Below are 72,089 nucleotides of genomic sequence, written 5' to 3' on the forward strand. Positions count from 1 at the left end.
CTCTTTCTCTTTCCTAATTTTTGAAACTACAATTTCAAATTCTTTATGGTTTTTGGGGGATTATTGATTTTGAATGAAAGTGTGAAACTGATATATTTTTGTTGTTGCTATTTTTGGGGTAGAGAGAATATATCTTGTAAAAATTGTCAAATAAATTTGGGCAAAGGAGATTTATTTATTTATTTATTATATTTTTTTTTTTTACAATTGTTAGGTGGGGTCATTAAGAGTAGGTGATTGGATTAGGCCTTATCATAATTGCTTTAGGGCTTTATAAAAGCTTTAGTTAAGATTAAAAGTTGGGCCATTGGTTGCTCATTGCAATGTACAGCTACAAATTTTTGCGTAGACCCAAGTGTAGGCAAAAATGCATGCACCCCCTTCCAAACGACCATATGATTTGCATTTCAACTCCGCATCGCTGCACTTCACACACACCCATACTCTAATACTCTACCCGACATGCTGTCTGGGTAGGTACACCCCCTGCTTCTACAAAAATCACAACGGCAGCAATTTAGAGAAGATGTCGAGTATATACGCATCTCAATCGAGTTCGCCCATATTGATGATCCTAACTTATATTCAATCAATTCAACAAGCAAACTACAAGCCTAATCGAAGCAAAAACAAGCAAATAACACATGAATAGTATAGAGATTTAAGCCATAACTCCCTAATTTTGGTTGTGATGAAGATTTACACAAAGGTTGTAACGATGATGATGATTTTTAATTGGTATTGATGTACTGTGGTGGTGGCGACAACGACAACGATGACGACAATTACAATTATTGAGACCAAAGTTGAAGTTATGTTAGACAAAATAGCTACTTGTATATATCAGAGGATTGAAGAGGAGGAGCTGAGTAAATTTATTTCCAACACCATATATTTATATTCATCTTGTGGAATTGATAATGAACATATTATTTAATTGTTTCTTATCCCAATTTGTGCGTCTTATATGAACATCTATAACTGTTATTTTGCTAATCAATTATTTTTACCAATTTCGTGTGTCGTATAAAAATAATCTTAGATTAACAAATGCTCACTTTTATAATAGTAAATGTTCGTTTATGTTTAACTTATGTTTTCAGAAGTAAACTATATGTTTATCATTGTATTTGAATATATATGTCGTACATGTTGTTTGGGGTGTTTTTGTCCCTTGGGAGAGTACAACTCGAAGACTGGTCCTGCTGACTCTGTACCTGCAAAAACAACGGAGACACCGGTTGGGTGGTGCTCCGCCTCCAACGCTCAAGTTAGTAACTTGAAGGAGAATAAAAAGTGTGGAAATTTAGGTGGGGATCTGCTTGGATTTCAAGCTCAGCTGTTCTCTGATGAGAGAGAGTAGGATGTAATAAATGATAGTAAATTTCTGAAATGTCCCCCATTTTGGGGGAATATCTCCCTATTTATAGGGTCCTTGGGAAAAGTGCCCCTTCCTAGGTTATTTTACCCTAGGACTGATGGGCTGCGCCGCCAAATAGCGGATTTTTGGGGAATTGGGCCCTTGAAAGCCGCAACTCTAAGGGAGTATCTGGAGAGGCCACGTGTCAGCTGGTGATTGGTCAAGGGTGACCTGCCAGCCTCTGACACGTGACACCTCCTCATTGGTCCACTTGTCAAGGGTAAAAATACCCCAAACATTTGCCCCTCACAGGTGGCACGTGGCAGGCCACGTGGCACCTGTGACACGTGTCAGCCCATAAGGGTGAACAGTGAAAACGGCTATTTTTTGACAGTGGTGACGGGGATTCGTGCCGTTTCACCCCCTATAAATAGGGATTTACCCTCCCCTCCTTCTCCTCTTCACTTTTCACAATCTTGACTTTCTAGAGAGAGAAAAAGAGTTTTCTAGAGAGAGGTGCTCTGATTCCGGTTGCGTTTAAGCAAGTTCAAGATTTCCGTGTGCTCTTTCGAAGTCACCTGGTCACCGGTTGCTTTGCCGTTTTCAGATTTTTTCAGAACTCAAAGTAAGGTAACCATCCGTTTCCTTCTTTAAGTTTTCTTCTTTTTCCTTTTTCTTTAGCCTGTATACACTCATTTCCGGCTGTATACATTAACTTTTCAAAAAATAAAATGAACTCTCCATTTGCACACACGGCACTGCCTAGGACGCTCAGCCGGTCACCAGGGACGGCTGAGTCTAGAACCGGGGGTGCCTTGTCTGGAGTTTCTGGAGTGCTTTGCTCATCTCCAGCTTCTTCCCTCTCTGTGTCTGTGCAGGACATAATGGCTAGAACTAAGCAGACGGCTACAAAGCCCAGCAGGCGGCGCACTAGGGAAGTGCCCGCAAGTGAAGTTGTGAGGGAGGAAGACTACGAGGCGGCTGAGTAAAGTAACTCAGCTAAGGACACCCCATCTACCTCCAGCAACAACGACTCAAGGGGAGACGGTGAGGAAACCGCCTCCTCTTCAGACCAAAGTAACTCAGCTGAAGAAGCGGCTGAAGAGCAGGAAGGATCCGGGGCGGAGGGAAAGAACCTTGCTGAGGCTTATCGCCAAACAGCAAAGAAAGAAGCAAACCCGGATCCTACTAAAACCCGGATGAAGCCTGGGAACAGGGCCCTTCTTGAAAGTAGCTTTGAGGCTTTCAAACAACTACACCCCTTTGGGGAAGACTGGGACATCATTGTCCCTCCGGCTGATGCTGTTTTAGCCTGGGGGGATGACATTGACAATGCAGACAATTACTTTGTCTGCTATGAGGCGGTAATAGAAGCCGGCCTCCGCTTTCCCCTTCATAGAGGCATCCGGAAGATCCTGAAGGGATATGACTTGGGAGTGTGGCAATTAACGCCTAACTCTTGGGTCAATATCCTTAGCTATATCGCCGCCTGCGAGCTCCAGAACATTGAGCCCAGCTTCACCGCCTTCGCCCATATGCACTACCTCAAGAGTGCCCCAGGCGGATATGGAGCGTGGTACACTATTTCCACGCTCCCGGAATATTTGATGACCTTGGACAAAGTGTCCAAGTGGGGAGGTTGGAAAGATAAATGGTACTTGGTCTCCTCCCCTCAAGTGAGGATAAACAAGATTCTCCGGCGCTATAACAAAGAGCTGGCTTTGGTGGGCCAGAAGTGTGTACGCCCAGCTCTTACTACCAAAGCCCGGGAGCAAATAATAGAGCCGGAGCTCTTCAAGACAACAACTGAGCCCTTGGGGGATGGGACTCACATAGTTGTTCCAAGAAACTGGATCCCCCACCCGGATTTCTTTGCGGATGAGAGATTCTTGTCTGCCTGCGGGTTGAGCCCTATGTTTCCAAAGGGTAGATACACTCACCCACCCGGCGGTCTTCCGTCTGCAATTTAAATTTCATTGCTTTGAACTTTCTCTTGCTCTAACTCTTTTATGTTTTTCTGCAGAGGAAGCAAGGAAAATGGTCGATCCGGCTAAGACCCCTCAAAAATCTGCGGCTCTGCTCCGCAAAGAGAATATTTTGGCCAAGAAGGCCAACATTGAGGCCAAGGAGGCCAAAAAAGGAGGGGTAAGATAATTCCAACTTCCCTTGAAATTTTCCAAGTTCTTTTGATTTCGGATGACTTATGGTTTCCTTGTGTTTTTGCAGGCTTCAACAGGCATCCTCCCCCGTTCCATGACAAAGGTCTTAAAAAGACCTGGGGATGAAAACCTTCAAAAACCGGCTGCTAAAACCGGGAGGAAGGCAACCCCGACGGCCTCTGGCGTTAACGCCAAAGGTTTCCCTACAACCGGGGGAAAGGGCCCCGAAGCCATGGCAACTTTGAGTGAAAACTCAGAGAAATCAAAGAAAAAGTCGGATGCTCATGAAGCATCGAAGGATGGCGAGCCATCCAGGACTGCAGGTGGTGCTGCAGCCGCAGAGGAGGAGCCGGCGAGGGTCGACTCCAAAGGTAAGATTGAAATTCCTTGGCCGCTTGACTTTATGCGCGTCAAGACTATGACTGACCCTTCCGGGGGGTCTGTAAGTAGCCGGCAAAGAATGCATGCCAATTACGCTGCTAGCCTCTCACCAAGTCCTTCTTATGCTGCAGATGCTACTTCTGCCCCGGACCTGGCGGGGTTTGGCAAACGAATGGTGAGAACTCTCACCCAGTCGGTGAAGAACTCCATACCCAACCGCTACGAGGTCGACTTCGACCAGATTCTGGGGCAGCTGGCGGAGGTAAGTGAAACTTGCCCCTTATCTTTTTCATTTCTTTTCATTTCATTTTGTCTTTCAATTTTGCTAAGTGTTTAGATTCCCGGATGACCTTGCTCAGGTTATGGTCCGGGTGGATGGGCTCCGGTTGCCTTTCCGGAAGAAGCAAGAAGAGGTAACTTATGCCAAGAGAAGGGCTCAAGCCAATCTCAACTCTGCTGAATATGCCTATATAAATTTTGATGTTGAGATTAAAGCCCTCGAGTTGAAACAGGAGGAGCTGGTCAGGACTTTGACGGCTGCTAATGATGAAGCCAACAACAAGATCAGCGACTTGGAGCTAAAGCTGAAAACTGCCGGCTCCAACCTCAAGGCCTTGGAGGGGGCTGATCAGGAGAACACTGCCCTAAGGGCAGAAAAATCCCGGCTGACTGCTGAGCTTGCCACTCTGAAGGGCAAGCATGCTGAGGAGCTCGAAGCTGAGCAGGCCCGGCTCATCAAAGAGAATGAGCGGGACAACGAGATCCGCCTCCGATACGCTTGGGGGCTTCTCTATCCTCAAGTAGACTTTGAAGTCTACAAGCTGAGGTACAACTACGCCACTGAGGTGTACGATGCTAAGGTTCTCCAGGATCCTGCTCCGGCTCGCTTCAAGGAATGGGCCCTGGAAAACGGTGCTGAGGTTTCGGACACAGAGGAGCCGGAACTGGACGAGATTATAAAGGAAGTGAACAAGGACAACCAGCCTGAAGAGGCTGTGGTTCCGGATGATGTTCCTTCAACGACTCCAGCCCAGCCGGAACAGCCAGCAGCATAGCTCCCCTACTTCTCTGCGGCAGTATGCCAACCTTTTGCTTTTCCGGCCTGCGTGCCGAGTAATTATGTAGCCTTTCCCCATATTCTTTGTACACCAGATGTTGATCCGGCTAACAATGATTCCTGGCCTTGGGCCAAATTATTTGATGAAGTATACCGACTCAGTCGGTTTTTCTTATACTTGCACAATTTTTCAATTTTTCAATTTTCTCACTTTTGCATATATACCCAATATATATACTTGTGAATTTGCCTATCTTATGAAAAGCATGCGGCAGGTAAAAATCCGGCTGTCCTTGCCCCTGGGCGGCTGTGCGGTTGGTATAATCTGAAAAAGGATTGATTGCCTTGGAAACTTCTCATACTTCAAAGAGTATGGGATGTTTGTAAGGCAATCAATCACAATAGTGATTGCCCGAAACCAAGTACACAGCCGGACAAATGACAGACATACAACCTCTGCCCCAGTCGGTATCAAACCGCCTGGGTATTCTTTATAGCCATTACGCAAAAAAGGGTTTGCCCTAAAAGTGCGCAACTTGGAGAAAATTTAACTAAGTAAAAACTTATGATGGTACTCCAGCTGATACTGGTAGGCAGCCGGAGCATGTACAACCAAATATTCCTTAGTAGAAATAACACAGTCAGACAGCTATGAGTTGGTTGTTTTGACCACTCAATCTTTGCCGCCTGCATGGGTATGTAGAACAAGCAAGGTGGCTGTTCTCCGCGACGATTGCACCCGGAGGGGTGTCGCCGGACGCCTATATCCATATTGGGATAGACGAATTTGTGAAAATGGACAACCATCTGGCCCTTGGCCTCAGGTCTTGTTGTAGACCGACTGATAGCCACTAAACGGTTTTGTGCTTAGCTTAAGAATCCGGCTGTTAGCCTCTTGTCTTTATGGACTTTTGATTTCATATACTAAGTATCAAACTTAGTTATCTGGCCATTGGCCTCAGGTTATTCATTTGTTACTGAACCTTTCATCATTAGTATGGGTAAACCCAGACGGATAAAAAGACAATAAATGAAACAAAAAGCATCTCTCATTAATACTTGTTACAAAAAACTTTACATTACTCAGAAGTAGTACTTTTTTAAGTTGTCTACATTCCAAGTTCTAGGCAGGCGTCTACCGTCTGGGGTTTCCAGGCGGTATGTGCCGTCCCTAACTTCTTCATAGATCCGGTAGGGGCCTTCCCAATTAGGAGTTAGCTTTCCAAGCTCATTGGCCCTACCGGTTGCCTCCATTTTCCGTAACACAAAATCGTCCACTTTCAAAGGACGTTTGTGCACTCTTTTGTTGTAGGCTCGCGTCATTCTCAGACGGTATATCTCATGTCGTAGGGCAGCATTGCCCCTGCGTTCCGGGAGGGAGTCCAATGCCAACCGCATGGCCTCCCAATTTGCCTCTTCATCATAGAGCATCACTCTGAGCGTAGGCTCATAGTGTTCAATGGGTAAAACGGCTTCAGCCCCGTATACCATGAGAAACGGGGTTTCTCCGGTTGATCCCTTGGCAGTTGTCCGGATGGCCCAAAGAACATGAATTAACTCTTCATCCCAAAGACCACCGGCTTTTTCAATTTTCTTTTTTATGCCGTCTGAGATGAGTTTGTTGAATGCCTCAACCTGACCATTTGCTTGAGGACGGCCGACTGAGGCAAAGTAACTTGAGATACCCTGATCTCCTAACTAAATCTTGAGCTGAGGCGTCTCAAACTGAGGGCCATTGTCAAATACCATAGACATAGGTACCCCAAACCGGGTGATAATATTCTTCCATATGAAAGAGATGACATCCTTTGTCTTGATATTCTTGACTGCCTCTGCCTCCACCCATTTGGTGAAGTAATCCACAGCCACCAAGATATAGCGCTTCCCGCCTGGAGCAGGCGCATAAGGACCCAATATGCCCATGCCCCACTTAGCAAACGGGACTGGGCTGTGGATTGCCGTCAGAGCAATAGCCGGGCGATGTATTAGCTTGCCAAACCTCTGACATTTATCACATTTCTTCACAAATTCCTTGGCGTCTGCCTCAAGAGTAGGCCAAAAATAATGCCGCCTGGCTCTAACGGCTAGGGACTTGCCGCCTATGTGGGAGGCGCAAAATCCCGCATGCAGCTCTTCGAGTACCTCCTTCCCCTTTTCTGGGGTAATACATTTCAACAAGGGCTTGAGAAATCCAGCCTTGAAGAGTTCTCCGTTCCTCAACTCGAAGTTTGCTGCTCTCTTTTTCATGACGGCTGCTTCCAAAAGTGAATCAGGGAGCGTGCCGTCTGCAAGATACGCCCGGATGCCATCCATCCAAGTAGAACTTCGATCCAAAATTCCAATGGGCTCTTCATAAATACTTCTTTTTTCAAGAACTTCCCAAAAGACTGACCGAGGCGTATCATGGCAGGCGGATGATGCCAGTTTTGACAGTGCATCCGCCGGGTGGTTATCTGACCGGGGCACTTGATTCAATCTGAATTCCTCAAGGGTCCCGGCCTCATCTTTAACAGCCTGAAGATATTTGATCATTGTCGGATGGGTCGCTTCATAAGTGCCCTCATACTGGCTAACAACCAACTGAGAATCAGAATGGGCGTCAATCTTTGTTGCCCCTGCTGCCTTACACATGCGGATTCCGGCTAGCAGGGCTTCATACTCCGCCTCGTTATTCGAGGCCTGAAACTTGAACCGTAGTGCATACTCATATCTATCTCCTTCCGGAGATTCACAAACAATGCCTGCACCACAGCCGTTCTTTGTAGAGCTCCCATCTACATACACCTTCCAAACCTGATCAACATTATCCGGGAGGACCGTACGGGTCATTTCAACAATGAAGTCGGCAAACGCCTGACCTTTCACTGCTTTCCTTGGTTCGTCAGAGATTTCAAGACTTTGCATTTCAATAGCCCATTTCAACATTCTTCCGGATGACTCCAGAGTGGACATTGGCCGCTTGAGGGGCTGACCGGTGTAGATTACCACCGGATGTGCCAGAAAGTATGGCTTCAATTTTTTGAAGGCCATATATAGAGCAAGACCAAATTTCTCCACCATGGGGTACCGGAGTTCAGCATTTTTTAACACATGGCTTATGAAATATACCGGGAGCTGTGTACCGTCTCGTTCAGCAAGGAGAACGGCACTGAGATCATGGTCTGAGACGGCTAGGTACATGTACAACTTCTCTCTTGGCAAAGGACTAACAAGCCTTGGCAAAGAGTGCAAGTGCTCTTTCAATTTTTAGAATGCCGCCTCAGCATCATCCCCCCATTCAAATCTAGTCTTCTTCCTGATTGCTTGGAAGAAATAAAGGCATTTGTCACATGACCGGCTGAGGAACCTCCCCAAGGCGGCCAGGCAACCTGTGAGTCTCTGAACTTCCTTGACAGTGCGGGGTGACTTCATGTCAATTACCGCCTGTATCTTCTCAAGGTTAGCCTCTATCCCCCTTTGATCAATCAGGAATCCGAGAAACTTCCCAGACTCAACACCAAAGACGCATTTCTTAGGATTTAACATAACCTTATGCCGCCTGAGTGTGGTGAAGGTTTCTCGGAGATCAGCAAGTTGATCCGCCTGCTGCTTGGATTTGACTATCATGTCATCAATATACGCCTCTACATTCCTCCCAATTTGATTAATGAAGACTGTATTAATCATCCGTTGGAACGTAGCCGGGGCATTCTTCAAGCCAAACGACATCACAGTATAACAGAATAACCCCTGATTAGTGACGAAGGCCGTCTTTTCTTGATCTTTTTTCCACAGAGGTATCTGATAGAAGCCGGAATAGGCATCCATAAAACTCATCAAGGCATGGCCGGCTGTTGAATCAACCAAGCTGTCGATTTTAGGAAGTGGATAACTATCCTTTGGGCATGCCTTGTTGAGATCTGTGTAATCTACACACATCCGCCAAGTACCATTCGGCTTCTTTACAAGTACAACGTTTGCCACCCAGTCAGGGAAATTACAAGGCCGAATGAACTGGGCATCTAGCAGCTTTTTTACTTCGGCAGCTGCCGCCTGACTTCTTTCCTCACCGTGGTTTCTCTTCTTTTGCCGGATGGGCTTCATTTTTGGATCCACGGCGAGCTTGTGGACAGCGAGATCCGGGCTGATGCCTGACATCTCTTCCACTTCAAAGGCAAACACATCTTTGAATTCTTTCAGCAGAAGGTGCAAGTCTGCACCCAGAACAGCATTAGCAACCGTCCCAACCTTAACAGTTCGCTCTGGACGGCTGTCGTCCAGAACAAGATCAATACTTTCACCAGCCGGTTGGGGACGGAGCTCCTCTGACCGTTCACCGGTCAGTGATTGCTATTTCTTTTCTTTCTTCACCACCACCAGCTCTGCAGCTTTTCTCTTTTTTCCGGCTGCTGGTGGAGGTGAGGGAGCATCCTTGACGTTGTCAAGGTCTATTGGTTCCTTCCCTTGGCCGTCTGCGGCCACAGTATCTTTGACGGCTGAGAGGTAACACTCCCTGGCCGTCTTCTGATCCCCGTTCAGGGAACCAACAGAACCATCATCCCTCTCATACTTGATAAGCATGAGAGCAGGGATGATTACAGCCTTGGCTTCGTTGAGGGTTGGCCTCCCAAGAATAATGTTGTAGGCAGTCAACTCCTCAACGACCAAGAATCTGACGACAATATGTCTTCCCTGGCCCTTCTCACCCAACCGGATGGGTAGGTCAATTCTTCCGGCTAGATAGACCATCCCACCCCCAAAACCAACTAAAGGGTGGGTGACCGGATGCATGCTGCTGGAGTTGTATTTCAGCTTCTGCAAGCACCGGAGGCTGATGATGTCTGACGAGCTGCCGGTGTCAATAAGGATGCGCCCAACTAGCTGGTTGGCGACCTTGCATTCAATAACAACCGGGTCGTCATGCGGGCGGCGGACGCTGCCCCTGTCCTTCTCAGTAATGAGGACATCCGGAAAAGTGGAGCTGGCAGACGCCTGCTCCTCATCATCCTTATCCATCTTTCGAGGATGGCTTTTGGTGCCTCGGATGGTAGGGCCACCACAAGAAAATCCGCCTGCTATGGTGAAGACCGGATCCCTGTCGGTTTCCGAACTACTAGCAGGCTGGGGGGTAGCCTTAGAGGACTGACCCTTGTTCTTCTTCTTTGTCCCGGCTGGGGACTTAGAAATATAGGACTTCAGATGCCCTTTGTCAGCCAGACGGTCCAACGTCCGCTGTAAACTGAAGCAATCGTTGGTGTCATGGCCAACCTCCTCATGGAATTGGCAATATTTATTTTTGTTCCGTGACTGGACGGAACTCTTCAGTGGATTGGACAGCCGGTCCTTCACCTCCATGAGGATGGAGTTACAATCTTTGTTAAACTCGTACCGGGGAACGTACGGTTTAAACTCTTTCTTCTTCTTCTGGGACGGCTGCTCAGAATCACTGACCGCCCAGACTTCTTTTCTTTTCTTGCTCTCTTCTTTTTTCTTCGCCGGCTGAGCAGACCGGCTCTCTTTTTGCTTGTCAGACTTCTTGGAGTCTGACAGGCTACCAGGCGTACAGAGGTCGGTTGCTTGTATATAGCTTTCCGCCTCCCTTAGGGCCGCCTGTAGCGTAAATGCCCCTTTTCTGACAAGGTCGAACTTAAAAGTCGACCCGTCTCTCAGACCCTTGAAAAAGTCTGTGAATGCTACCTCGTCAGACAGCCCCTGGATCTGAATTCTGACCAGGTTAAACCGTCTGACATATGAGCGTAGCCCTTCTCTCTCTCCCTGCTTAATGGTGCTCAAGTCTAAACTTGTTTTCTTAGCAGGGATGTTCATTGAGAAGTTGGTGGCAAACAAGAAGGCTAGCTTCTTGAAGCAGTCAACAGATCCGGCTGGCAAGTTGCCAAACCATTGCTGGGCAATGCCCTTCAATGTAGCCGGAAAACAACGGCACCAGGTGGCATCGTCCCAACCTTGTAAACACATTAGGTTGGTGTATGCCATCAGGTGATCTTCAGGGTTGGTGGTGCCGTCATAAGCACCAACCAAAATGTTTTTAACCTTGGCCGGCTGAGCCGCCTCGGTTATATTGGCTGCGAAGGCAGACGGCTGTTCGCCTAGCCTCATCAGCCGGAGCTGCCAGTCCAGTGGCTGGGCATTAGTATATGTCGCCTGACCTCCGAATAGAGGTGGCTGCATGAATTGGAGGCCATATTGCCCATACTGTGCCTGGGGTGCGTATGGCATAGACCCTATCATCAGCTGAGGTTCGGTGTTGACGGATTTACCGCTTGTCCGACTCTTATGCAAGGACTCAGAGTTCCTTGTAGAAGCTTCCTTGAAGCTGTCTGGAAAGCTTGAGGTAGAAGCTGACTCAGACTGCTGCTGCCTCCTTTGATTGATGACTTCTCTAGCATCGAAGGTGGACGTTTTTCTAGCCTCCGGCTGGGGTCGCCGGGGCATCAGAATCTTAGACCAGTCAAGTGTTGCGGCTGCCTTCTCCTTTGGATGGGGAGTTGGCTGCCTGCCCTTGACCGACTTCTTCTTCTTCCCATCATTGGGAGTCTTTTTAGCCGGCTGACTCTTGGAAGAGCCTGCCTTGTTGTTGATCATCTTCTTGATTTCACCCTTGAAGGAGTTCATGAATTGCATGAGCTCGTTCCAGGTGACTGGAGCTTCTCCTCTGATCTTCCGAGTTTCCCCGTCTGACCTCCCAGTGGGCCGGCTGCTTGGGCCCGCCTGATCCAGATTTCGTTCCAGCTGGTCTCTGGAACGGATGGATTTAGAGATGAGAGAACCATCTTTAGTCATATAGGTCCCCACATCATTGTCTTCTTCTTCTTCCTCCTCCTCTGTGAATACCTCTGGCTGAGGCTGAGGTGGAGGCTGAGGGATTTCAAACCCTACCGGCTGAATAACCGGTTGCAGGTCGTCCGGGTTACCCGTCTGAGTACCCGGACGTAGAGAGGTAGAATAGAGAATTGGTACAGAATTTTGAACCATCTTGAGGTACTCTCCCCACAGACGGCGCAAAATGTTTTGGGTGTTTTTGTCCCTTGGGAGAGTTACAACTCGAAGACTGGTCCTGGTGACTCTGTACCTACAAAAACAACAGAGACACCGGTTGGGTGGTGCTCCGCCTCCAACGCTCAAGTTAGTAACTTGAAGGAGAATAAAAAGTGCGGAAATTTAGGTGGGGATCTGCTTGGATTCCAAGCTCAGGTGTTCTCTGATGAGAGAGAGTAGGATGTAATAAATGATAGTAAATTTCTGAAATGTCCCCCATTTTGGGGGAATATCTCCCTATTTATAGGGTCCTTGGGAAAAGTGCCCCTTCCTAGGTTATTTTACCCTAGGACTGATGGGCTGCGCCGCCAAATAGCGGATTTTTGGGGAATTGGGCCCTTGAAGGCCGCAACTCTAAGGGAGTATCTGGAGAGGCCACGTGTCAGCTGGGGATTGGTCAAGGGTGACCTGCCAGCCTCTGACACGTGACACCTCCTCATTGGTCCACTTGTCAAGGGTAAAAATACCCCAAACACATGTGAATTTCAATGATTTTCATTTTTATATATATATATATATATATATATATATATATATATATATATATACTAACTAGTGAACATATTTTAATATTTGTGCACGTGACTTTTAATGATTATCATTGTTTTGTAGTTTTATATATAATGTTCAGTTATGTAACTGCAGATGATCATTTATATTTTTACATATGGTAATTTAACTGTAATTGATCAAATGCATTATTATAATTGAACATTATTGCTACTGTATGTGTTCATTTGTTACATGTTTGATTATTGCAGTGGGAAAAGAGGATGCTCTTATTTTTGAAAAAGCAAGTCAGTCTGAGTATTGGGGAAACAATTTCTTTCTAAATATGATGCTTATAAAATGTATAATGAATATGCTTCTATGAAAGGTTTTGGAATTAGAGTTGAGAGGAGTACGTAGGAAGCGAAGGGGATACTCATTTTCTATGAAAAGATTTGTTTGTTTTAATGAGGTTTATAAAAATGATAAGTGTAAAAATATTAGGTCCTATGAGGGACTTGATACAAGAATGAATTGAATGTTTAGCTTTTGTACAGTTTAATTTTCTACTGATCGTTCAGGTGTGTTTATGAACATGTAGTGTCAAATATTCTAATATAGTTATTGAATTAAGGGTCAAAGTTGACAATTGTAAATGCTCAACCACAAATTCAAGTTGTTGAATATTTAGTTTTTTTATTTATGAACATGTTGTTTTCCTAATATGAACATTATATAAGTCTTCAAAAAATATGTACATTATATATATACTATCTAATAAATATTTGCTTTTGAAAGATTTGATTTATATAATATTACTTAGGGATCGGAAAAAAAAAGTATATTTTATTCTTTTTAAAATCAAACAGAAATCGTATATCACCAAAAATTGAAATATTGGAAATTAAAACATACAACACAATTCACACATATTATTATACACAATAAACTTCTCGATCCAAAATCGAAATTCAATCTCGTGTTATTAGTTCATGTTGCGCAAATCCATGCCTTTTTGATCTCCTCAATTGTTTTCGTCTTTTTTTTTCCTTGCTATTGTGTGGTCTAACTCACTATATCCACGATTCTTTGTTTAATTAATAGAAAAAAAAACAAATGAATTATTAGTTAGATTTGAGCAACAATAAGTGTTGAAATGAACCAAGTTTCATATGAATATATGAAAAGTATAACAATTAAAATGATTGAAATGAAAATGAACATTTATCAGTATATATATAAATGAACATATATTAGTGTGGAAATGACCATCCATTAATATGGAAATGAACAACTATCAATACATTAATGAACATATTTTCGTAATTGAATATGGAAATGAACATCTGTTAATATATAAATGAACATGCATTAGTTTAAAAATGCCTATGAAAGATATCAATCAATGAATATGAAATATATACGTGAATAATTTTTAAAGCTATCAATATGTGATTTACCATATATCCATATGAGAAAAGACATACTACTGAGCATAAAATATATTGAAACTCAAAATTGAATTGAGCATGAAATATTTAGATGAAAGCAAATATCAATATTTTTCAAAATTCTGATAATCGTATATTAATATGTGAAAACCATATAAATTTATGTAATTGAACATCCACCAAAATAAATATGAACATTCATCAAAATAATTTTCCACTCCAAACTTTGAAAAAGAATGACCCATTGTTACAATGACTATGTGTAGTAATATATAAATGAACATTTTTGGAGTATTAATCATCCATTAACATGTGAATGGAATTATACTAATATATACTCCATAAATGAACATTTATGGAAATATAAATGAACATTTATAAAAAATTAAAAAAAGCCCCACTACGAACTAATTTAATTAATGCTTATTTTTCTCCATATTCTTTGATGTTCTTCTTTGAAACTATTTCCTTCGTACTGCAAAAAAATAAAATAAAATAATAATAATAATAATATAAAAAATATACTCATACTCAAAAATCAAAATGTACTTGTTTAGATTATTAAGTTTTAAACGAAAATTAGTAAAAATTACTAAAATGCGATAATTCATACTCTGTTTCCATGTTTCAAGCTTCGATGATGTTGTTGTAACACAATTGCAACAAAAAAATATTAAAGGGTTTATACTTTTTTTTCGAACAAAATCTGAACAAAATCACTTACTCCTTTGAATTTTGACCTTGATTTGCTGAATTTTGTAGTAATTGAACAATTTTTTTTGATAATTTGTGACAAATACGTAGAAATTTTCTGATTTGAAAATGCAAAAATGTCGTAGAGAGAGAAAATGTAGAAAATGGGTGAGGAGAGAGAGTGAAATGAGAATAGTGGTTTTTTTTTTTTTTTTTTTTTTTTTTTTTTTGTATAGTACGATTACTATATGAGCAGATTCTAGGAAAGTGGGTATTTGGGGGAAGGGGTGCTATATGATGCATTTAGGGAGGGGTGTAGGGGAAGATGCCTACACTAGAGTCTAGCCATAAATAATTAATGTACAACTAGCTACTTCGTATATCACTAAAATTGATACCAGAATCTAAACACATGCATAATATTATTTTATTGATTTTAATTTGTTTTTATTTTTTATTGATTGTAAATGATATCGATGATAATTGAAGATATATTCCTTTTTTGGTTTATTTAGTTGGAAGATATTTGGTAATATAAATTTTTTTAAGGAAAATTTGTTAATTACTACCTCAGAAAAGGGGTCTTTGTGAATTACTACCCCTAAAAAAAAGTTGTTAATTACTACCCCTAAAACTGATTAATTCTAGCAATTACTACCTTTTTTACTAATCAGCCTACTTAAGCTCTTAATGATATCATTATTCATCTAAATTCTAATTAGTAGCTCTTAAACCTTAATTAATTAAATAAACCCTAGCACCACCTTCCCACCACCTTTGCACCACCTCTGGCGGCCCCCCTTTGGCCCCTTAACACCTCCGACAGCTCCTCCACCATGAAACCCACTCCTTCGCTCAATCCCCCACCACGAAACCCACCCTCCCGTTACCCCACCACAAGATCCACCCTCTTCTTGTTCCCCCACCGCGATTTCCACCTCTATTTCGCTTCCTCGACACACAATTCCCACCCCCTTACTTTCCATCACCACAAAACCTATCCTCCTCCCATTCCCCACAACGAAACAAAGCCCTATCACATGGCTGGGCTGTTTTCGGGGGCTAGAAGAAGGGAAGGGGCGATAATCGGGGTTGAGGAGAGGTAAGGGGATGGGTTTTAAAGGTTGGGGCAAAGGGAGGGGCGGTAATTACGGTGGGTTTTGCGGTGGGAGTGAGTTTCGTGGTGGATGACCAAGAGGGGGTGAATTTCGTGGTGGAGGAGCTACCGGAGGTGGTAAAGGAGGGCTGCTGGAGGTGGTGGGTAGGTGGTGCAAGGGTTTATTTAATTAATAGGTTTAAGAGCTACTAATTAGAATTTTGATGAATAATGATATCATTAAGAGCTTAAGTAGACTGATTAGTAAAAAAGGTAGTAGTTGCTAAAATTAATCAGTTTTAGGGGTAGTAATTAACTACTTTTTTTAGAGTTAGTAATTCACAAAGACCTCCTTTTTGAGGTAGTAATTAACAAATTTTCCTTATTTTAATGGAATTTAATGTAGGTTGAGATATGGTTTTGAAGTCATCTCAATATTCCTACTTTACATTAATGATAAAGGTTTGTCTTTAAGTAAACATCTTTTGCTTATTGTTAGCTGAAAAACTAAATGTTGGGTAGTTTTTGACAAAATTTTGTAATTAACATAAACACTATTATATTAATTGTACCTATGGAAAATTATTATTAATTTTGTACTAAAATCTATATTAAAATTTATCCTTTCATATTTTTGTTACCAAAACACTTTCATATGCACAAAAAAAGTGACATATAATATATCTATATTGTTTTCATTGTTGTACAAGCAAATTTTGACTGAGAGTTTGTATGTATCGATTCATTTGCACCCTTAGCTATATGTTGTGTGTGCCAATTTTTTTTATTTTTTATTTTATTTTATTTATTTATTTTTATTGGGCGAACTAGACATGGTCCATTCTAGCCCATGTGTCATTGCAACTTTTTGTTTTGTGCTTATGTGCATAGGCCAAATTTTATTATATTAAGCATGCATTGTTTCCCCAAGTCGTATTGTGTCGTGTCTTGTCATGCTTGCCCACAATCTTATGTATAATAACATGCATTAGTTGTGCAATACACATGCCTGTGTGCCCAGTGACCTTGTTGTGTAGTGCTTTTTTCTCACTTGTCTTTCTTATTGCCATTGTTAGCTCTCGTGCTTGTAAATTATCATGATTTAAGTATATTATATTGGATTTAATATGGGAAAATTGATTATAATAATCCCACCTTTGGTCGATTCGCTGTTAATAATCGCTCCTTTAGATTATTATTTAATAATCCCACCTTTATAGGGGATCTTCTTTTATTGGTCCCTTATAATCGGTAACCTGTACATTGGGTAAACTCTTTCTTTTTTTTTATTTGAGTGACACATGTCACTAAATAATTGATCAAAAAATTAAAAAAAAAAATAATAAGAAAAACCCAGCCAGCCCCTACTTCAACAATCTACTGGCAACACTCCCCAACTCCAACTCCACCACCCCCCACCCCCCCCCCCCCAAAACCACCAATAACCCCAACAAAATTACCCAAATTAATCCGATTTGAACCCAAATCAAACATGGGCAACGGGAATAGGGTGGTTTGAAGAGGTTTTCGGCGGTTTTTAGAGGGTTTTCGGCGGTTTCAAGGTGATGGCTGTGGTGGTTTAGGGAGTGAGTCTTGGTCCAGGTGGTGATTTCAGGGGTGAGTTTAGGTCGACGGGGTGGTTTTTGGTATTAGGGGGTTTCGTGGCTGGCCGTTTTCGAGAGTATAGGGTGGCTGCCGGCAAGTTTTGGTGGGGCTAGGGTAGGGAAGACGGTTTCACGGTGGGTAGGAGAAGGCTGGTAGGTGGTGGGTTTTTTTTTTTTTTTTTTTTAAAACCAATTACAAAATGACACGTGGTCATCTTAACCTATCAAAATCGGTTACCAACAAGTTAGGGACCAATAAAAGAAGATCCCCCTATAAAGGTGAGATTATTAAATAATAATCTAAAAGTTGGATTATTATCAGCGAATCAGTCAAAGGTGGAATTATTAGAATCAATTTTTCCTTTAATATAAATAGTTTGCTATAATATATATATATACTAACATTAATGAAATGGTACAAAGTATATTTTTTCCTATTTTAAGAATTTAAATAATTAACCGTATTGTATTAGTGGTTCTCATTAGTGTACTGTAAGTGATGATTTATTGATGTAAACTACTAAATACCATTAACAATTTTCATTTAAATGTTTTTATACTTATATGTCATATACTTCTATGATACTCTGCCTAACATGGCAGACGATTTACACCAAGGAGTAATAAGCTGCTAATGGAGTCAACCACTAATACCATCGACAATTTTATCCTTGTCAAAGATAAAAGAAAACCGAAACTCCCTGATTAGACTATTCGTGGAGAAATAGTTCCCAAATCAACACAGGTAATTAAAAAAAGTTTTTGTTTTTCAGTTAAGGGAAAAAAAGTTTTTGTTTTAGCAAGAAAACTAATCAATTATTTATTTGTAATGATTAGATATTTTTCTCTACTTTATATCAAATCGTTGTAAATAATATGAAACGGAGATAATAGACTTCATCCGTTCTTTTTTTATTGCACCATAGGAGTTTAGCATAAGATTTTTGGTGGTGGAAAAAAAGATGAGAGCGAAAGGTAAAAATACAACATTACCCATGTGATGGTATAAATAAACTAAAAAAAATAAGTGTGAAAAAGTAAGGGTACATTTAGTATTTGTAGTGTGAATACAAATATTTCCTTTTTTAAGATAGAAATGGTGCAATATTTGTGATATTTCCCTAAAAAGTAAGTGGTGCAATATTTGTGATATTTCCCTAAAAAGTAAGTGGTGCAATATTTAAAAAACAGAGGAAGAATAACATTTGTTTACTAAGAAATGAACTAAGGTATGCCGTCATCAAAATTTCACTCCCCCTAATATAAATTTGATTTCTTTCTTTACATACACAAAGAGAAGGGGGAGGAAAGAGGGAGAAGAATCGCAACTTCTATTCAATCTTTACTCTTTTCAACCAAATTTCCAAAATCTTTGATTTTTTCCGACAATAATTCAACAATCAAACTCACAAAATTAATCCCAAACTTGTTTTTTAGGGCAAATTCAAAGGTATCAAGAATCAATCGAAATCCCTCTCTACATTTACTGAATTTTATTTGTTCCAACACCAAATTTTTCTTTTCATTTTTTCAATTTAATGTAATTCTTACATTTATTTCATATAATTAATCGTGGGTTTTTGTTTTTTTGGTGTAGAATTTTTGCAAGAAACAATGTTCTTCTCAGGCGATCCATCTGCTCGAAAACGGGTTGATTTAGGTGGTCGGAGCTCCAAGGAGAGAGACAGGCAAAAGCTTTTGGAGCAAACTAGGTTGGAGCGGAATCGTCGAATGTCTCAACGCCAGCAGAATTCTGCTGCTGTTAAAATTCAGGTAGGTTTGTTTTAATTCAATGTTGATTTATTTTTTATTAAATTGCTATCATTTAAATTAAATTTCATTTTTAGAGCATTATATGGGTAATTTTGTGCTGTTTATGTGAGACTTATAGTGTTATTTTCTAGTTTATTGTTGCAATTTTTGCATTTTTGCTTGGTGGGTAAGTGGTAAATTCTTGTTTGAATTAAGATAGAAGAATGTTATGCTATGATAATTTATGGGTGGTTAACATTTTAGTTTATTGTTGCAATTTTTGCGTTTTTGTATTTGAATTGATAAATTTCGATGCGGAAGTAGCTATTAAGCCTTTAAGGTATGTCTCTAATTTCAATAATGGTGTGATACCATCCGTGTTAGTTGAAGGTTCGGTACTGTGCAAAATACTGTGCTCCTTCCTATACCCATGTCAGTAAGCTTACTTTGTGCGAAAGTAATTTTTTGCCCTCGCTGTATGGTTGCACGGAATCTACTGATTGGTCTGTCTGGGCTAAAAATAATGTGTAAAATTGTTGAAGAGTACAGTGGAGAGCTCAATCCATGTTTGGAATTTTTGGGCTTTCACTTGGTTTGTGATCTTAAGGAACTCTTAAATGTTTCTCTGAATTGATAATGATGGTGAAAAGGTTTTAGGAGAAACTTTAGACATTCAAATGGTTGTGGCTGAAAGCTCCATACTATTTGGCTCTTTAAGCAAGTTGCATTAGCTCCTGATAGAAAAACTTAAGAACACCTTGAACTAAAATGAAAATATGGTATGATTATCTTGCTGAACGTAAAATGCTTATCCATGGACTCATCGTTAAACTTGACTAGCAGCTTCATTTATCTATAGATATGCTTACAACATACCTTTCCGTGTCCTATGCTGATGCTGTTTCTTCAAGAAAGGACTTTTAATTCAGTGGGTTGGTAGTCAAGTGAGCTACAAAAGCCTTTTGTACCTATATTTGATCACCACATGCTCACTAATTGCAGAAATGCTACAGAGCCTGGAAGGTTGTTGAAGTTGAACATAATAAGGTGCGAGAGAAGTTTTTTGCTACATACGGGAAGCGCTGCCAGAATGTTGGCAGGTAAATATGATATTTGTTTACTTTGACCCCTTAATTTATCTCTTCTTTTTTTTTTTTTTTTTTTTTTTTTTTTTTTTTTTTTTTTCCGTGTATCCTTGGTTGATGGGGCTTGCTTTTATTTATTTTTGATGGGACTTGGATGTATCTTCATTTATTTGGAAATGGTTATGTTTCAATGTTCATATAGGTTTAGCCTTGTGTTTGATTGCTTCCTTCCACCTGATCTGTTAATGTACATTCTGTGAATGTACATTTATGTTTTCTTTTTCAGACAATGTTTTGCTCCGGATTCAAGGTATCTCTGCGAGTTACTGTTTTTCTTCAATCCGAGAAATCGGGATGACCTCTTTGCTCTTGCAGAGACCTGTCGACTACTTCAGCATTTTTCTAAAGATACTGGTAATTTCTTCGTATACTGTTCAACTTTCAATTGAATTCTATGATTATTAGAGATTGTCTTCTTTGGTTCTGTGTTTTGTTTGGTAATGTGCTGGGAGTGCACATCGATTTTAGTGTTTCCCCATGGAATTGTTATTTATTGATATCTATCGAAGTATATACTTAGAATCCCTTCACCTTTTTGTGGTCATACGTTCTGCATACATACTTACATAGCATGATTCTATTGATGGGCCATTCACATGCTCCTTAATTGATGGTTGATATGCTATGGGTGTGGGCTTTGGTAAGTGGGTGCTCTCCCAAGCTTATTTTGTATGTTGATGTTGGCTTATTTATTTAATTAAATAATGAAGTCTTGGACGTAGATGCTGGAAGTTGGTCCAGAATCTTTATGAGGCATGTGAAGAGATTTAGATAGGTCAGATGATTGGAAAGAAAATATAGGGTACATGTAGAGTTTGATGTTAATCTTTTCTGTACAATATATAGTTCAATTAAGGTATGTGATTTTCAGTTCACAAGAAATAAGTATTTCTATAAACAAATATTGGATTGAATTTTTTTTGGGGATCTTGCACTATGACCTTGCTTAGATTATGTGATGGAAAGTGTTTATCAAATGAAAATGACATGTTTATTAAGCATAAAACAGTATAGCTACAGACACATTCAATGAATTTTATTTTGTTAGTTTCAGAAAAAAGTATAAACTTACACAATTCAAGTCTTAGAATCTTACGATTCTCTGACTTATATATGGCCATATGATTCGATTTACGATTCTACATGATTTTACATATGTATCTAACTAGTGAAAACTTCACAAATCTAAAAATATGCCTACAAAGTTATTAATAAATATATATTATCAGTGTTTGGCTGCTTTGTGGGTAAACAACTATTTTCTATCAATTGTTTAGGTTTTTAACTAATAATGTGAACACATTAAATGAATTTGAGTATAATGTCTTGATTATACATTTTCGGAGAATATTACCTTCTATTTTACAATTCCATAATGAAAGCCCCTATAAGTTCAAAGTAGATTCATGATTTTGATATCCCTAGTATAGACTATGTTATAGTATTTTTTTTGGGATTAAGGAAGTGTATACACACACACACACATACACACACGGTTTCCCAAAAATTGTAACACGTAGATTTGATACATTTATTAAAAAAAGAGGAGAGATTTAGAGAGAATGTTTCACCTACCTCTATGCTTTCCACCAATCCTTATCTACGTACTTCCTTCCACTTTATGAAGGGTATTCATTAGTGTTTTAATTGATGCTCTTTCTGTTCCTACAAGTTCTCTACATTATAATTATACACATTTGTCAATGCATTAATTTGATTATAAATATCTTTAGCTGTATATAGTAAAAAATGTAACAATAGAGTATTAATAATATACTCCTTGAGATGAATCAAATAAGACCTAACATCGCTATGTTATGTTTTATATATTGAATGTAATTTATCTCATCTTAAGAATAGTGTCAAGATTTCAAATGGGAATAACCTTTAGGGATGAAGAGAATAGTTCTTATCAAATGTAGAATTGCTTTATTTTTACCCCTTTTATGTATGTATTGCAATCATAAGAAATCTGATATATTTTTTGGTGTTTAGAGAGCCACCAAGGCAGGTGATGAGAATCAATCCCATGATCTTCTGGTGTTAATTAAGCAAAGAGATACCCTATACTACCTATCTATCCTTATCTACCCCTTCCCGACCACTTTATGAAGGGTATATACAGAGTTGCAAATGATCTATGTTAAGTCTAGCTTAATTTGTTTGAGCTAAGCTTGATAAGAATTATTAGTGTTCGAGGAGCTTGAATAAGGTTTTCAAATTCTAAGCATTTGACTTGTTCTAGCTTTTGTTCATGAATATGCTCATTTGCATTGAGTGAGCTTTAGTCGGGCTTGATCAAATAAACGAGCCGTAAGTTACCTTTTTTAAAAAATACTTTTTCCACTCCATATTACTTACAAAGCTAAGATTTCTCGTTCGCCAATGTACACTTTAAACTATTAATATCTTTGGTTGTGTTTTAGTAAAAGTTAATAAAATTTATTAAGTGTAAATTGAGACGCAGATGACTATATTTTTTCTTTTGTATAATCACAATATGACGTAATAGGAGTGTATAAATAGTACAAAAATCTTAATGTTGCAAGTAAAATAAAGTGGAGGAAGTATGTAATTTTAAGTTTTTTTTTGCATCCATATAGTTTTGTTGAAATAATTTGTAATTTTTACAAATGTGTATGAGGGACAATAATAACATGCAGGTTGGTGAAAAGGGAAGATACGAAATTGGGTTTAAAAAATTAGGTTTTTTTTTTCTTTCCTCTCCGAGCGCTTTAACCAAGTTATTATTAGACATGAACAAGCTTATTAACAAACTTAAATGAGTTGTTCTTGAACACTATTGAGTAGAACATGATGTTCGAGCTTTGCTCATGTACTTCACGTACTTAAAGAGCAAAGGTTTTTTGTTCAAGTTTGTTTTTGAATTTAACAGATTCTGACCTATCTTGATTGCAAGTACTTCATGAATGTATTAGTCAATTACAATCCAAGGTATTTAAATTAGTAAATCTTATTAAAAGTAGAAGTGCTGAAATTTTATTCTTTTTAGGCAAGTTTTGTAATTTTAAAGTAAACTGTTATGAGTGTTATCTACTTGCTTCGTTTTCTTAAAATTGCAACACATGGAAATGGCACATTTATTTAGACGTAAATAGGAGAGAGAATGTTTCACCTACTCTATTTTACCAATCTATCCTTATCCACCCCCATTTCCACCCATTTTATGAAGGGTATTTTTTGGTGTATTAATTAGTAAATCTTAACAAATGTAGAATTGTTTCAAATTTATTCCTTGAGAGAGAGAGAGAGAGCTTCTTTCTTTTAAAATCAATGTGTGTATAAGGCAATACTAATAATTTAGAACATTTTGCAGGGGGTGTCATTTCATTGTTCACAGGCATGGATTATTCTTCAAACCACAGTGTAGTGGATTACCGGGTGAAGCAATTGAGTTATGCGTGTATACGTGCTGTTCATGCTTATAGGTTCGTTTGGCAATTTGGCTTTTAGCATGTACTATGGCCTACAGTATTTTCTTTTGGAGTCCATATCTTTTAGCTGTAACTTGTGCATTTGAAATAAGGTGCTCTTTTCTTGCTTCCCTCCCTTTCTCGCGAGAGATGGGAGAGAACTGGTCTCTTAGGAACAATGTTGTAAAGCTTGCAATGGAAAGAGGCTGGAAAAAAAAAAACAAAATTAGAAATTCAAAACAATTGTTTTCTCTTGTTCCCCTATGCATCTGGAAATTGGTATCTTTGGAAATTATAAGCCTGAATTGGAACATAAGTCTATTACTCTAAAATCATATTGGAAATAGTAGGTTCACTTTTGTTCTTGAATTAGGATATAGCCAATCAGTACACTCTACAATTGATGGCAAGCTTCAGAAATAATAGATTTTTTTTTGGAGAAGTTTCCTTTCTGATTGCTGTACTGTATCTTTTAATACTAATGTGCACCTCACTAATCCTAAAAGGAAAAAAAAAAGCCTTAGTTTCAAACTTTCCACCTATTTTACATCTCTTTGGATTACTTTGCTGTCACTGTATGTGTATCATTTTTGTGATTAATTTTTTTTCTTTACTTGCGGCATTATTGGAAAAAGATGTGATTCGGACTAAGGTTCACATCTTCTCCCCTCTCCTCTCATCTTCTCTTTGTTGATTAAGCAGTGTGTTTTTGCTTTCTTGCATGTTCACATGTATCTGTATCCCCTCTCTTCTCCTCTTTGTTGATTAAATACGGTGTTTTTGTTTTCTTCCATGTTTACTGGATCTATTGTGCATATGAAATTGCTATGGATTGATGTGAAGAACTTTTTATTCTTTTTCTTTAGGGTGAATGTTTTGTTAAATTCACTTGATTTTTTGTATTTTACACTCTATCTTAATCATTGATCATACCATGACCGTCTACCATTTTTTTTTGACGGGTACCATTAAATAGCGTTTCTTATTTTTTTTTAACAACCTATGCAGTAGTCAGTTCAAGAAACAATCGTCTTGGTCAGAGTCCAATCTACATATCTTAGCAGGATTTTTGGAAGCTTTGGTTAAGTTGATTGATCCTGAACTTCCATGGGCTTGTGGAACAATTAGCTATCTTTTGCAAAGAAATACCTTTACCTTGTTTAGAGAGATAACTCTAGCTGCAAAGGTATACTTCCTTATTTTATGTGTAGAGTTGATATCCTTATCCTTGATAATGTCCATCTTTGGCTCTTTGCTGTCCCTTCAATACTTACTAATTTTGTTTGGAGCTTTAGTTTAATTGATTTCTTTATAACACGTTTAAAATTTTGTTTGGAACTTATCAGTAATTAATGCCAAGCAGTGTTAACTAATGCCTGAAGTTTCTCTTATCATCTTGCTTTTTTAACATTCACTGTCAATAGGCATTATTCTGTTTTAGTTTCCCTAAATATCTTCATCTTCTTATTCATGTCTTTGGCAAGAATCAGTGGTGACTCTTGTGAGTGCCTGTTAAGATTTGTCATCCATGATCCTTGGTCTCTTCATTGCACCTCCAACATATATGATATAATCCATACGACCATACTCAACGTGGGTGTGGAGGCTTCACACTTCATGTTAGAGATAACAATATATATAATATAATATTAGAGGGGGGGGGGGGGGGGGAGGAGTCACATGGTTACTAAAATCAGAAGGGAAAGTGGGCTTTCAATTCTTCAACTGAGGAAAAAAAAAGGAAAAGAAAAGGATCATTATTCAGAATTTTAAATTTTCAAATGTTAATTACTAAATACATTTTTGAATTTTTTTTTAATTAAATTTACATTTATTGGAAAGTACACATTGAGATGGATCCCTTTATATAATTGTTATCCTTATACGCTAGTGTAAAATAATTGTCAATGTTTAGTCAAACTAGTTCATTAAACTAGACCTCACCAAAATGTTCTCAAGGTGTTATATGCAGTGGTAAGAAGATGGAGTGGGAAAGAGAAGCAACAGAGTAACAAACTTATAATATTGTGGTTTTGGTCTATTTGCCACTCTAGAACAGGGTTTAGATTTTAGAATTGTGGTGTCCAAAACATGTCAAGTGGTGAAGTTGATTTGGAGAGTTTATTTTGAAGTTATTTGTTTTATTGTGTGCCAGGTAGGTGCAGAACCCCCTTAGTAGTGATTAAAGTTCTCAAGTGTTATCTTTGAAGGTTTCTGAGTACTGCTGCTTTTTATTCTCTGATTTGAAATAGTATCAGTATAACCTAGACCTCTTTATATAAAACATAGAAAAAAAAAAGGTTTGCCAAGAATCCATTAGACACACAGCCTTGTGCCTAGGTTCTGGGACCTTGTGCACCTTTGTCACCTTGGTGTGCCTTGTGCCTTTTTAAACTAAGTTTGTGAGGGTTAAGGCTAGTTATCTTGGTCATCTTTTGCTCTTACTCTACCTTTGGGAAAACTTAAATGGGTTTGCTGTTATGATTGTTTTTCTGCTTTGACCCATTTTATTGTTTTGTTTTGCAGTTATATTTTCAGATCCCCCTTGAAGTTTATGTTTCTTGATGTCATTTTGGATAACTAAATAATGTGTTTTATGCTGTGAAGGAAAGTTTGAATTCTCAGAATATGATTGAAGTTTCTTCCTTGGAGCTAGTGCTTACCCTAATAATACCACATGTTGGTGAGAAGCCATGTGTGTGCCAAAATGCTGATCAATGGTGGAGCTTTTCATCACAAATTCTTACTATACCATTCTTGTGGAAATTTTTTCCATGCCTAAAAGAGGTAGGTTTGCTAAAAATCATTTCAGGTCCTCTTGTTAAATTGGATACTGTTTCTGGTCAAGATGTTCTCTGCTTTTGACCTAAAAATGAATCAGATAACCACAAATGCTCAAATTTGAATGCCATTTACACAAATTTCACCATATTCCCCGAGATCTATACTATACTGATACCACCTCTGTTTTCCAAAGTCTTACTCACTTTCCATTTTCATCCGTGTTCTAGTTCTACTCACTTTTACTTTATTCCTTTTATGACAACTTTTTATTCATTTTTTATCATCCACAACCCCATTTCGTGGGGCCCAATTTTATTTAATTAATCTCTTACTCTTCGTCTCTTTCCTCTTTAATTCAAAAGTACCCACATGTATGGTCTCAGTTTTTACTTTTCCTTGGTTTGCATAGCTACAGTAATTGAGTAAGACTCAGCAATATGGAGGTAGTATTTAATAACAATGAAATGCAAAAAATCTAAAGTGCTTCATGTCCCTTCTAGCATACCTCTTCTTATTTTTCTTTTCTTCTTTTTGTTACACATGTCTTATTCTAACTGTTGAGTATCTTATTATTATTTTTTGCATTAATCTTATTCCATTATTCTTTTGTAATATTTTGTTAACTGCTTTTCTTTCCTTTTTCTTTTTTAAAAATTTAATTTACATTATTATTTTTTATTGGTTGAATAATAAAGTTAAAATTTATGAATATAAGTTTACAATTTGAGAAAGAGTGCCCTAAATTCTAATTAGCGCATATAAGAAATTTTTTAGCATATAAGCATTAAATAAGTAATTTTATTAAAAATTCAAACTGTGCATTTAAATGTTAGTTTGCATAAATTCAGAGAAATCTAGGTTATGAGCTTATGCTAAAAGACAATAGGTTTATTTAATTTTATTTTATTATAGGGAGTGTTTCGTTAGGAGCTTTTTGGAGTAAGAAGCTGTTTGACTACTTCAAAAAGTTCTTTGGGGTGTTTGGTTAGGAGTCGTTGATAGAGCTTTTTAGATTCAAAAAGTTCTTTTTCAAATATCTCATATTTGGAGCTTTTTGAAAGAGCTTTTAGCCTTTTGTTGTTTTATATACTAAGGGGCCCGTTCACTTCAGCTTAATTTCACTTCAGTTCAGCTCAGCTCCAATCAATTCAGTTCAGTTCAGCTCCAATCAGTTCAGTTCAGTTCAGCTCCTAATTTCCTTCTATCATAAAATATTCATTTCAGCTCTATTCAATTCAGTTCAGTTGAGTTCAGCTCCAATCAGTTCAGTTCATTTCAGTTCCAATCATTTCACTTCAGTTCAGCTCAGTTCAGTAAATGTGAACAAGCCCTAAAGCAGCTAATAGCTAACATATAGTTACCAAACACTTTTACACATGTAGAATTACGAGTAGCTAGTTAAAACGACTAATGCAAATAGCTACCAGCTAACAGTTAGTCAAATCAGCTAATCACCAAATAGGGCCATAGTGATTCTATATGCTGATCTTATATTGTAGCTATGCTTACATATTGTCTGCTGTTGTGGACTCAAGAAGTCATTTTCTTCCCCAAAGCCTTTTCCCTGACCCTTGTGTCTGAATAAGATGCATTTAGTTTGATATTGCAATTGCAGCCTTGCAGGGCATGTTCATTTTAGCTTCTATTTGTGGCTACAGTGTAATCTTGAGTTGGTGCTTGCATTATCTTTCCAGGTCTTTGCTAGGCAGCAGTTGTGCAAGCATTATGTGCACCAGATGCTGTCGTATGTGCGAAGTAACACTCATGCTCTACCAAAAGATTTCTCAGCTGAGTATCCAAGTTATGCTTGTCTACTTGGAAACACATTAGAAGCATCTGCACTTGTTTTATCAAAGGCTGACTGCTCGTTTGAGATGGTATTGATTAAAAACTGTTCCTGTAGACTCCTTTTTTTTTTTTTTTTTTTTTTTTTTTTTTGTCTACATCATTTGTTATCCTCCCGGAAGGAATGTTAAATTTGTATTTTGTATTTGATTGCATATCTGATCTAGTTTATATGCTCCTTTTTAATGCATAGATCTGTTTTCTTTGTTGGTTGAATGAAATTTTTTATCACCAAGATATAATTTTTGATAAAATTTGTGTGCTTTCTTGGTCAAACTTTTAAAGTTGTGTAGATTTATTTATTTATTTATTTATTTATTTATTTATTTTTATTTTTTATTTTTTATTATTTTTATTTTACGAAGAATCTATAGGTAGATCTTATTTTGTTATGATTTTCAGAATAAGTCTAGAGTCTTGCTGGTATAGATGATTGTCATTTCTTTGTTATCTCTCAGGCTATTGATTTAGCAGCAGCAGCGACATTTTTACTGGAGATGCTACCTCGTCTAAAGTCAGTCAGTAGAGAAACTAGTGAAAGTAAGATCATTTTAGACTTTATCCATATTTCTTTTCTAGATTTGTCTTCTGTTTTACTGGGGTCTTAATATGGATCCCTTTCTTTTTATCGTTTACTTCTCTTAGTTTGTTGAATTGAAAAACTCTTCTGCAGTCTTCGAGTGCAAAGTGTAACTCATTCCTGAACTCATATTTGATTGTGCAACCTTTATTCAGATTCTGCTATGGAAGATGAGGATATGACTGACGTGGAAGAATCTAATGAAATTGTTTTAAGCAAGGATTTGGAATCCCAGATATCTAATGCGATAGACCCACGGTTTCTTCTCCAGTTGGTGTGCTTATAGCCTGATTTTCTGTTTTTCTAATACCTTTTTTATTTTAAGATTCACTTTCACCATCACTAGAAGTCAAACCTTTTCTTTTTTTTTTTTTTTTCTATCACAAAGTGATACCCTATTTTTTTGCAGATAAATGTTTTGCTGGGAGGAATTCCTTCGGTCACCAATAATAATGTACCTGACGATAGAGAAGTGACAGCTGTTGGGACAGCATGTGCATTCCTGCATGTGACATTTAACACTTTGCCACTTGAACGCATTATGACAATCCTAGCATACAGGACTGCTCTTGTTCCTGTTCTTTGGAGCTTTATGAAGCGGTGTCATGAGACTCAGAAGTGGTCATTGGTGGCAGAACGATCCTCTTATCTGCAAGAAGGTGTACCTGGTTGGCTGTTACCTCTGGCTGTTTTCTGTCCTGTATATAAGTAAGCTGCCTGTTTGCTTGTGATGTTTCTGGCTTATTGTCTCCTTATAGTTAGCCTTCTTTATTTTTTACTGAGAATTTATAAACCCTATCACCTCGTCACTGTTTCCATTTATGGTAGTAATCTTAAATCCTGTATCGCTCTTCGATTTAAAATTATTTTCCAGGTTTTTTCCCCTTCCATTTTCTGTGGATCATTTTGAATCTTGTAATGATTTGTTTCTTCACCTATCCTCTTGTTTGGTTGTCTGTGTTTACATGTTTGTGTTATCTGGTGGTCTATTGGTGAAAAAAAAACTATGTCATTGCTTTTACTGGTTTAAACATGGTGAAGGCGAAACAAATTTTGTGATTTAGTGTTTTTAACTTTGGCTGAAATTGTACCATATATGAGTGAAACTCCCTAACCTGATTTTGAAACTAATTGAAGAACTACTAAACAAAACCTGCTGAAAAGACACCTGTTTGGTATACATATACTGGTAATTTGATTGAATATGTATTACTTGTGGAGCTCTGTGGACAGTACTGTTATTCTCGATTTAGTGACTCTTTTCTTTTTTTCTTGATTTAAAAGAAAGGTTCTTTTTTGTTTCGTACCTGTATCAGGGCTATATGAAATCAATTTTAGTGTTCTATACTTCTATTGCACTGTTTATTTATCTTAAGATAGAAATTAAATTGATCTTTGTCCAGATCGTATATCATATTTTGCAGTTTAGGTTACACAGGAAGAGTGTCACTTTAAATTATCCTTAACGTAACACCACAATATACAAGATACTCCACCCTTTCATTGCATGCTTTATTTCAAAAAAGATATTATTGTGACATACTTCCTTTGTTTTTAAGTTAAAGGTGTTGAAAGTGCTTAAATTTTGTACATAGAATTTTATTTCAAGGTTCTTTGAGCTATCAACTTTCTTTTCTGGGAAGTATATTGTTTCTGAAATTTTGTATTGATAACCAATTAACCACTATAAATTTCCTGATACTACTGTTTGTTAGTTTCAATTGTATGAACTGTGCAAAGGCTAACATTTCTTTCATTGTGCTGGCAGGCACATGCTTATGATAGTTGATAATGAAGAGTTCTATGAACAGGAAAAACCGTTGGCTCTGAAGGATATTAGATACTTAATTGTTATACTACGACAGGTAATTTTTGCCAGCTATGCTCTTCAGTTTTCTTTTGTACCCTAGCCATTGTGATTTGATCAAAGACAGTTCTGAAACTGTCTACTTTGATAGTTAGCTGCCCTGTATATCTATACTGTGTTACTCGAACTCGGATATGGATGTTATTTATGGGTATGGATCCGAGTGTTAGTCCTCAAAAAGCTCGAATTTCAAGATATATTCTAATTTTAGACATGGGTACAAGGAACAATCAACAAAATATAGGATTTTTAAGGTTTTTCTTTGTGTAGTATTGAAAATGTCAAAGAAAGCTTTAACTTTGCAGTTTTTACTACTGAAGACTTAATAATCAGCTTTAAAGTGAGATAGGAAGTACAGCTGTAAAGTATCACATGGGTTTCCTATTTTTCACATACTCACACTTTATATGACTGCTTTATTCCACCCCTCCCCTGCATACCTTCAATTGGAATAAAAATTAAAAATAAGACATAGCAGGAGTGAAAAATTGGAGCTGGTCACCAGTACTCACCACGACTCACCGTTGCCAAAAGACCACTGGAGTAGTGGCCATCATGAAAATCCGTTCAGTGTGATCAGATTTATGTACTTAGCAAAACCCATCTTTCAAATATAATTTAGGTAAATTTCTCCCACAAATAACAGACCTAGGAATCTATGATAAATGTAATGAAGTGATTCTTGTACCTTTTCTTTATTTCTCCTTGCCATCTCTCTTTTTTATTTTTTATTTTTTATTTTTTATAACCTGCTGTGTCTCTACTGGGCAGTCACAGATCTGGTAGGGATTCCATACCGGATCGTCTCATGTTAGGTATGGGACCAAAACAGCTGTGTCGGAGTAACATACATAGCTTTTACTTGTCATCTTTTGATGATTTTGATTGAATGGAATATGCATCATTTACACAGTGTGTATTATGCATGATTTTTATATTTTAAATATATCTTACAAATGCCTCAAAATTTTCTTAATCTATTCTACATGTGCATAGCTCATTGACCATTGATTGACTCACCTTCTTACTAAAATCTATACCTAGTATTTTGAAAAACTATCCTTTAGAGACACGTGCCACCTGACTGACCTCCTCCTTTTATCTTCATGTTTATCCTATTATTTTTCTATGGCCTCTTTGTTTTCCTCATCTTTTTCCCTTTAAATATTGAACATTAATGTATCAATTTACATTCCTTCAACCTTTAAGTCCTATCTCTCATTATTGAATCCAACTCTCAAATGTTGCTCATCCGTGTCCAACTTTGTTTCAACCGTTTCAAAGAATTTGTACAATGATGCATAAATAATAAATGAAAGAAAAAATTTGAAAGGTAGAAATTGTACCGTTAATAATATGCTATAGATGAATCAGTGGCATATTTTCTTAGTTTTCCTTCACTCACAATCTTAATCAAATTGATATAGAGTGCCTTTCATCACTTTTAGCCTAATATAGGATGTTCATTGCTTTGGCCAACAATATAGTTTCAAGTAAAAACATGAAATCATGAAACAACAGCTTCATGATTTCCATATTTAATTAGTTTTGATTTTGCACAATGCACATGATTTTATTTTTTAAGTTAACTTTTTACTTTGCTGTAATATTTGTAATCTTGGTCTCATATATTGTGGCAGAAGACAAGTCACTTATAGCATGATAGTAAGGCATATGTATACATTGATGCTATAAAATATAATAGTTATGGTGATCACGAGGGAGATGAGGAAAAAGGATTTGTTGTTAATGCATTTATGCCATGGAAAATTTCCTTTTACTCTGCTATAAAAATGTTGCACTTGTTACTATTAATTTGTTCCAGCATCATTTCTTTCATTGGCTTGATCAGTTAAATGTTGAAACATATCATATGAAATAAAAGTTCTTGGGTTTGGGCATTGATGATGTTTGATGCTTCATTCACCCTTTATTTCTGAAATGCCTTTTAGGTTTTTACAAAATAGACACTGCCAAATCTAAATGGAGTATACCTGTGATGGAGTCTTACAGAAATTTACCTTTTTGAATATATGGTGTAGATGTATATGGTCATGCTTGCATGCTCTGTGAATTCTTATATTTTGTCAAATTCTCATGTACACTTATCTTCAACTATAAATTTATGTAATTTTGTTATTTTGGTATATCCAACTTTACTGAATCGGTGATATAATTTGATCTTTCAGGCGTTATGGCAATTGCTGTGGGTGAATCCAGTGGCTCCATTGAACTTGGTTAAGTCTAATAATGAGAGTATGGCTTATAAGAAGCAGCCATTAGAATTTTTGCAGCATAGGGTCAGCGTAGTTGTGGCTGAGCTTCTCACTCAGGTATTCAGGGCTCATGAACTATATGAATTATTTTTACTGACTTGTCTCTCTGTTGATAACAGGTTTTTAGGTAGAAAGATATTGTTAAATTTGTGAAAAATGTATTGTTGTGTCCTAATTGATAACAGTTGTCACTTGTCTGTAAATTTTTTTCTGAAAATATTTTTTAAATCCCATTGATAACAGTTGGGTCCTAATAGTTTGATCTGGATAATGCAGTTTGGATCTGACACAGGGTGTGGTTGTGAGAATTTGATTTTTGATTTGGGTTCTTGGTTTGAGGGATATACAGACGTTATTCAAAGAAATACTGTGATTGATTTTTGAGTTCTCAACAATATGTGTCAATATAACTTTGTGGTAGCTTAGGCAACATGAATGGTACTCGTTGGTTTTTTGGGATCAAACAAGAGCTGGGTGGATTCATTTTCTATTCAGCATCCTTGGCTTTGTTAAAACTATTGTATTTCATAAAGTGTCATGCTCACAATCATCTTTTTAGGATGGTTGTTGATTATTACATGCTGAGATTTCCATTGAGGGACTGGTGTTCTTGAATATCTCTCGTTATTGGTCTCTCTTGATTAGATTATGGTGTTTCCAGTATTGGTTATGTGACCATATACAGAGCAAATATAGAAAATGCTCGATCAGCTATTCAGCTCTTCTCTATACCTATGTTTGGAAGCCTAAGTAGCAGGCAAAGCTTTTGTTTGGCCATTTTCTTCTGTCAACCCTATACCAATGAGGGCAATGACTAATATCCAGGAGAACCTTAAAATATGTTAGTCTGATGATGTGTTTTGCTAATGTAAAACAAATTGAATTTTGTTCTTTAATTGCGAGCTAATTGAATTTTGTTCTTCAAGTAGCAGGCAAAGCTTTTGTTTGGCCATTTTCTTCTGTCAACCCTATACCAATGAGGGCAATGACTAGTATCTAGGAGAACCTTAAAATATGTTAGTCTGATGATGTGTTTTGGTAATGTAAAACAAATTGAATTTCATTCTTTAATTGCGAGCTAATTGAGCTTGCTACACGTTTGTGAAGGCCACTTTTAAAGCTGTAGGGATCAAGTGTGTTCATTCAGCTACTATCCTGGAGCAGTTGCAAGTCTCTTGTGCGAGTGTCAGTTTGCATGAGGGCCAGATCTCTGCTCTTCTGCTTCGTTATATATATATTCTTCTTCTCTTTTTTTGGTGGGGTGATGGGGATTGGAGAACAATTATAGGATTTCAGGGAAATGGGTCTCTTGTCAAGTTCCTTCAGAAGATAGAGAGTAATTTTTCTTGTGTCTCTTTGGGTCATTCTTCCTTTTTTTTTTTTTTTTTTTTTTGTGTGTATATTTTTTCCTGTAATCTTCAGGCTAGTGATTCTTTCTTTTATTTATCAATGATGAAGTTTATTATACGAAGGAGGGGTAATAGAGAGGATAATGCATAGTATGTGAACTGACATTGTTGATTTCCTTTAGTGTCTACAGACTCTAAACACATCTACATTACCTGAATTAAAGCGAAAAAAAAACTCATGTACTTGCTTTACTTATGTTGTTAATACAGTTGCAAGATTGGAACAATAGAAGGCAGTTTGCCCCCTCAAGTGACTTTCATGCAGAAGGTGTAAATGACTATTTTATTTCTCAGGTATTTGCTTTTTATCTGTGAACCCTCAACCCTCAGAGACACCAGCTTTGTCCAGTGCTGACTCTTACAATATATTTTCTCCCAGGCTATGCAGGAAAACACTAGGGCACGTGAAATAATCAAGCAAGCTCCATTCTTGGTTCCGTTTACAAGCAGGGTCAAAATATTTGCTGTGAGTAATCATCTAGTTGTTTCCTTTAGTTCACCATTGAAATGTGATTTTATGCTCTTGAAAATTTGATGTATTTGGTCTTCTTTGATTAAGTTTTGTTGCTATTTTGTTCAATGTGTTTTGCTTTCAATTCTTAGTAGAGTTGGAGGCATCATACTGTTTTTTGCAGATTGTTGCATATGCTACTACTTATTGGATTTTTAGCTTTCTGTTGTATAAAAGGCTGTTATATGCTGACAGCCTAAAATTATTGTTACGCGTTGCTTAATTTATTAAATTGTATAAGTATAAATTATATTTGTCTTAAATTTTGCTAAAATACTTCTTAAAATATAAGATGTATATTCTCAAATTGGTACTTATATTCAGAAATTATATCATTTTTATTTTTAAAGAAAATTGTTGTGATTATTGCATAAATAATAATGCTTTGGAAGGTTAAGGAAGATAGATGAATTATGCAGCTAATGAAAGAGACAGAAAAGGTTAATGCAACCTTTTAAAAAAAAAGATTAAGTGGGTAAAAAAGAAAAACTGAAATTCTAGAATATGATGTGAAGTAAAATTTGTGGTCGTGGTTGTCAATCTAAAAAAAAAAAAAAAAAAAAATTGAAACGATGGAAGAGGATAAGTATGAGTTTGAGTTCGTTGAAATTGGGAAGTGAAACTAATAGAGTTAGAATGAAAAGGCATGATGGTTTCTAAAAGATGAAATGGAAATATAAGGTGGATTCATGGCATCATGGTACTGTTGTTAAATATTAGTATAAACTTCCTCAGATTCTTTGCAGCTGCCACTACAACTGAGAGTCTGATATGAAGGTATTATTGTAATTGTAGGTAGCTGTAGCTGATATTTTGATACTGGACTTGAGCTTTATTGTGCAATTCCAAAGTTATACAGTTAATAATGGAGCCATAAACTCAAAATTAGGTGGTCACTTTAGGTTGGATTAACATTTTCACACGTACCGTTGCATGGACTTATAGAGGAATCTAAGTGAACTGGCCTGTCTTTTCCTACTGGCAGTCTGCAGATTCACATCCTAACTCTTTTAGAACCAAAATTGTGTAAAATACTCTGCTGAATTGCAAAACCTTTGACTCTTAAGGTTTTATTCATTACAAAACCTGCTCTTCCAGTTTTCATTATTGGCAAGCTTTGGTTGTAACATGTGATTTTTCATTCCTTTTATTAGTCACTGCTGGCTGCAGCAAAGAAATCAGATGGTTCTCGTGCCGTCTTTACTAGAAATCGGGTCAAAGTACGGAGAGATCACATTTTGGAAGATGCTTTTAATCAGTTGAGTACATTGTCAGATGATGATCTTCGAGAGCGGGTAATCTTCTTATTTTTAAATTTGAACTAAGATCGTTTTTTTCCTTGGGGACGATGGGTTTATAATGAGAGTTGTTCCCATTTTTCAGATTCGTGTAACATTCATTAATGAGCTTGGGGTTGAGGAAGCTGGCGTAGATGGTGGTGGGATTTTCAAAGATTTTATGGAGAATGTCACTCGAGCTGCTTTTGATATACAGTATGGATTGTTTAAGGTTGTCAATTTCCATGAAGTTATACTTTGTAATCCTATCCCTTGCTGAATCTCCTATTGCTTGCCTGTTATTCACACTTCATAGTTGTAGTTTTGAAGCAATTAAAAATCTGGTTGGATATACCATAATATTGAAAATTTACTTATTGGATTATGAGGTTGCTTATAATTCTTTTGGGTGATTTTTTTTATAACACTTTGATTGTGTGACCTTTTTTGCTTTCACTTACCCCCCCTCACCTCCTTCTTCTCTCCTCCCCTCTCCCCCTGTACCTCTGATATTAGGAGTATACCTTCTAATCTAATTTTGAATTCTAGTTTACCCGTCAAAGATGTGAGGGTTGTTGGCTTGGATCTATTCAGGCTTGTGACTGTGTATGTGTTGTTAGTATACTATGTATGATTCCTTTTTCAGTGCTATATCCTCAGTTTCTCACATCTATTTATTTTTGCCCATGAATTGAAAAATATTATTTTGGTTGTTTATGTCATTTTTTTTATGTCAAATATGTCACTTGCTGTTGTTCTTCGGTTGTGGTTGGGATTTTTGAATTTATGGTTTATACAAAGTAGCTGACTACAACTTTTATAATTCAGAAATAAGTTATGTTTTGTTCTGACTTACATATTTAAGCTAATGATACCTGTGTTGCTTTTAGTTCAGAAGATTTACTTGTTCTTTATGAATCCAGGAGACAGCTGATCACCTACTCTACCCTAACCCAGGGTCAGGTCTAGTCCATGAACAGCATCTGCAGTACTTCCATTTCTTGGGAACAATTTTGGCAAAGGTAAAATTTATATTTTCTACACTTAAATCACTGGTCCTACCCTTTTTTGGTACTGGAAATTATTGTGTTGGCCTTAGTTAACTAAACACATGGAATTGATGACAAGGTAATTGTTGTTCCTTCTGTAATCCATTTCCAACTTGTAAAATTTTAATCATTTGTATGTGAATTTCTGGTTGTTTCAGAAAATAGCTGGGGATGTTTGGTTCGTAATTGATACTCTTAATTTTTCGCAAAGGATTATCTCAATTCAGTTATGAAAAGCTTTTCTTGACTTTTGATTCTTTCACCTAAAATGTTGAAAGGTCTTCCATGCATGAAGTTGGCACCTACCTTGATATGTCGTGTTCATTATGACTGTATCTTCGTTAGTAACTTCATATTCCTCCCTGTGAAATTGAATATTAGGAAGCATACTTTTCTGATACTGTAATGCCTTTTCTTCTCTGTCTTCTTTTGGAATGTGCTGAGAGTAACCTTCATTTTTTATTTTTTTTTTAATTTTTTATTGCGTGGTTGAGAATGTATTTCCTTAACTTTTATGAGGCCAATAGTTTTTTGATATTCTATTCCCTTCTCGTGTTTCGGAATCATGTGGGTAGGGTAATGATATCATGAATTGACACTTGACAGTGTCTCCGATAGAGCTGGCACAAGGAGTAGGGTCTATAAGTTAGCAGGATAGTTTTCCAAAACAGGCAGATATGATTATATATAATCTTCTGTTCTTTTCTCTTGTTAGATACTCCATACATTCAGTTCATAGGCTAGTTTTCCTCTTGTAAATACCCCAAATGTATTATGCATAGTTTGTACTTATGGGGTATTAAATAATTCTTCACTTGTACCTCACAAGTAGCTCTTGTAAAAACTTAGGGTTAAATTTGGAATATCAATGAAAAAGTATAATGATTGTGTTTTTTTCACAAACTTGACCCTCTCCAGTCTTCACCTAATCATGTACTTGCCCTTATGAATTGAAATGGAGCTTGGAGAAAACACAAGTGTTTTATTACAACTCTTTCTTTTCTTGGTCATATTGAAATTTACTTTCAGTATATTGTATGATGCAATGTGCTGTTTAGAACTATTTATTAGATGCCCTGAACTTTGGCTTTATAATTAGAAGTACATAATATCATAAACAAATTATTTGGGAGATAGCCTTTATCTATATGAGACTATTTTGTGGTCTTTGAAGATTGTATAGCTTTGAGTTTTTTGGGTATGTTAATTAATCTGTACATAGGGATAGTTGCATGTATTGAGTGATTACTGTAATAAAGTTGATTAAGGGAGGCCTCTAAATTTGTTGCTTTTTTAATTGAAGATGGATGGGTCGATAATTTGAGTATGAATAAACATCAGAATTTAAGATGTAATAATGTCATGATTTAAAATTCTTCCCTGAAAATACATTAATTCTTATCAGTATCTTTGTATGTTTAACTCTTTTGGCCACTTGAAAATATCAAGCTGTGTCTAGTCGGTAGTTATGTATGTTAACTCATAAATTAACTATTGGATGAAGTATTTAGATATTTACACTGTAATGAAGTATATTAACTTTGGTTGTCTTAGCTGTTTAATATTGGAAACTGGAGCTTTTTTCTTATATACTTGTTATTTGTTAACGTACATTGAGATCAGGTGTGTCTTGACTAGCTATTCTCAATTATGGAATAATGGTATCTAATGTCTTGTGACCTCTTTTACTAGACAATGGATAACCTTTATCCATTCTTCTGTGATTGTTTCTTATTAATACATCGTACTATATATTTTCTTTCTTCTTTGTTTGTGAGTACTGTTGACAAATTTAATATTTTTTATGTCTTAGTTGAAATTCTTTCTTTAGTTCCTCTGTGAAAGGTATTCCAAAAAAAAAAAAAAAAAAAAAAAAAAAAAAACCCTCCTCTTTTGCTGGGTTGAGGTGTATTTGTGTGCCTCTCACCTTCCTAGACTATGCTCCAGCTGGTGTATTGCTGGATTGCAGTTGCAATGGAAGCTGGATTACTTTGTACTGCAAAAATATATTAACCAAAATAATTTCAACTTCCAACTAATCAACTATAATGAGTTTAGTGAAAAACCTCAATTTCTCAAGATTTAAATGAATTACAGTTTCTTATTTGCTTTTTCTTATTGGACAGGCAATGTTTGAAGGAATTCTTGTGGACATACCATTTGCAACATTCTTCTTGAGCAAACTAAAACAAAAGTAAGGCCCGAAAACTATTCTCTGTGTATTTCACTTTGCATTTCTATAGTCCATTCATATATGATATTGGAACTATGTCCAGTCAATTGTTTATTCTTTCTATTATGTACTTAACTACTCTGAAACCTTTTGAAACTTTGACATGGCACTTTGGTACTTGTTTCCTATTTTTGTCTCTCCTACACCTAGTTGCTTAATCGGTCATTGAGCCAAATATGTCAGACCTAGTGTTTTTTGGCTTATGGTATATTTCTTTTGTGTGTGTGTGTTTTAAAACTTCTTGATTACCAGCACTGCTATGATATAGTTCACTTTGGATTCACCTTCATTTGTGTCTTTGATCCCAGGCATAACTATTTAAATGACTTGCCTTCACTGGACCCAGAACTATACCGCCACCTTATTTTTTTGAAGGTATGCATCTTGGTCTTGGTTATGTTTTGGATGTCTTATCATAACTTTTTTGCAACTTTGGTTGTATGTGGTTGTTGGCAATGTGATCGATTATAACAATTCAAATCATTCTTGTATATAATGCTCTAGCATGTCTAGCTTAATGATCTTTAAAAATTTAGCATTCCGATATCTGTTATTACTGAATTTATGCATAATATGACTGCTGGTACAGCATTTTCTAAAAAAAAAAAAAAAAAAAAAAAAAAACAAAAACAAAAAAGGCTTTTTCAACCTGTACTATCAATTTTCTGCTTGATGTGAAAATTTGTCAATTGTTTCCATATCTTGGGCTTCATTGAAAACCTTATATGATATTTAGGTATTATTCGGCATGAATTAACAGTAAGGCTTTAAATCGTTGGTTAGGCAATAAAAGGTAGAGAAACGCAAATGTATTCTGTATAGACTCTCGATGAAACATAAAAAGGATACTTTCAGGATCCCTCCTTTTCATTTCCTTTTAGCTTAGAAGTGTTGGTGCATATAATTAACACATTTATTTTGTGGTTCCTTTAGTATGCACATTTTTAAGTCCTTGCGGCCTTGAGGGGTAGGGAGGCCTCCTTTATACATCCTAGGTTGTGAAGTAGTCATGCAGGTTGATTTTCTATTCTTACTGAGATTGGTTAGTTCTGTATGCATTGTCTTTGCCTTTTCTTTCGTGAGATGGATGGGTAGACGGGTAGTATAGAAAATATCAATTGTTATCTCTTGTTGTTTACCTGATTGCTGTCAGTTATCACCTGCTTTCCTTGTTTGCCATTTTACTATGTGTTTCAGAATCTACCATCTTTTGCAGCTAATTGGTATTGTTTTACTTTAATCTTGTATCTACCTGCAGCATTATCAAGGTGATGTTTCAAACTTGGAATTGTACTTTGTTATCGTGAATAATGAATATGGAGAACAAACTGAAGAAGAGTTGATTCCTGGAGGGAAGAATATTCGTGTTACAAATGAAAATATGATTCCATTTATCCATCTAATAGCGAATCATCGATTGAATTATCAGGTAATTCATATTTCTTCATGTATGTACACTTGGGCTACGTACTTGCAACGTTAATCTATGAAACTAATGAATACTACTACTATCAGATACGTCAGCAAAGTTCGCATTTCCTCAGAGGATTTCAGCAACTCATACAAAAGGAATGGATTGATATGTTCAATGAGCATGAACTTCAGGTATTGTCATCTTTTTTCTCTGAAAAGAGTGTATTTCTTTCTTCTGTTGTTTCTATATTCTGTCATTTTGCCTTTTTCATGAAGAAGGAAGCTATTAATTAAATTATAAGCAGCTTAAAGCTCCTGTATAGTGCTAAACTTTATGGGTTTCAAGCCGATTTAGGCTGGATCGCTGGGGATGGAGAGTTTTTAAGTGCAGTTATCATAAAATTTATAAGCGAGAAAATGTTTCCTTGCAACTCGTATACTGTTCTATGCTTTCTTCTCATTAAAATGTGTTATTTTATTGTCTTCTATCCAAGTAATTTCCTTTTCTGTTCTGCATCAATTTGTACTTGTGGGATGCCCCTTAATTGTTCTTCGCCTGTGTAGATTCTGATATCAGGTTCACTTAATGGTTTGGATATTGACGATCTACGTTCTAATACCCAATACTCAGGCGGATACCATGCAGTATGTCTTCTCTCTTTGCCTTTTCTCCTAACACTTAATAAATTGTACTCAGCTATCTTAATGCAGAAAGTTACTTTTTTGTGAGAGAAAAGTCTGGGGTTTGGGATGCAGAAAGTTACTTTGTTAAGCTTGAAGTACTGGAGAGTACAATAGTGGCTTGTTGCTAATTTAGGTTAATGTTTTTATATTTCCATTACAATAAGAATGGAAACCATGATTTACAAACCGTACAAGAGTCCAGATACAAAGTTTAGAAAAGATGAAAATGCTAGCTACTAATTAATGAGAAGATTAGGAAAAAAAACAGGCTAGGTATTAACACTTTGTTTGGATAGAATCATAGAAGAAAATGGAAGGGAAAGAAGAGAAGAGAAAGAGAGGAGGACAGTTTTTCTTGTTTGGATAAAGGATTGGGGAAAGAAAGGGGAAGGAGAGATGGGATCCATTTTCCCTCTCAAAAGTTTTTGCGTGCATCAGGTGTACGGTGTTATTTTATTTTCATCCGGTTATCGTATACTAAAAGTTACCCATATTATCACAAAAGTTACCCTTAGTCCCATAAAAGTTACCCTTATTACCCAGCTACTTTTATTCTCTCAAAATTACTCTTAAACTATCAAAAGATACCCATATTACCCAATTACTGTTATTCTCACAAAAGTTACCCATAAACTATCAAAAATTACCCACATTACCCAAATACTTTTATTCTCACAAAGTTACCCTTAAACTATCAAAAGTTACCCATAAACTATTAGAAGTTATCCATAGTGTCACAAAAGTTTCCCATACTCTCTTTTTTCTTCCCGCCACACAGTAATTAATATACACTCGGTTTTTTAAAACATTTGTCTTTCCTACTCTCTTTAATAAGCATAATCCCTCTAAAATTGGAGAGATTTGAAGGGAAAACGGAGCTCACCTTTTTCCTCCCTTTCTCTTCCCTCCCTTTCTTCCTCTTTCTCTCCTCTTCCTTTCCTTTATTCTTTGCTATCCAAACAAAGTGTAAATGTTGAAAGAGCCAAAGGCTAGCATAAAATACAAACAAAATAACTACTTCCCCTCAAGTTAGATCTGTGTACTACGATCACCCAACTTGCATAATAAAAATAAGAACTAATGCTTGCTCAAAGTTTCTATAACAGCTCAGCAGGTTGGTACTTGGTGCATAGATGCAGTCATAATAGTTCCATCTAAGAGAAGCTCACACCCAAAGTGACAACTTATCAAAGGCTATTCGTATGATCGCTGTAAAATATTAATAAAAAAGACGAATTGGATGAAGATGGATAAGCCCTAGAGAGTTATGAAATCTCTTCAACCACTTGATTTTACAACATAAAAGCCATAGAATGGTATACCACCTTTCATCCTTTTGGAGAATGAGCTGATTGAATGCCTAAAAAACATCTCTACAAACTTAGGCCTTTAAGTGTGAAGGAGTTGCATGTTACCAAATTAATGCCAGTGAGAAGCCAAGTAAATCATCCACATAGACTAGATCAATTAGAACACACATTCTGTCTTTCCATACTGTACACCAAGGTCATTATGCATGACAAGGGTACCCAAAGACTTGTTATTGATTAAAATGGGAGGGGAACCAAATCTCATAAACATCTTTCCTTGAAGTTGAGCTGTTGGCTTCCGATGTATGACATTAACGGTAGCATGAACACTCTCCCTATAATTAATTGCACAATGAACCTTTATTGGAAGGATGTTGTCTCAATGTGAAAATGTTTGCATTGTATTCTTTTTGTTTTGCTGTGTTGTTCCCACATTTGATGTTCGTTGAACTAAAGCAATGGATTGGAAGTGAATTATTTTCCTTGTCATAACTAAATACATTGATGCATTCCTGAATAAGGCTTTGACCAACCTTGTATTCACTTATAACATGTGTCAAAATTGGTGGAGGTGGGGGGTATGATGGTTCTATACTGTCCAGTGTTTCTGCTGGCACACTCCTCCCACCCACTTCCCCCCTGGTTATGGAAGACCCAAAGCAAAAAAGTCATTCCTTGTCAAGGATGCTTTTGCAGGTTGCCATGCTATCATTTGAAAGGACAGGCATGGGTTCCCAAGTTGCGTGTTGAAGCTCTCTTTTACAAGAGCCCCATTAAACAAAAATGAGTTTGTGCCTTTGTGGCATCTCCTTTTTTTTTTTTTTTTTTTTTTTTTTTTTGCCTTTCTTGAATTTATTTTAGAAAATTTTTCTTTGCGGATAAAGCCTGAAGTAATATTCTCAGAATTTACTGTAGTGTTTTGTTATCTATAAGGACAGGCATGGCTTTCATCTTTGGGTACTTGTATACTTGCAAAGTACAAATTGTCATCAATTCAAATGCCCAATTTCCTTGGTGCATATTTTCTCCAGACTCTTCTAAAGATTCAATCATTGGATAAGACAGGCTGTTTTGATTGAGGATATTGACTGACCTGTTGAAGATTTGACACCCTTGAGAGTCATCATTAGATTTTTCGCTTGCGCATTTTTTGGTCTTTTACATTTTTTTCCCTTACTGTTACTTGCATTACTATTGTTAATTCCTCTTTTCAAAGTAATTTGAAGCAAAAAGTAATTTTGCATTGATAGATCTAGCTAACCTGTTGTTCTTTTTGACAGGAGCACTATGTTATTGAGATGTTCTGGGAAGTCCTCAAGAGCCTCTCTCAGGAAAACCAGATGAAATTTCTCAAGTGAGTGTTTTAGTAGTCTTTTTGAAGCCAGTCTAGATACCATTCTTTTATCTGATGCTTTTAGTAACACATATGGATTGGAATAAGAAGAACAATTTCCCCATAGATCTCTTTATGATGGTTTGGGTTTGAGATGCCCAGATGTTTGAAGGAAAACTTGTCTTGGGAGCTTTTACATACGTAGTATATATTTTCAAATATCAACTTTTATGATTTCTGCTAAAATACAACTTATGATATAAAAATTAAGAGTGAAATATATTTTCAAAACATCAACTTTTATGATTTCTGCTAAAATACAACTTAAGATATTAAAATTAAGTGTGAAATCCCCAATGTTGCTATTAAAACAGAACTGAGGTGTATACATTTTACTATCTATGCATTTCTTAAATGTTGGATACGTAATTTTACTGCTGGATTTGATTTAGCACATGTGGAGTTTAATGTATAATATTCCACTATGCTACTTTGTTTTTCAAAATTCGTTACACTTCCCTTGTTGGAAGTTGCATAATAATTGTAACATTACTTTATTTGGCTAAGGCTTTTCTCTTTTTTCCCCCATCATATGGGTCCCTTACTCCCTGCCTTTTATTTTTTATAATGCATATATATTTTGTGTCTCTCTTCTTGCATTCCCCTCATGTTGCAATTTTGTAGATGGAAGTGTTTTTAGTTCAGGTGTGAGTGAATTGAGTACTTGCATGAATTTCTGAAAAATACTCCAACTTTGGCTATTTCTTTTGCTTCCCAGATTCGTCACTGGATGCTCTCGTGGACCACTTCTTGGATTCAAATCCCTGGAGCCTCAGTTTTGCATACAAAGGTTCTGCTTTTTCTATATAAAGACATCATTGTGTGTGTAAATGACACGTTCTGATTATGAATATGCTTGATTACTTTTGTAGAGCTGCTGGTAGTGCTTCAGAGGAAGCTCTTGAACGCTTGCCTACATCAGCAACTTGTATGAACCTTCTGAAGCTTCCACCATATCGAAGGTTAGTGTCTTTGTCCTACTTTTCTTTCATCAAGTAGTACTTAACCATATCTTTTGCTGCCAATCTCTATTGACAATCCACCGACTCACTAAGTGTTAAATGCTGCCTTGGTCTAGCCAATCCTTTCCATGCCTAGCTTAATTTTTGGATTAGTTTCTGAGTAATAACATAGTGCAAGCTGCCTTGAAATAGCCATATACTGGCCATCTCACATCTATCGGTGCTCTTTTTTTTTTTATTTTTTTTTATTTATTTACTTATTTTCTTCATATGACCCTTTGTTCCCTACCCCCTCCCCCCCTCCTGTTCAATAAAAGAAATGTTCTGTCTTTTTCCACATATCATCACCAATGTCCAAAATTTGAAATCGGCCAAGCAGAGCAATAGTTGCTCATGAACTCTTTGAAAGGAAGCTTTTGTGTAGCAATGTACCCTGTTTTGAATTTTCCTTGTGCCCATAACGCTATTTGATGAGTCTGCATACATAATGCCAGCACTGAGCGGCCAATTTTCTCATCTTCAAGCTTCTAGCATACTTTATTAAATGGACTTTGCTCTGTGCATGCATTTTTTCCCCAGATTTTTGCAGCAAATAAAACTTGTCTTTTTTCCAAGTGATGAATTCTCATTAGTTATTTTGTCATATAGCAAGGAGCAATTAGAGAGTAAATTGCTCTATGCTATAAACTCAGATGCTGGATTCGACCTGAGTTGATATAGCCGTGAATTTTCTGCAACACCATATCTCAGTTCTTCCAGTGATCAGAGACATGCTCCTTGGGTGTTCTCAATCGGCATTCAATTACAGCCACAAAAGTTCAACAGGCTTATTTATTCATTTTCAAAGGCACCATCAAGCAAAATCACACAGGAGAGAGATGGCCAAGATCAGGCAAAAAACCATTGTAAATAAAAGTATATGAGCAACTTGCTTCATATACATGTATATGTCTGAGTTCAAAGTTTTAGAATACTAAGCTTTGCAACGTTGTATGTATAGGGTGATAGCCTACCTTGCATTGAGCAATGTTAGCTTTTGTGGAATCAACATATATTGGCAGATTTAGAGAAAGCCATTTTCCTTGAGTGTTATCAATTAACATTCAATTACAGCCGATTCACGAGACCTGATATTTTAGATAAGAGTATATTGCTTGTTCAGAACTCATATTCAACTATTCAAGGTTGACTTAATTAGGATAATCAGTGCTCAAAACTCATGCTTAGCTTAACAAAACATGTTTTAAAAAAAAATCAAGGGACTAATTTGTATGAAAATAGATAACAGTTACCGATAAAAGAACGTGTGACCCAAATGGTGAAAATTTAGTAGGTTAATCCTAACATGTTGACTTAAATAAAGTGCAAAGATGATCTTATTTTTTGATGATCAAAAAGTTGTTTTATTATTGAAAAATCAGTCAAAGGTTACATTATTCTTGAGAGTTTTTCCAAAAGTGAGTTGCTAAACTTCGCTCTCATTTTACAAGGAAACGATCCCTTTTTTACATGAATGGATAATTTTGCCCTTTGTATAAGTTATATTACAAAAGGGTCCTTTGAGGGTCATGACCATTATTATATGAAATCGTCCCCTCTAATTTGTACCACGCGAATCCTGAGCCCACCATATCAGTCCTCACGACATCCAACTCCACTTTTTTCGATCCACCATCAAAAAATTGTTATTTTTTTCAAAAAAAAATTATCAAGTTTTTGCGACGGGTTTAGGACGATGGACGACGGCACCATTCGTACTCCGGAGATGTCGTCGGATGATTCTGTAAGTTGTCTTTTTTTTTTTTTTAATTTTCTGGAAAAATGAGATCCGCCCAAAATAATCGGATCCACCTAGGAGGATCCGATTATTTTTAGGCGGATAAATCGGTAATCCATGACTTCCGCCTGGATTTTCCGGAAAAACCTCGGAGGATCTGCCTGAAATTTCCGGATCCTCCTTGGTTTTCCCGGAAATTTCAGGCGGATCTAAACTTTCGCATAAAATTTCCGGAATAACCAAGGAGGATCCGGAAATTTCAGGCGGATCCTCCATGGTTTTTCCAGAAAATCTAGGCGGAAGTCCTGGATTTCTGATTTTTTTTTACGTTACCTGTTTGCTGGCGCCGACTCCGCGACCGCTGAAGCCCCGATCGCCGTATGTCACACTTATGCGCCGTGGATCAGCCATCGCCTTTGTCACCTCCTTCAATTGGTAGCTGTCGGTGGTTGTTGGTGGTCGTGTGTTCCATTTTTTTTTTCAGATTTTAATTAATTTAATTTTTTTTAATTTTTAGAGAGAGAAAATGAGAGTGAATAAGAATTTGATAGTGAGGCTAGAGAGTGAAATATGAGAGTTGTGAGTATCGTGGATAAGTCGTGAGTATTTATATGCTAGGGGTAAAAATGAAAATTCTTTAAAAAAATTCGAGCGTTTCCTCGTAAAATGGGAATGACGTTTAACAACCCTCTTTTTAAACCAATCATATGCATAATATAGAATATATGTATGTTCTTTAAGAGGGAGAGTCACATGAGACTTGGATCAAATTTTGACGATGTTTCTTGACAAATTAGGGTTTGCAGAGAGGATTGATGAAGAAGAAATTAGGGATTATTAAAGGAAAAAGGGGGAACAAAATCGATTAAAAGCGATAACGTGGAAGTCACGTGATTTTTTTTGCCGGAAAACAAAGTCAATGACCGGAACCCGGTTCGTTAAAGGATCTTCTTCACAAGGTAAGAGAGATAAAAATGACTTTTGTTGCCCCCCGTTTTTTTTAATAAAAGAACCTTTACCACAAAATGGACCATTTAAAAAGACATTTATGACAAATTTTCCTTAAAATAAGAAAAATTAGAAAATAACATCACGAAAATTACAGAAATTTGATTATAACACCACAAAATTTCAAACTTTTATTGTAACACCACAAAAGAACACATAAATTGGATTTTACCACTTTCTAACGGATTTTTGGATGGAATTCGTTATTAGGATACATTATGGACACGTGTCGAGTAGGTATTGGTTTTAAAAAAATAAAATTAATAAAAAAAACAGAAAAATAAAAAAAACCTGAAAACCCTAACCCACTATCAGCCACCCTAACCCCCACAGTCGGTAGCACAACCTAGTCGCCAGCATCTCTTGCCCCACCTTAAATTAGCCCCACCACCCTAACAACAGCGCGACTCCATCGCTTTCCCCTCCCCGAAACCACCCAATCTATTTAACCGCCGCGAAAACCACCTCAACCTTCGTCCAGAAATCGAAATCCACCACCAGAAATCAAATTCCTCCTCTCCACCGCCCAAAACCCCCTCCTCTAACACCAGAAATGACTGAAACCTTCCTCGCTAACAGTGGATACCCTTGTAACTTCCTCCCCTAACACCGGTGGATGGGGTTTAATTCATGATGTGGGTGGTTTTCGAGAGGTGGTTTTCGGAGAAGGGGAAGGGAGGAAGTGGTGAAGTCGGCAGTTTTGGTGGGGTCAGGGGATTCCTGCAGTTGGGTTTGGGCTGTCCGCAGCTAGCTTTGGGCTATCGGCGGCTAGCTTTGGTGGTTCCGGTGATGGGCTGGGCTGGGTTAGGGTTTAGGGTTTTTTCTTTTTTTATTAATTTTTGTTTTTATTTTTATTTATTTATTTTTTAAACAAATCACTGAGTGAGACGTGTCCATAGTGAGCCCCACTAATGGATTCCATCCAAGAATCCATTAGGTGGTGGTGAAATCAAAATTTTTGATTTTTTTGTGGTGTTATAATAAAAGTTTGAGATTTTGTGGTGTTATAATCAATTTTTGTGAAATTTATGGTGTTATTTTCTAATTTTTCCTTAAAATAATGGTGAAAAAAAAAGAGAAAAGACATTCTTATTAGTGTTAAAAATAAATGCATAGATACATAATTTAACTACCCAATTAAGTATCATGTTTTTTTAATATACACAATATGTATATGTGATCTTTTGATGCACATAGGAAGTAGAAAAACCCATAAATTTCAAATATAAGGAATTAAATTTCATAATTAAATTCATGGGAAATTCCTAAAATTGTTTGGTTACCAAGGTTACCAATGAAGGAAGTAACTTCCAATGAGAATTTCTATTATGTAGAGGGTTTAAGTAAGTAAAGTCCTACATTTTGCAAGAAGTGTAAAATTTTGCGGAAAGTGTAAATTCCTAGGAAGTTCTACTTCCCTCGTTACACTAAACTTTTATCAACCAAACAATAACACACCTAACTTGTAATCCATAGAAAGTCTCGAAGTGTTAATCTCTGGGATAAACAAAAATCATTTATCACACGGCATTTTGGTAAATAAGTCAACAACATTATCTAGTTATCATCATCGTGGGACCCGCTTTCATTGAAAGTTATTGATTTATTTACCAAAGTACCATGTGATAAACAATAATTGTGTATCTTGGAGATGAACTTGTATTTACCCGAAAGTCTCATTTCTCATGTTATTTTATAAGCCTTTGGTCTTCATAGCACAATGTAAAATTTGTTATTTAATTTTTTTTGGTTATCAAGTTATCTATACTATATATTTAAAGGCGTTTATAAATTTTTGTATGTGCCACGTGTATCCTTACACCAGTATGATGCTACACTATCATATAACAACCTTTAGCATCATGCCACATCCTCATTCAATAATCTTAATTAAAAATGTATATAAAGAGATTTGAACCCCAAACCTCAATGAATGAAAACTACATGTATTACCATCTTAGCTAGAATTAAATTATGTTTAATTAACCCATATTATATATAAATTCATACATGATACATGTATTACAGTATTAAAATGTAAAATAAAACCAAAAAATTCCTGATATGTCTATATTATATAGTGATTTATCCCCGTCCCTTGGTCATAATTAATTGTGTTTTTGGCTCTTTAGAGCCACTTTTATTACTAATTTGTGTTTTCTAGTGTTTTCGTAGTTTTGGTTGAGTTTTGTAGGAAATTTCACACTTGCAGCATTTTCCCGGGATTATTTGGAGCAACTACGAGCATTGGAAGAGCACTACCATCTTTCATAGCCCAAGGCCGGTTAGATTTATCAAACCGATGATTAAGGGCTCGACATATGAGTATCCAAGGCTTTGGACCGAGTGATTAAAGCCCCAAGGTGGAAATTAGCGTTTGGGCCAAGTTATTAGCCCAAAACAAGAGTCCAAGATGCCCAAGTAGCTTCGCCCGTCCGAAAAGGGCCTCGCCCGAAGGTACGCCCGACCGGGCGGGGCGGAAGAGGAAGAAGGGCATGCTTTGCCCTGTCTTGCGCCCGACTGGGCGCGAGAGATACATACTTGATGAAAAAGGAGGGCCCGGCCGAGCGAGTTGACGCTCGACCAGGCGCGTTGACAGGGTAAAGTCGTATCCCCTAATCAAAAGTAATACCTAAGTCCTCTAGCTAAAGTAGATAGGGAAGTAGGGTCGAATCCACAGGGAAACTGGTCTTTCTACTCTTAATTAATTAATATAATCTAAATTATTAAGGTAACCAATTTATTGTGTTTAATATGAAATTATACTACGGAGATTAAGTTTAGAGAGAAAGTCGATAATAAGAAGGCCTAGGGTCATAGGTTCACCAATAATTAATATTCCAGGATAAAACATAACAATCAATTAATTAACATTGCACGGATAACATGATTAACAGGCTCTCGCAATTTATTAACCAACATAGATCTAGCAGGCTCTCGCAATTTACTAGATCGAAGTTCCTATTGAAAATAGCCTTTAACATTAAATTAACATCTGCTCGATTCATCAATTCAATATTGCTAAACATTCACAATCAAATTACATCTGCTCGATTCATAATCCAATTGCAAAGAATTAAAACAATTCAATAAGAAATTATCATGAAATATCAATAATCAACAATAACAAATTATCCCTTCATATTAATTATGGATCCCCATAAACCCTAGAATTAAACTACTCGGACATAATTAAATCCAAAGCAAGCAAAGTAATAAAACAAGTCATAAGGAATTGAAAGGAAGAAATTACTGAAATTAATTGAAATAGAAATCGTACCAAAGACGGCGGAATTACAAAGTAGTCAAGAACAAGAGTAAGGTAGAGAGAAAAGTCTAGAGAGAGAAAATACTAAGTAGAGAGAGAAAGTAAAAGAAAAAAAGTATGTCCAAAATTACAATCCTAAAACGTATATAAATGAAAATAAATAACGATCCTAATTAGAAACTAAGTGCCTCAACAACTCAGTTCCCCAGAAACACGCGCCCGATCGGGCTAAGGGCCGCCCGATCGGGCGCGCCTTTTGCTCGATGCCCTTTGCTGCGCACCTCGCCCGATCGTGCTAGGCCTCGCACGATCGGGCGCGCCTAGCACTCGAGGCTTGGTGCTGCGTTGCCTTGCCCGATCGGGGCTATGCTTGCCCGATCGGGCCCTTGTGGCTCCTCGAGGCTTTGGACTTCCGATTGGGCTAGGCTCCTCGGCCCAATCCGGATCTCCTCTTCGGGTCTTGAGTACTCGGTCCAAACCTCGGTATTCCAGATACCGAGCCCTTAATCACCGGCTCGACGGATCTAGCCGGCCTCGGGCTTCAACGACGGTCGTGCTCCTCCAATGCTCGTAGTTGCTTCATAAAATCCCGGGAAAATGCTCCAAAGGTGCAATTCCCTACAAAACTCAACCAAAACTATGAAAACACTAGAAAACACATATTAGTAACAAAAGTGGCTCTAAAGAGCCAAAAACACTACTAATTATGACCAAAGGACGGGGTAAAATACTATATAAAATGGACATATCACGCGTGTTTCTGGAAGGAGATTAGGCGTCGTTTTACTTTGTTTTAACTTAAGATTTTCTAGCTTAGGCGCGTGTTTCTGGAAGGAGATTAGGTGTCGTTTTACTTTGTTTTAACTTAGGATTTTCTAGCTTAGTATAAGTACGCTTTTGTTAAGCGAGTTTAGCACTTCTTCTTACTCTTTTTTCTCTCTAACTTTTCTCTCTCTTCCCCTTAATTAAACTCTTAGTATTATTTGCTCTCTTTTTTTCTCACTCTACAAATCTTGGTTTAATTCAATCCTTTATTTTCGTTAACTTTAGTAACAATTTCTTCTCTATTATTTTCAGTATTTTAATTTCTTCAATTCATCATGTCTTTTTTATTTGCTTCAATTAATTTAGATTTAATTATGTGTGAGTAGTTTTCTTTCTAGGGTTTGTGGGGATCCATAAATAATATGAAGGGGTAATTTATTATTGTTGATTGTCAATGCTTGATTAATTTCCTATTGAATATTTTAAAGCTATGCAATTGGATTTGCGCAGATTTAATTTGTATGAGTTTAGAAATATTAATTCGAGATTCGAGAGATGAGAATTGATGTTATGGCTTAGTTTCAATAGGCAGATTAATTTATAAATGGTTAAGTCGAGATTCGAGAGATGAGATTTAATACCGGTAGATTAATTTTGTGATTGTAATACGTAGTGAAAGCCCTTTATGATCTGGTTAATTGATGCATTGATGATTGATTATTATGTTTTACCCTGAAATATTGTTTATTGGTGAACCTGTACCCTAGACTTTTATTCATTGATTTCTCCCTATTTTTATCTCCCATAGTTTATTTCATCATATCTATAATTTGGTTACTTAATAATTTCGATTATTTTAATTAATTAGGGATAGGAAGACTTGTTTCCCTGTGGTTCGACCCTTTTTCCCTATCTGCATAGTTACTTAGGAATTATTTTTGACTAGCTGATACGACTTTATCCTGTCAATTCCAAAATAAGTTATTGTTGACTTGTTGTCATTGTATTCTTATTTACCCACGTTAATATAAAATGAAATTATTTAAAGTATCACACGGAGCAAAGCCCGGGTCACACACTAGTTCACAAATTAAGAAGTGGATGCCAGTTAGTTTAGCCTTAACATTTGCTACTTCAATAGTATTAATAGCTCGCATATTTGGTTTCAAAAACAAAAAAAATACCAGTTAGTTTATTTGGTTTAAAATATCACAAAGTATTGGGTGCGGCAGTCGCACCCAATGTTTCGTTAGTCGAGAAGGTATCATTATCGTCATCTTCTTGCAATGAAGAACAAGTTTCCACCCGATGACAAGTTCGTGGTGGTTACGGCGAAGGAGAGGAGCGAGGTCATCCATGGCGGAAGAGAGAGAAAGTTTAATTGCTTGAGATTCTCGGATTTTTCGAAAAATTCCCAAAAAATCGAATAGTGGATATCATCCAGCCAATAGAGGATATCAAAAATCTGCATTTTGTCAGTCCGGACTAACGAAGCTAATGAAACATTTCGTCAGTCCGGGCTAACGTAATATTGTAATCCCTCGTAATGTTGTGAAATTTAAAATTATATTTTAACATATTTATGTGAATATTTAATTAAGATTATTTATTTACAAAATTTGTTTTGTATAAGCAAATAAATTTAATGTTTATAAAGTTAATAAAATTATTTTACTAAATTATTTCTCTACCCATATTTTCAATCATGAATGATTATGCAAGTCCAACCCACTTTGCTTATAATATTGTAGCCCACTTTAGAATAAAGAAACCTTAAACTTTTATTCAATCCCAGCTCTTTAATCCTATTCTTACTTAAATTTAGAAACCAATCCCATATATAAACCCCCCAAAACCCTCAATTTCTCCCCTCTCTTTCACGTAATTCCTCCTCTCTTTTTCTCTTCTCCCTCTTTGTTGTTCACAACCAGAAGAAAAAAAAAAATTTGTTGCTTGCTACCGCGGCCCAGCCATGCTACCCACCACCGCCGCCGCCTGCAGTCGCCGCCGACCAGGCCACCACCACCGTACAACACACCCTTCTTCCTCCTTCTTTCTTTCTTTTCTCTTTGCTATATAATTCAAGTTTTAATCTTTATTCAAATTTCGTTCTTAAATTGTTAATACTATGATTTGATTATGCATATAAATTACAAAAGATTATAAATTTGTGAATTTTGCAATGTTTGATTTAATGACAAAATTTTCAGATTTTTATAAGTATGAAAATTTAGGGCTTAAACCTTATTTTTTTCATGATTTTAGGGCTTAAAGCATGTCAATCAAGTTACTTATGTATATAGTTAGTAAATTATGTTAAAATTTATTTTTTGTGATTATAATTAATTTTCAGATTTTGAATTATGCTTATTTTAGGGTTTAAGTGTGAAATTTAAAGGTTTGATTGAGTTCTTATGGAACTAATTGAATTCCAGTTATATATTTCAAGTTTAAATTGTTGTATCCCTATATTCTATCATTAAGGGCCTATTCACTTCAGCTTAATTTCAATTCAGTTCAGCTCCAATCAGTTCAATTCAGCTTCAATCAGTTCAGTTCAGTTCACTTCAACTCCTAATTTCCTTCTTTCATAAAATATTCATTTCACTTCTATTTAGTTCAGTTCAGTTCAGTTTAGATCCAATCAGTTCAGTTCAGTTAAGCTCCAATCAGTTCAGTTCAGCTCAGTTCAATAAATGTGAACAGTCCATAAATCAGATTTTTCAGATTTTTAATCTTGGTTTTAAATCATGGTTTTATGATGAATATTTTAGGTTTATAATACACTAACTTACTATGTAATGATTATTTCAAGTAGAGATGTTTATAAGGGTGTTTTATAACCTTAAACTAATTTTTTAGATTAAAATTTATATTTTAAAGTTGCTGGAATTTCATATTAAATGCTATATTTTCATGATTTTAACATATGAACTTATAGTTGAACTATTAAATTATTAACTTTGACTATTAGGAATAATTTAAAGGCATTATATTGATGGTTTAAGTGGTTTTAATTCTTTTAAAGTAGTTTGGTATTGCTGTAAATTTATTTGCTTGGGTGTTGATTTAGTTATTATTGTTTAGTTTAGGAGAGGATTTCGTAGAAGGGGATTTTTAGTCCCTAAAATGGCCAATCAACTCGTTTACTCAAGGTACGTACAAAGATACGAAAAACCTTGACTTTAGGAGCATGTTTAAGGACTTGAAAATTTTAGAATCATGTTAGGGAACTTGTGGATTGGTTGAAACTGTATGATAGTAAATTTGGTTGATATTTAATGTGATGATTTGGTTTTGATACATGTATGGGAAGTGTGTATTAATTTATCTTGTAAGTATTATTTATGCATTAACTTGCAAGATATGCTTAGAGGCAAACGTGAATATGTGGAATGGATTATTTTATTACTCGTTCATGATTTTTGAAATGGAATGAGTAAAGGAAGAATTAAAGTCTTATAAGACAAGGTTGAGGATTTGAGGTGCCTTATGCACTTAAGGTGTTTATTCACCGAGGTAGTTAAAGGATTCAATATTAAACATTGCTTGTCACTAATAAATCAAGAATTTAATTGGAAACTTGAATTTCTTGAATGATTGATGTTTGATTGATTGTATTGTTTGCATATGAGTCATCACCAAGTTTAAACCTGTAAATCACGTAAAGTGCAAGATGGATGAGCAATAAAACTCTAAATTTGTGCACATCTGGAGTAATGACAATCAGGGGTTGAGGTACACTAAGTATTAGCCGTGCACTTTTCTAGAGGTCGTCTGATCTATGAGTCTCTTGTTTCAAATACTTTTTAAAAACTATAAGGAGTTAGATGAGATCTCATACTAGCTATGGCCACGGAGTCGCGCCCGTTGCCATTGGATGTTTATTGATGTTTCAAAAATGAGGCATGGGTTTTTATTTTATTGATATTCCAAATTGGAGTATGGGAGGACAACCTTGCCTATTGCTTAATCCAATGAATAAAATGAAATGATTTATCTATTATTAATTAGTGAAGTCTTAGTAATGTAAACAGCTGAGTCATGTGTTTGAATCTATATATAAATTGTATATGATGATTGATCATTAGTAGCATGATAGGAATTCTTTATTATAATTCATAGCTTGTATGTACTAAGCGTTGCTGATTGCGTGCTTTTGTGTGTATTTCTTTGGTCATGACCTTTGCCTTTCAATGACCCTGTAATGATACAATTTTTTTACACTTGTAATATTGGGGAGCAGATTAACCACATGTTTTCCCATATTCAGATTTTGCATCTAGGTAGTAAGATTTTGAGTAAAGTGTTGATTACCATTCATAGTTTACTTTATTTCTTACTGTTGAATTCATTTAAACTCTGTTTAATTTATCTACCACTTTTATTATACTGGGTTTTGAATAAGGGCCTTAATGGTTCCAAGTTGTAAGACTTAATTTGGTTTTGTTTGTTGGTTTTAAAACTTATTTATAACCGAATTAGTTTTTCCGCTGCTAAATTCTGAAATAGCCTTAACGTTTGACTACGTGACGGTAGCACGTCAGTAATTCTCTTGGATTTTGTTCAGGGTACTTTTAGGTTTACAGAGAGAACTATTGGGGTGTAACAAATACCTTCTCCTAAAATCTTAAGGTTGGTATAGGGATATCAGTGGGGCAAGTCTAGTAGGAGACGCGCTCTAATGGGGCAGGGATAGGTCTAGCATTTGGCGGGTCGCGGGCAGGGATGGGTCTAAAATCTATACCCCCCATGGGTGATGGGGCAGGGGTGGATTTAAGCTATACCCGCCCCGCCCCGCCTGAGTCACCCCATACCCGCATTATACCCGACCCATATGTTCATAAAACATTATACATAAAAAAAATGGTTACTAACTAATGAAGTTTCTAGATATCTAGAGAAAAAAAAATACCCATACTCATTCTCATGTAAAAATAACTCTAGCCGACACTCTCTCCTCCTTCCTCTCTCCTCTCAGGCTTTTATCAATCACCACCTCTGAATCTCCGCCACTGAGTCGTGCATCGATCAAAACTCCGATCTGCACTTTTTCCTATTCGATATTCTCTCTAACTCTTTTTTTTTCTTTCCCAAATACTAATAACATTCATAAAAATAATTATGAACCTTTATGACTACATATTATATTTTTTATTCAAACTTTCTTATATTTTGAACCTTTATGGCATATTTATTTTTATTCTTTTATTTCACATTTGATAATTTTTCATTGACCAATTATATATGCTAGGTTCAAAGCTGAGATATATATTCATGACTTTTTTTTTACTATAGATAATCATCTATAATATTATTGAAACCCATGAGATTAACATGTTAACGACATGTATCATTGTACGGAATATTTCAAGCATCCCACACTTGAGCCCCACTGTAATCATACACTTAAGCATGGTGGCGTCCAAAGGGAAGGAAGCTAGAGTAAAAGAGTCGCCAACAAGTTTTAGGAACTTGTAAACCGTTCACAGGGTGAAGGTTACACCCCTTAACGATCCAAGAGATCGTTAACTCCATAGGTCTGGAACCATGACTGGAAGTTCGGGGATGAAGGTACAAATCCAACCTAAAAGAGATTGAACCTGCCCTAAAAGTAGGCCTCTACTTTATTCTTCTCGTATTCATGTGCGCTTTCTGACTAACATGCAATCAATAGATTAACCCTAAACCTGTTTATCTATGTTGGTTGAATATTAATGCATAAACAAATTTATATTGGCAATCACTTGAATTATAATCATATTAACCTTAAACAAAATTATTAGTTATCTTATTAAGCGTGATTACAAGTACAAATTCCCTTTAAACATGCATAAAAGGTGTGATCAAGCAATAACAATAAAAATATGTCAAGCAACATAATAAATAATAACAATCATCAATCATAATCTCAATCTCAATAAAGCTTAATAATATTAGCAAGATCCTAGGCATGATACTAACAAAATTAATAACAAACCCTAGCATGTCACTAAACATTAAAGATCAAAGTTTATCCCTAACATGATACTAACATGTTATTAGGAAAGAAATAGGAAGCATCATAATAATATACATGATATTAGAAATCTATAAAAGCATCCTAACATGATACTAGGAAGCAATATAACATCCTAACATGATACTAGGAATCAACAAAATAATTTAAGCATGATTTCTATATCAAAAGATCAACAATTAAATTACTTACTTGGATGCCTCGTACCTCTTTCTAATAACAAAATACACACGTTAGTAACTTCAAGGAAAATATAAAATCAAACAATTAAATTAAATAATTGAAATAGAGATTTGGGACCAAACCCTCAGAAATTATCAACCTTTCACGTCTAGGGCGAAGGCAACTTCAAACTTGGCTAGGTCTGTCTAGAACTAATGTATGTGGAATTTTGTAAAAGGGAAGGTTTAGAAAAAGAATAGAGAGAGAAAGCTTCTAGCTTTTAGAGAGAGAAAGAAAATAGATAATTGTTGATGATTGTTAATTCATCCTCCAAAACAGGGAAATTCGACCCTTATTTATAAGAAAAATATCACGGGATCAAAGAAAATCATATTCGGAATAAAATACCTCTTGTCCCCAACGACAGGAGTCAGCGCCAGACGACAAGCTCGTCGCCAGGCGATGAAGGTCAGCGCCGAGCGACGACTCTGTCGTCCCGCGCTGGTTCAAAAATACAACGCACTTTTACACGCAGAATCACCTTTAAAACCAGTTACAGGTAATTCTGCGTCCAAGCAGATTTAAAATCAGAATTTAATATATTTTATTCAAATTAAAACATCTTCTTTTTAAAAATATAATTATCAATCCTAATCTTATTAGAATTAAAGAGAACCTTCTAGATAATCCTAGAAGATCAAAATCAATCCTAATTACTTTAGGAATAATAATTAATAGGCCCTCCTCTAGATCATTGGGCCACATTTAAAATCATTGGGCCTAATTTAATTTAATCCATAACTTCCTCATAATTCATCGGAATTGGGCTTATAATATATCATTGGAAAGTTCTTTTCAAGCCCAATCCAACTGCACTATTATTGGACCCTTATCATGGACCAAACCAAATTTGACTGGCTATTTTTACATAAATAGAGTATGAAAAGAAATATTTTTGAAAACAGAAAGAGAAATATTTTAATAAAAACATCCTCATCACTAGACTTTCCACACTTTCACTTCGTTCGATAATCAAATGACGTGAAAGATATTCATCACTGGGTTTGGTTTGGGGAGACACATTTGGGTGTCTACAGTCATACTTAATCATCATAAAATTTATGACATAGTGCCACATAGATGATGACTTAACTACACATTAATATTTGGATTAGATACCTTGAAATTCCCAAATTTTTCATTATCGTTATTCCACAATTAGTATCACTTTATTACTTAATCAACATTCATATATGAATTGTAACTTTTCGTTAAGGATTCTAAAAGTTTGTAAGCATTTTATGCAATTTCCTACTTAATTGTAAAACAAATACTACTGCATCTCTCTTTTTATTCCAAATAAATTTTACCTTTTTTTTTTAAATTTTTTTATTTAAACTTAAGGTATTGGTTCAAAAATATTATTTAAACTCAAGTTTATTTTTTCATTTTGTATTTAAACATAATCCGGGGCAGCGTCGGGCCCCAAACTAGTTATACATTAAAAAGTAATTAATTATATAAAAACTTATATTAAGATATGGTTAAATTTTTTTTTTTGACAAAATATATATAACTATTATTTTACTGATATGGTTAGATATCTAAGTGGGTAAATATAAGTATTATTTTACGATTTTTTTTCCTAAATTTTGGAATAAAATATTTTGTATATATTATCTATCTATTTTTTCATAAAGTGTTTTAAGAAAAAAATTACTAAGGACAAACCAGAAATTGACACTTGTCATTGTTAGGGATGGCAACGGGTCGGATCTGGACCAGACCCGATCCAAATCCGTTTTTGTATCTAGGATCCAGATCCGATTCGGATCCGGCGGGTTTGGAAAATGGAGACCTAGATCCAGATCTGATGGGTCCAACGGATCTGGGTCAAAAACGGGTCCAATATATTTTGCCTAATTTTTTGTAATAAATGTAATGTATGGGTAAAAAAATGCATTTTAAACTTCCGTTAGGGATTATTAAGTTCAACCTGAATTAAAGTTATACAACTAATCAAAAAACACAAAGTAACCAACTTATACAAATATACTTTGAAATAAAAATTATAACAACGAAAAAAGTACGATGTTACAAATGAGCAAGTGAAAGAACAATAATGATGTATCCGATATGAGCATTCAAAATTCATCTCTTGAAAGGGCTAATTCTTTATTACTACTAACATCATCAACATTTTCAATAAAGAACAAACAATTTTAGTTTTTTTTTAATAGGAAAATTTAAAAACGGGTAAACGGATCTGGATTCGGGTCCAGGGGCCAGACCCGGATCCAGATCCATTTTTTTCAGCAGGACCCGGGATCCAATGGGTCCAAAATTTGAAGACCCACGGATCCGGGTCGGGTCCAGATCCACTGCCATCCCTAATCATTGCTAGTGTGTCTTTTAGTATATAGTTATTGATTGATTGATGGTGTAGACACCAAATTGTGTCTCCCCAAAACCAAACCCAGTGATGAATACCTTTTGCGTCGAACCATAATCGAATGAGGTGAAAGTGTGAAAAGGCAAGTGTTGCGGTTAGTTTTTATTAAAATCCTTCCTTCTGTTTTCGAAAACCCACTCTATTTTATAAGAACGTCCAATCCAATTTAGTTTGGTCCATGATAAGGGTCCAATAATGGTGTAGTTGGATGGGGCTTTAAAAGACCTTTCCAACGATATATTATAAGCCCAATTCCGATGAATAATGAGGAAATTATGGCCAAAATACTAAACTGGGCCCAAACCGGATTTTACCTACGACCCAATGATCATGTGGAGGGTCCAAAGGTTTAATCCTATTCCTAAACTAATTAGGATTGATTAGAATCTTCTATAAAGTTTCTAAAATATCTTAATTATCCTTTTTTGAAAAGAAAAGATCATGGAATTTGATTTGAATATAAACTTTCCTTTTTTAAAACTTTCCTAATTCTATTCGGATTTAAACATGTTCAAAGATAGTCAGATATTATTTTCGTGCCTCATATTTTATTATCCAAATTTTATATGGTTGGATAGATCTTGAAATTATCTTTCCAATGATATATTATAATAATAAATCCGAGCTATAACGAAAAAGATATTAAAGATATACGAAACTCTATCAAAAACTGACACCCTTTCACTATTTCGGCCATATCTTTTTATCTACAAAAGATTTTAATCTGATTCCAATTTCATTTGAAAGTAGACTTCAAGAGATTTCCAATGACATATTATATGACTTATTTGCACTTCTAGATCAAAAGATATGATAAAAACAAAATCCGCAAAAACTGTCTCTGTCGCCTGGCGACAGGATAAATATCTGGCGACAAGGTCGGTTTGTTAGCGACAGAGTGGATTTTTATTCCTTATCAAATTCTATGATTTTCCGGACTTTTTCCTTATAAATAGGGTCTCGAACCTCTGTTTTTAATCATCAACTCTCATCAATTCTCATCAATTCTTCCTTAATTCTCTCTATTCCCTCTCAAGAATTATTTAATTCTTTTCTTTCTCCCTATTTCTAAACCAACCTTTTTACAAAATACAATATTCCGCATTCACAAGACTTAGAGTCACCTAGCCAAGTTCGAAGTTGCCTTCGCCCTAGACGTGAAAGGTTGATAATTTCTGAGGGTTTGGTCCAAATCTAGTCAAAACTTTATTTAACTTGATTTCAATTTAATTCTTTAATTCTTTAATTATTCCTTATTATTTTCATTGAAGTTTACTAACTTGTGTATTTTGTTATTAGAAAGAGGTACCAGGCTTCAAAGTATGTAATCTTATTACTCTCTTTCAATATAGAAAGCATGCTTATTATTGTTTTATGATTCCTAGTATCATGTTAGGATGTTTAATATTCCTAGTATCATGTTAGGATGTTATTTTATGCTTTCTAGTATCATGTTTAGGGTGCCTTTACTTTTTTCTAATATCATGTTAGTACCATGTTAGGTTTGAAGCTTTGATCTTTATTGTTTAGTGACATGCTAGGGTTTGTTATTAACCTTGTTAGTATCATGCCTAGGATCTTGCTATTATATTTAAGCTTTATTATGCCTTATCATGTTATTATCATCGTTATCATGTTTTTTGATTTATGCTTATGTTGCTTGATTATATTTTTTTGTTATTGCTTGATCACACCTTTTATGCTTGTTTAAAGGGAATTTGTACTTGAAATTACGCTTAATAAGATAATTATTAATTTGGTTTAGGCTAATGTGATTTTAAGTCAAGTGATCGCCAATAATAGTATTATTTGTGCATTAATATTCAACCAACATAGATTAAACAGGGTAGGTTTAATATAATGTTTGTATGTTATTCGAAAAGCGCACATGAATACGAGGAGAACAAAGTAGAGGCCTATTTTATAGGGCGGGTCCTTTCTTTTGTAGATTGGATTCGTACCCTCATCCCCGGACCCTGTTTGGTTCAAGACCTTATGGAGTAGTTGATGGTCCTTTTGGATTGTCTTTTGGGTTTACAAGTTCCTAAAACTTGTTGGCGACTCTTTTTGCTCTTTTTCTCTCCCTTTGGAACGCCACCGTACTTTAGTGTATGATCACAGTGGGGTTCAAGTTTGGGGTTATCATAATGCTTGAAATCTTCCCTACAGATGGCTTTTTTTTTTACTATAGATAATCATTATACATTAAAAAGTAATTAATTATATAGAAATTTATATTAAGATATGGTTAGATATCTAAATGGGTAAAAATTATATGCAGGGTGTACAGCTTTTGAAAATGCAGGGTGTACAGTTTTTGAAAAAGCAACTCATCCTTCTTTTTCTTCTTCTATATATATATATATATATATATATAACCAGCTCGCGTGGTTCACCGGTTCCACCGACTAGACCCTTAGAGTGATTCAGTCGATACAGAGGTGCGCTTGAAGTGGGGGGTGTGCTGCCCCTATTGGGCCGGGCTCTTCCCCATAAGGCCCCACCGTCTGGGCATAAGCGCCCTCTTGCTACCCATATGCGAGGAGCCGTCTTAGCCTTCCCTGACTAGGATCGCTCCCACACCTGTAGCGTTCGTGATCGGCCTCCTCTACCTTGTATCGATTGAAAGGCAGGGGGGCACAGCCCCAACCAAGGGAGTGGTTACGTCCAGTATGTCCTCCCTTATTCCCGACATGCTATGGTGCCCGATATATATATATTTCAGCAACTCGTTCAGTCAGGGAATTACTACTAATTGAATCATAGCTTCGCTTTCTAGAACAACAATATAGATTTTTAGGATGTGCACACATAAAATGAGCAACAACCCCTACAACAACAACCATTATTTACCTTGGAATTTTCGCAACCAGCTTATAGTCCTTGCCATGTCTCGAATCTCGACCTAACCATTTATAAATTAGTCTGCCTATTGAAACTAAGCCTAAACATCAATTCTCATCTCTCGAATCTCGAATCAATATTGCTAAACTCATACGAATTAAATCTGGCCAAATCTAACCGCATAGCATTAAATCAATCAATAGGAAATTAATCAAGCATTGACAATTAACAATAATAAATTACCCCTTCATATTATTTATGGATCCCCACAACCCTAGAAAGAAAACTACTCACACATAATTAAATATAAACTAAACAAAGCAATTAAACAAGTCATGATGAAAGAGAGAGAATAAATAACTGAGATTAAAGAAGAAGAAATCGTTACCCAAGGTTGAAGGAAACAAGAGATGGAATTAAACAAAGAGTTGTAGAGAAAGAAAATAATACTAGAGTTTAAGAGGGGAGAGAGAAAAGTTAGAGAGAGAAAGAGAGAGAGAGTAAGGGAAGGGAGAAAAGAATCCTAAACTCGCTTTACAAAAGCGTATCTATACTAAGCTCAAAAATCCTAAGTTAAAACAACTTAAACGACGCTTAAACTTCTCCTCAGAAACACGCGCCCGATCGGGCGAGGCACCGCCCGATCGGGCCCGCCTTTTTCTTCGCCCACTCGTTCTGGGCATCCGCCCGATCGGGCTAAAGCTCGCCGATCGGACCCGGCTATATGCTGGACTTGGATTGGCTTCATTCTTGGCCTAATTCAAATCTCCACTTCGGGTCTTGAATACTCGGTGTCCAAATGCAATTGGTAATGCCTTCAAATGCTCGTAGTTGTACCGTAATAATCCCGGGAAAAAGCTCCAAAGATGTAATTTCCTAAAAAACTCAACCAAAACTACGAAAACACTAGAAAACACCAATTAGTAATAAAAGTGGCTCTAAAGAGCCAAAAACACTACTAATTATGACCAAGGGACGAGGGTAAAACACTACACATAATAGACATATCAGCTCTAGATCATTCAGTGCTTCTAATTCTTGACAAATTTCTTGGGGGGTTGAGGGGGTGGCACTAAATGATTGAATCATTGTGCTCAGCCGAATCATGGACTCAAGGTAATTTTATCATTTTATCATACTAATTAAGTTACTAACATAAAAAGAACATTCTCACAAGAGCAATTCCACCAATTCAAAATTAGAAACAATACTATTGTTTGGAAAACCTTAGTTTTGATTATGGTACTGCCTAAGTCCATTTTTGGGAGCATTAATGCCTAATGCAGAAATTCCCTCTGGCATGGAAGAGATGGCAATAAACCCGGGCATATAGCACGGGATAAAGTGTGCTTTAAGAAGAAAGAAGGAGATTTGGGAATCAGAAATGTTGAACTTTGGAATACAACTGCAATGGGAAAGCATGTTTGTTCTGTTCTGATTATTTTCAATTTTGGATTATTTTCGTTAAAATTCAATGATGTCAGTCGTCTAATCTTATTGAATTGCATGTTACTCTTAGTATTCGAATTTATTGTTATGATAATTTTCGAATTTATTCTTGAATTTTTGTTGAAATTATTGAACTTCATGTTCTGATGATTTTCAAATTTACTTTTGATTTAAAATTTTCATTAAAATTATCGAATTACATGTTAATTTTCGAATTGCGTTAATCATTGAATTGCATGTTTAATTGCATCAATTATTGATTTGATTGAATTTACTTCTTTGAATTATTTTAAATTGAATCAATTATTTAGGTTTGATTAATTTGATAAAGATAACTAGATAGCGATTGTAATGATGTCAGATTAAACTTATTGAGCAAAATGGAATTAACATGAGCAAATATTAATGAGATTCACAGTTAATTCAAGGATCTATAAGTACTCAGTATACACAATATAAGCAAAAATAATTAAAATGAGCAAATATATTAAAAATGAGCAAACATATTATGAGTTCCTTGTTCTATTTTCCTGCGCACAAGCCCCACCCCCTTCTTCTTGGTCTATTTCCTGCACACCACACTCCCTTCTTCCACTTCCCTGCACAAACCTATCCCCCCTGCCCTCTCCTCTTTCTTCTTGCAGTTCAGATTCCAGAAACTGATTTATGTTCTAATTTAAATTAGATTCTGAAATTATAGTGTGTGTGTGTGTGTGTGTGTGAGTGTGTGTAAGTTTGTTTAAGAATATGATTTCAGTTCTAATTATTGAGAATTGAACTCGGGGAAACTAGGTCGTTGACTAACCTCTTCAAGGCCAAACAAAATTTATTATAATCCTAAACTAACCCCTAAACAAGTCTAGTGGTAAGTTCGGAGTCGAAACACAAGAAACGGTAATGTTAGATTGTTCTCGATCTAATGCTTAAGCTACGCCGAAGTCGGTTTACGGATAGTGGACACTACAAGTACAGTAACACACATATAAATAACAAAATATTATAAAGTCTACTAGGGGTAAAGATCCACTTTGAACAATTAACAAGTTAATGAGAATCCATTTGATAATCAATCATGCAAAGAAAGAATTAAAATGGGAATTAATTACACTCAAAAGCAATCTCTCAAATTCCTAGGCTCCTAGCCTAGATCCCTCATTGACTAGGTGCATAGAAGAAATTTACCCAAAATGCAATTAAATATATCAATTTAATTCACAATCCTTTGTCAAACTAGAACTAATATGCAATTAAGTTTGCTATCATGGGAGATCAATCCAATCTAAAACAAACAACATGCCATCATCAATTCAATAAATTTAATCACACAATTATCATCAAATTTATCTCAATTAACCATTACAAAGCTTCACTCAACACCTAGTAGAAGGAAATCTACTCAAACATGATTAACAAAGCAATTAAAGAAAGCATAAAGAGAAAAGAGAATAAGAATGCTCATTGATATAAGATGGAGATCTTCAAATCATCAAATTCCTCCTTTGATTATCCAAAGTCTATGAAAACCATTGTGTTTCTCACTTTCTCTCTCCAAAATTTGAGAGTTTCTCTCTCTAAAAACCTAAAACTAATCTAAAAACTACTGAAAAAGTGAATTCCTTCCTCTAAAATGAGCAAAAAATCTATTTATACTCCTTACTAAATTGCCTAGAAAGCTCCGCAAAAAGTCGAGCAGCACGTATAGGAGGGGGCGCTGCAGCAAAATGAGGCAGAACCGTTCCAGAAAGTTTGGAGCGGGCGCTCCTCTTAGACTACGCTCCCGCTCCTACGCGCTAGACAAAACTGCTCAGCTTCAAACAAACATAACTCCCTCGTTTTACATCAGAATTGAGCATATGACCTGTTGTTGGAAAGCTCTCGAGATAAGCTTTCATATCCAATTGGAATCACTCCAAAATATTTTGTATATCAAAAGATATAGACGTTTGAAGTTTGATCTTTGCAAATCAAGTGTACATTTCTTCATTACTTGTTCTTTTATGTTTTATATTTCTTCAATCTTGAACAATGAACTTATCTAAGTGTTCCTAAACATAAGAACAAATCAATAAAGTTTAATCTAATGCAATAAGCAACCAAAATATGCAAGAAAAGCCAAAATTGAGCAACAACGACATTTCACACACAAACATGACAAATGTAATAAAACATTATATTATTAAAACCAAGTAAAAAGATATCAAAAATATGAAAGAATAACAAGAAAATCCTAAAAAATAGTGACATAAATGACACTTATCAAATTTGTATGTGTGTGTGTTTAAGTGTGTTTACGGGGGTGCATATTAACTTGTTACTATTTTGTGGCATTGATAGAAATGATGAGCAACGACGAACAAGTTGAGAGTCAATCAAGTGCCATCACAAATGTGCCAACTACTCCTACAATATTAGTTTCTCCTAAAGTAGCACCTTTGATCACTCATGGAGGAACAAAAGAATGGCATCCAATATGCTCCAATGAGTTAAAACCAGCTATAGGGATGAAGTTTAACAATCTTGAAGAGGGCCTTGAATTTTATAAAGGCTATGCATTTGCTTCTGGTTCCAATACAAGGAAAGAAAAAGAAAAGAATTGAAATCACAGTATATCTTGAGCAATAAGGAAGGATACAAAGAGAAAAGAAAGACTACTGTAGAAAAAGATTTAAATAACAAGGAATGGGAAAACAATGAAGAAAAAGCTTCAATCAAAAGGAAGAAACTCGTTACTTGTGTTGGGTGCAAGGCACATATTGTCCTAAAGCATTGTGATGATAACACATTCATAGTGACGCAATTTCATGCATGACATACTCATGCACTTTATACACCTAGCTGCAAATCTATTCCAAAAAGAAGGAAGGAAAATGAACATTTTACACAAAAAAATAATTGTGAATAATTCTAAGGTAACACTTTCAAATTCTCTTTATGTTTCATGAATTCTCCGTATGTTTTAATAAATTTCTTGTTTAAGGGAGGAAGGAGGTGCAGAATTGCAGGGTATACCATTAGATGTAACACATACAAAATAAAGAAAAGGTAGAAAATACCATAAGAAATAATAAAGATCCTAGAAAGCATCGAGTAGGCAGTTGTTCCCATTCAATCTTCGCCTTCACAAAAGAATCAAGAATAAACTTCAACCAATTTAAATCATTGATTTTATCAACATTAGTCAAATATCTCAGAATGTCATGATTAACATTCTTGTTTTGTCCTCCTAACAAATCAACAAAATAATAAAAGTAAATTAAATTGATCAAACATAAACTAAAGTGAGTAAAATGAAAATAAAATGACCAAAATGAAAGTAAAATGACCAAAATGATCAAACATAAACATACATACATACATATATATATATATACATACATACATACATATATATATATACATACATACATACATATATATATATACATACATACATATATATATATACATATATATATATATAATTTACGTAATTTGTGTAATTTGTTAAATTATAAATAATTATAGTATAATTTGTAAATGCTAGATTTGTTATTTTAGTGAGTTTTGGTTATCGTTCTCTTTGTCCTATTTTGAAAACTGAACTTCAAAAAAAATTGGGTCTAATAATTATAAAGAAATGACAAAGGAGCAAGTCCATGTAAATATTCATCAATTGGTAAACTTATTCATGTTTTCTTGTAGGCCTGAATATGGATCGAATATCCGATCTGATTTTTGTTAGACGTTGTGGTCTCACTCCTAATTCGTCAATTAATTTCAGGTTGTATTCGTAATTAAATAACAAGATCCAAACCGAAAATATAATTTGATAAAAGCTTCTGATTATTTGAAGGATCATGAACCGGTTTTTGTTTTTTTTCCCAAATTACACTCACAATTTGTATGAGATGAAGTTTATATAAGCGATGGTGTTATGAGGGAATTGAAGGACACGTATGTTTGGTACAACAAAATTTGTAAAACATGCAATATGTGTTGTCCAGTACACCGTGTTATTTCATGAAGAAAATGAAAAATTAAATTTAAAGAATTTGAAAAGTGATAATCCGGTCTTTAATTCTATACAATGTGATGGTGTATGCTACATAACATGCGCATCAATGTATGAAATTATTATATATAACATTACTTAATTAGAATTACTACTAAAATTTTACAGTACATTTGTACTTAACTAGTTTAATTTTAGTATTAATGAAAGAAGGGGTTGTTTGTACGGCTATTTCACCAAATGCCACTGAGTACTTTAAAAATTCACCAAATGCCATCGGGTTTTTCAAAATTCACCAAATGCCACTGACAAACAGTATATTGTCATGGCGTGTCATTAATGAGCTCTGGTCGTTAGCTATTCATTACTGCAATTCTTAATTCACCAAATGCCACCGACTACTTTTGATTTTTCATGAAATGTCATTACTTATATAAATTATTACACAATATACCTCAGACCTAATGAGTTATAACGGCTAGTTAGTTTCACCTTTTTTGATTTTTTTAAGGGTAAACTAGCCGTTATACCCAATTTGTTGTATAAATTCGATACTTAGAACACACATAGTAAGTAGCCCTCTATTTGCATAATCATGAGTATTGCCCGTTATAGAGCAAAACCCATCAACTTAACCGTTAAAATCAAGCAGCATTGAACCCAGAAATTAGAGCTGATCCAAACTAGCCCGGCCCGATTTTAGGCGGGTTTTGGGCAGCATTTTCTAGCCGGAAATCGGGTCGGGCCCGACCCGGCCCGAATTTTATATTTTTTTGGTCAGGCTTGGGAATGCTTTTTTTATGCTATTTTAGTTCATTTTTTTGGCCTGGCCCGAAAAGCCCGCACGGCACGGCCATTTTGGGTGGGTTTGGGCATGAAAATTTTGGCTCGAAGCTTGGCCCGGCCCGACCTGAGAAATGAGCAACTTTTTTTTGCATCGGCCCGGCTCGCCTGTTGATCAGGTCTACCAGAAATCACCCGGGCCTGATCGGATTAGAGAACCTCTGCGAAAATATCAGCTCTCGGGCCCGATCGAGCGACGGAGCAAATTTTCTCAACCTCGCATATGCGCCCGATCAAGTGGTGATGGCCCGATCGGGCGGCAATTTAGTGAGTTTTACCCTCACTCTCGCATTCGATCGGGCTGCGTTAATTACTCCTTGATTTGCTCTTACTAATTGTTTTATTAATTGCAACACCATTTCCTAAGCAAATAATTAAACACCATGAATTTGTCTCAAATACTCTAAATTATTCAATACTATTGACTTCTACTGTTCAAAAACTAGAATGGCATAACAATTTGGCTGTGCATTCAAATTTATACAACAAATTGGGTGTAACAGCTAGTTTACCCAAAATAAATTCAAAAAAGGTGAAACTAACTGGTCGTTATAACTCATTAGGTCATAGATATATTGTGTAATAATTTATATAAATAATGGCATTTCAAGAAAATTCAAAAGTAGTCAGTGGCATTTGGTGAATTAAGAATTGTAGTAACGGAAAGTTAACGGCCATACCTCATTAATGGCACGCCATGACAATATAATGTTTGTTAGTGGCATTTGGTGAATTTTGAAAAAACCCGATGGCATTTGGTGAATTTTTAAAGTACTCAGTGGCATTTGGTGAAATAGCCGTTGTTTGTATTAATAGCAAAAATAAGAATTTTCATTTAAACTTAAGTCAAAGTATATTTGTCTCATATTTGGATGGTTTAAAGTCAAAGACATTGATTTCTTCTAATGAATAGACAAACATTTTAAATTTATTAATACATGATATAATAAGCTAGCTTTAAATGTCCTTTAACTTATACGCCTAACTTAATTGAAGGGCAACTAGATTAGAAGTCGAATCATTAACAATTGCACTACCATCATCTATTGAGGACCCAGATCATTCTTGATCAAATTTAAGTTTGGAAATCATTCCTTACTTAAGAGAAGACTTATAGATAATGGAAGATGTAAACCGTTTAAAAAAAACTTTTGAGCCCTAGAAGCTTTTTAAGATACAATGTGGCAAGTTCAAGTGTAGCTAATTTGATTGTTTAATTTTGATAGATAAACATCAATTCTTGTGTGGAATAATATGAGATTTGACATGATAAATGATCAAACGAGACCAATGGAATTTCACTTGAGTATATTCAATTGAAGATGTTCAAATTCTCTTTTACAAGTAAAGCATATGACACTACTAGAAAATAGCCCATTTCTGACGGAAAAATTCCGTCGAAAACACCCTAAAATCCGTCGGAAATCCCATTTCTGATGGGATTACAGTCGGAACAGGTTGTCGGAAAAGGGTTGGTAGGAAAAATAGTCCCTTTCGACGGAATTCGGAATTCTTTCGTCGGAATGGATTTTTCGGCACCGGAAAAATCAGTAGAAAATGTCCGACGTACACAATTCCGTCGGAAAATGCTTTAAAAAAACAAAAAAAAAGCCTAACCGACCAACCAAAACAAACCCCAAATCCCCAACCCTAACGACCGCCACGACTTCCTCTTTTTCGCCAACAAACCCAAAAATTACAACCCAAACCAAACCAAACCCAGATTTACAACCACAATTTCCAAAAAAAAGAAAAGAAAATTCGACCATGAAACAAAAAAAACCGAAAAAAATGAAATCAAGAAAACTTACCTTAAAACCGAAATGGGATGTTAATTTCTCATCGAATTTGGTTCAATATGGCCAAATTCGACTATGAAACCTCTAGATCTAGAGATTTTATGGTCAATTTTGACCGTAAAAACCATCAATTTGAATGAAATAGTCCATGAGAAGAGAAACCAAAGGAGAGGCCTGAGAAAGAGAGAATATCAGCGATGTCGGGTCTAGACATAACAGGATCCTTCTTTGCAATTTTGATGAGTAGAGAAAAGGAGAAGAAACAGATCGAGAAGAGATAGAGGAGAAACGAGGAGAAGGAGAAGAGAGGAGAAAGGAGGAGAAGAAGAAGATTGAGAATAGAGAATGAAGGAGAAGAGAAATGACGAGGAGAGGGAAGGAGAAGAGCTGGAGGAAGGAGAAGAGAGAGAAAGGGAGGAAAGAGAGGAAAAAGTGAAATGAAGGGGAATAGGGGCGGTTCTCA

At 36.0% G+C, this 72,089-nt stretch overlaps 1 protein-coding gene across 1 annotated transcript; it reads left to right on the forward strand.

Annotated features, from left to right (window-relative positions):
- Positions 1–18,578: 18,578 nt before the first annotated feature.
- Positions 18,579–46,413, forward strand: LOC145581973 (E3 ubiquitin-protein ligase UPL6-like). The gene is made up of 27 exons (XM_081639012.1): positions 18,579–18,775; positions 18,923–19,098; positions 20,080–20,177; positions 20,449–20,576; positions 23,560–23,671; positions 24,665–24,842; positions 26,264–26,443; positions 28,135–28,317; positions 28,744–28,825; positions 29,021–29,139; positions 29,275–29,573; positions 30,634–30,730; positions 32,922–33,065; positions 34,628–34,711; positions 34,797–34,883; positions 36,083–36,223; positions 36,312–36,437; positions 37,129–37,227; positions 39,381–39,448; positions 39,796–39,862; positions 40,746–40,916; positions 41,003–41,092; positions 41,465–41,545; positions 44,175–44,248; positions 45,006–45,077; positions 45,160–45,249; positions 45,898–46,413. Exons 2-27 carry the CDS (start codon positions 18,940–18,942, stop codon positions 45,962–45,964), a joined length of 3,096 nt encoding a protein of 1,031 aa, XP_081495138.1. The 5' UTR covers positions 18,579–18,775; positions 18,923–18,939; the 3' UTR covers positions 45,965–46,413.
- The last annotated feature ends 25,676 nt before the right edge of the window (positions 46,414–72,089 follow it).

This window comes from Chenopodium album, chromosome 15 (genome assembly GCF_948465745.1).
Source record: "Chenopodium album chromosome 15, dcCheAlbu1.1, whole genome shotgun sequence".
NCBI lineage: Eukaryota > Viridiplantae > Streptophyta > Magnoliopsida > Caryophyllales > Amaranthaceae > Chenopodium > Chenopodium album.

What these genes read in the sequence shown, in the direction of transcription:
- LOC145581973 (XM_081639012.1), top strand. Translation starts at nt 18,940, where the DNA reads ATGTTCTTCTCAGGCGATCCATCTGCTCGAAAACGGGTTGATTTAGGT. An exon ending in ACTCAGGCGGATACCATGCA is followed by an intron (nt 41,546 to 44,174) that starts GTATGTCTTCTC and finishes TCTTTTTGACAG; the next exon opens with GAGCACTATGTTATTGAGAT. An exon ending in CCTCAGTTTTGCATACAAAG is followed by an intron (nt 45,078 to 45,159) that starts GTTCTGCTTTTT and finishes TTACTTTTGTAG; the next exon opens with AGCTGCTGGTAGTGCTTCAG.